Here is a 59,082-nt window from a genome sequence, read left to right as displayed (position 1 = left end):
TTAGCCATATCCTTGTTATAAAAAAATTTCTCTACTTTAATTAATTATAGTCTTTTAATAAAATCATTTTCTCATAGAAGCTTCATAGGATTTTTTATTTTAATTTTGGTATTTTATTTTTGCATGTTTACATCACAAATTTTAGAATTCATATATTCAATGTACTCCATGCATTTCAGTTCTTTGTATTCTCTCTTCCCATTTTTAATTTTTTTTGTTAAAATATTATATTTTTCTTATTTATTGTAGTATCATCCAAATTTAAACGAATCCCCCATTTAATATTCATGATTTCGATCATTGTTAAATAATCAAACTTCAAACCTTAGAATTAATCTATTTATTTTATTTTTGGAACTGCCTCCCAAATTTGAATTTGAAATAGCATAATTACACATTTACACCTTTACACCAAGTTAATTATTATACAATCGTCGTACATTAATAGTAACTAAAACATTTCAGTTCTTTTCAATTTCTTCTTTAATTTTTTTTCATATTATATATATATATTATTGTACGTACGATAACTTCTTTATCAAACCTTGATCGCACCTTATTCTCAAACCTTTTTCATCTTCAGTTATGTACTGCCCCAGAGAGAAAGATGGCAGGAAGACGCCAATTGCTTTTTTTTTAATTTTTTTTTATTTTGAGTGCCGCATGCTATTCTTAGATCGTAATTAATTAACCTAATTTTTTTTGGGAGAGAGACAATATTAGCAGCACTTAGCACTTTTTTTTTTTGTATATATAAATCTATTGCATTAATATACATGTCAGAGAACTATAAGTCTATAAGTACATGAAAAGTAAAACAGAAAAATTAACAAGCTCAGGTTTTAATTTTCAGTCGTGGCGCAATAAGGTCATCGTCATGTCTCTAGCTTTCAAAGGAATACCAGCACTGTGCTCCGCACAAATGTCTTGATAAGTATTTCTTTTATTTTCCATCTGTAACGCTAAACAAACCATGCACCATTAATTCTTATCTTAAGAGTTAAGAGTTAAGACGATAAATATTAGTAATAAGTACATATTATTTTTTTTGTTTTGTAGTCATTTTTTTCATACCTAAACATTCTGACATTACTGAACACCACCATGTTATGTCCCCAATTTTATGTGTGTCCTCTCCTCTCTACATTCTCTGCATGCGTATCTTGATCGATATATCTTTTATACTTTTTTAAAGAAAAATTTGAAAACATGGTGCTTGGACTTGTGTACAAACTGTTCTATACATCAATAGAAGAACCAACCAACTTTTGTCGACCTTTGCATGGGCAAAAGCGAGCAAGATTTTTTATTTTAGTCGAAAAAAGCGAGCAAGATTAAGTAGTCTAAAAAGTGCATCAATATCACCCAATTAAGTACCCCAAAAAAAAAAAAAAACTCACAATTTCTCTCAACCAGCGAATTTTCTCCACTAGTCGCTGTATTTTTGCAATCGCTGGAAGAAAAAACTGCCTTCATTTCACTTGCAGTACTAAGCTTCTTTTTACCTGATTTGATAGCAACAACAGATACACAAAACCAAAATGATGGAGAGCTGGTCTGGTAGAGTACCGATAGTAGAGTTGCTGACAGCGTATCGAGGAAAAGGTATATATATATATATATTATATACATTTTTAATAAGAGAGCTTGCTTTATGACTAGACAAGGAAACATATCACGTAGGCACGTACGGCAAACATTTTTATAATTTGTGCTTCACATATTAAAGTTGTCAGTTAGTTCTTCCACTTATATATAAAGAACTTATTAAGAGGGATTCGTTTTGATATTTTCCATAAATTTCTAAAAAGTGAGCTATCTTCACGATTAGTCCAGCTTGACCTTTACGGTTAGTCCAGCTTGAACTATGCTTTCTTTGATTACCTTTTCATTATATTATTTTTTAGCACGATAGTCCTCTATGACTATTCGATCTACTAATAGTAGTCTCCTATCCACTACAGTCCTTGATTTGTCCTTCTAACTTGCTTGGCATTTGTTCTCAAGTAAATTTTAAAACAAAGATAACAACCAGATATTTCATTTTTTGGCTACGTGGCGCAATCAGAGTGGTTGTACAAGCTCAGCAGTCCATCCCTAAAAATGTCTTAATGATTAATTAATTATTTTGTTTTCCATCCTTCTCAGTTCTCATGACGACTTTAGTCAGACAAAATCCTGCTGACACTGAACACAATAAACCATCCACCACATGAATAAGTAATAATCATATATATATATATATATTATGTTCTTCTAGTCAATCTTATTTTATATTAAGGTTAAGACTAACTTAGTAGATAAACTATTATTTCATCCTAAACACTCTGACATATCTGAGCAAACCAACTATACTTAGGTTGATATACAGTGGGCTATGTTTGCTAGGTAATAGGTAGTGTAGTTTCTTAATTTCACTTCAAGGTTCAAACGTATGGTATATGCGAATATTATTGTGCCATTAATTCTTAGCTCCTAACTAATTTTGAGTTCTCTAATCATCCTAATCTTCTTTTTTTAAATTTTTTTTCTTCATCTCTTGCTTTTTATGTTTTTCCTTTTTTGTCATCTTTTGTTATTTTGTTCACCTGTAGTTGTTTTATAATTACATACACAAATTGTGACACAATTGCACCTCAAGTAATACAAACAAGAAGTTTGCAAACACAATAATTTCTTGCCATTTGGATAACACAGTTAATATGGAGTAATATTTATCACATTTTTTAAAAAAATAGTAGTTTTATGAAAGTTACGTTTATAGGAGAGAAACATGGTGGCATATGGGATCGCTGATCCGGGTTTTAACTTGGATTTGGGGGTCTCTACTTGGGCCTTTTCTTGTGGAAGATCTAGTTGGGTTTGGCAGAGTGCGTAATATATTGTTGTTTGTTTAAGGTGGGCCTCTTGACCCCGATTCTCACTAAAAAAACAGAAATTTCAAGAATAGTTAAAAATAGGGCATGTGCACCAAACTGAAGGGCTATGCGGCTATGCAGCTATATATGCACCAAACTAAAGGCTTTATATGCACCCAGTTTTTGTTATTTTTTGTTTTTGAAAATCTTTACTAGGTCGAATAAAAGTTTAGGGATCGGAGACACAATAATAAGTGTTGATGCAAATTTCCGTAAAAGAGATGCAACAACTTAAGGAGGATGATCTGGCTGATTGGAAGCCCTGCTGGATGATGAAGTAGACGTTGACTCGAGATCTTCCTGCACGAACACAAGATCAAAGAAGAAGGACCGATGTGGTACCAGCCAAATACGCTCCGATGATGAAGTCAGTGATGTGTATTTGGAGGTGTTTGTGTAAGAACAAGGAAGAACATGTGATGAACTTGAAAGAATGAGGAAAAACAAGGTAAGATCTTCTAGGTTTATTCTCAGCAAGTGGTGTATATTTTGATAGGTTTTTTTGTGAATGAAGTTATATATCTGTTTTTGTGCACATAAGCCAGTTTATATAGGCAAAGGAAGTTGTGAAGGGTAAGTTACCTGCATGAGAGTGAATAGTTGAGAAGAGGCCACGTGTTCGGCCATGAATAGTAGCATGCACAGCTACCCACCTCATTTACATTCAATGCTGCATTCAATGCAAGGATGAAAGATCAAGTGGGATGCCCTAATAATCATGGCTGTGAGTTGAGATGTCTCATCTGTCAGAAAGCCATGTCAGAGATATTCGAGTGAGGCGGTTTGTCCTGACTCCAATCTTCTAGAATGGCGGTGGGATCCGAGCCGAACTGAACATAGATATTGTATACGCAGGTATGGAACGCATCCACATTCGGATCGGGCATGGATGAACTGGCCGAGATGGGCTCGACGTATGATGTGACAGTCATCACTCAACGGTAGTCTGTTGTCTGAGAAGATGATCACTAAGAGCCGAGTCGAACCGAACTGGGATAACCAAGAAAAGATGAACACTCAATTCTTAGAAGATCCTCAGATTGGGTCGGATCGGATGTGGAGGATCCGTCGAGATGAGCCGATCCGAACTGGCAATGAAAATGTGCCGAGCTGATATGGTGATGTGGAGGTCCAAGTTGACCGTTGAAAAGTCAAAGCCTGAAGTTGGATCTGACCAGCCACGTGTCGATCCATGATTGGTTGTTAAATCCATGTGGATTTATACACAAACAATAAGCAATAATGGTTGTAAATTACAGTGGTAAACGGGTGAAGTGATGCATATTCCTAATTTGAGCGAGGCAATATAAAATCATAAAAGTGAGCTAACAAAGTTTACCCATGAAAAATTGAACCCCTAACCAGAACGGCAAAGCCCATCCCATTCTTACGATTATAGAGGAAGCCCAGCCCAAGTAACAGGCCAACAGTAACATTAACGACCAAGCTATATACTTCCATTTTTAATAAGATCAGAATTCAATTACACAATAACACAATAAGAGGTGTCAACCTCAGGCATCAAATTTGGACTTGAAATCTCTTCTATTAAAAAAAAAAAAAACCGGCTAACCTAATAGTTTGGGCAACTATCTAGAACCAATTTTGGGTTTAATTCCAGTATGAACGATCGATCACCTTGGCCGTTAGGCAGTTTATTTAGCAGTTTTGTAGTGGTTGAGTTGTAGGTAATTAATTAAACATAGAAGTAATTACAAAATAGGATAGCAAGCCAGGAGAGGGCATAGATGAAGCAGGCAGTAGATTTGAACCAGGCAGTAAATGGAATTGTAACGGCTATGATGAAGGCGGTGACTCCGAAAAAGATGCCGAATGGCTCGAGCACCTGCTCAGCCACTTGTGGACGCTTCAAGTGAATAAAGTTGGCTACAAAGAAGCAAGTGAAGGCAAATATGACCGAAAATGATAGAAAGTAAAAGGCTATAGGGAGCTGATGAGTTTGGAGTGACAGGAAAGCTATATCAATGGCGGATGCCAAGCAAAACACAACAAATATCTTTGCCCAATCTAAGTTTTGGTACTTAGTAGCTGCTTCTGGTTGACCCACTTCTTCATCAGGACCATTGAAGCAGTTGATTTTCTTGAGTAGTTGCTGTGTTTTTGTAAAACCTGCAAGGAAAAATGCCTTCAAATCATTTGCCACAGACTTCATTTTTGGTAAAGGCAAATTAATTACACTGCTCTGATAGTCTGTCTAAGTCTAATCTTAATTACTTGAATATATATATAATGTCCGCGGTCCGCGTTGAACGTACGGTCGGACAATCCCAAGTCTTGGGTTTTACAGGTTTGGCCGTTTGGAGACTCAAATTAGTCTGCTTCTGTAGGCCTGTCTTTTCTTCCTTGGAAGTTTCATACTACCTGTCTTACTTCAATATATACAACTCAATGTCATTTGGGTTGTCTTACACCTCCTCGCCAAAAAATAAAATGTTGTCTTACACCTCCTGGCCAAAAAAAAAATGTTGTCTTACACCTCCTGGCCAAAAAAAAAAAAATGTTGTCTTACACCTAATAGCATATTGGAAAACGAGTATAGATTTAAGTCATTTGTATTATCCTAAGAGCATCTGTAGTGGTGATGTTTATTTCAATTTTATTGTAATAAATTGAACTAAATTAAGGTAAAAGAATAACTTGCAGTGGTAAAGTTTATTTCAAATTGAGGATCAATAGTTTATTTTAAATATCAAAAATATGATCTCTGAAGTGAAATTCATTTCAATAAATTGGCCCATCATGTAAAAAAGTATATATTTATAACCTCTCTCATGTCGACACATGGACTGTATTATTTTTATCTCTCATCTTAAATTTTTGAATTGAACTATTGAATAACTACTGCAATTAAAACTGCAGTTCAGTTCAATAAATACCAAACAATTCACAAAATTGAACTATGAAACTGAATTATTGAACAACTACTGCAGATGCTCTAAGAGATGGAAAACTATGGGAGATGAGTTAAGTTTGGAATAGGTTAATGATTTCATTTATTTCAATATAATAAAAATAAATAAATAATTTTTATATTCAAATTTAAGGAATAAATATTAACATCGCATAAAAATAAGAAAATAAATTAACCCATATCGATCTTGCCATGTTTTACTAGATAAACATAGTTTGCAAATTATTACATGTATTTTAAAAATTCGTGCTAAGAAAAAAAGGTTAAATCACACTTACAGTGTTTTAGTTTTTTGTGATTTTTTTAGTTTATGTAATTTCAATTTTGATAATAAAAAGTTTGTAGTTTACTTTAATTTTTAACTTACTACATCTTGTCAATTTTATCAAATGATCCATTAAATAGAAATATGACATGGCTTGCACGTGACGATCACTGTGAAGGAGTAAAATTGATCTTTCAAAAGTAATTATCACATACAAGACACATCAACTTTCCGTTAATTTTGTTCAATTGATAAAATTGATGGAACGTGGTTAATTACACGCTAAAGTACTAGCTATAAACTTTTTATTATCAAAATTAAAACTATAGGGATTAAAGTGAAAAATCACGATAACTATATGGAATGTAGGTGTAAATATGGCAAAAAGAAAAAAAAATCCTCATTATAAAAAATATATATATATTAATAAAAAAATTCTTTAAACGTTTCATAGGGTGAACTGAACTGAACAGGTTTATGAGTTATTTACAGAACCTTGAATACAGCCCATATGATCTCAAGCCCATAAGCCCAGTTCGCATATATCAAGCCCATAAGCCCATAGGCAGCTAATAGATTCATCCAAAGCTTCCACTTTTCACAACTCCAAATCCACAGAAGCCACCACCGGTCCACCACCACCTCTACAGCTCTACTGCAACTCGTTCATCATCTCTTCTCTTCGATACTCAACACACAGACGAAAGGGAATCAAAGCCTCTTTCACTTCACAACTCTTCTCATTCTCTCAAGGTAAACTTTATCACAATTCCGTCGATTTGCTTATGTTGTGGTCTCGAATTTATATTGGTTCAACTTCAAATTGATTTCATAAATTAGGTATTAGTAACAAACATTGTGCAGAAAATATTTAATAGGTACAAGAAGAGAGTATAATGTTTACCAATGATCGGAGGCAAGAAGAGCGAACTGGAAGATATGGAACTCCAAGGCTGCAACACCTTCAGGTTACTTCCTATTATTTTTCTAATTTACACAGTTTCTTTATTTTTATTTTTATAGATTTACTTATTAAAAGAAGTTATCCAGCTAATTATGTATGCTTTACTTCCTCTTGATTTAGCTCTTTACTTAACTTTTGTCCCAGGAATTGGTGAGTCAATTTCAGAGTGCTACCAGTGAAGGTCTGCTGTGTTTGGTGACTCCATTTCATGTCTTGCTTGTTATTTCATTGACATTTGAAGCTTTATGGTACATTTTTGTAGTTCTATAGTTGGGATACATTGACTTTATGTTCCACCGTATCTCTGCAGTTTCAGTTGCATTACTTCTGTTGAAACACAGTGTTTATGTACTGATATGTCACTATGTGTCTTGTATTTTTGTCATATATTTGTTTACTATTATGAATTATCATGATTATGAACTATGAAGTCGTCTAAAAGTAAGAATTCCAACCTTGCATTGGCAAAATTTGTTTGGGTTTTGTTAATAGAGGTTTGAAGTGTCTTTTGTTGTGCATCTTTTGCTCTTAGGAAAGTAGGGAAAGTATGGATGAGATATGACCTGTTCATTTTAATTTCAGAATTCAAATTATATGCTTATAATGTGGGATGATTTTGAATATTTATTCTCTTTTTTTTTTTTCGGTGTCCATAGATTGTTAGTAACTCTTAATTTCTTATGACAACTGATTCATCTCTTGGTCATTTTATTAACTCTTAAATTTTTTATATATTATCTGTTATTTTCTTTACAGAAAGAAAAGAGAAAATTGTTGCTAATTTGGCAAACTTTGCTTATGATCCTTACAATTATACCTTCTTGCGCCAGGTATGAAATATTTATTTTGATATTGAATTGAATTTGATTTATTAAGGTGATTTGAAATGTCTTCCAAAACCATTTTGGCCTGACAAGCATTTTTAAGATTTCAAACAGCTCAATGTGTTGGAACTTTTTGTGGACTGCATAACAGAACCAAATGAGAAGCTTGTGGAATTTGGGGTAGGAGGTATCTGCAATTGTTGCGCTGGTATGTCTTCGATGTTCCTATAACATTGGTCTGCAGCTCATAGTTTTTTAAAATAACCATATAATAAGTGGCTAGCCCTAGTGTATGTGAGTTGTGTATTTAATTTAACTTTCACGTTGTAAGATGCAGATCCAGAAAATGCTGCAATTATCAGTCAGTGTGGTGGGATCCCTCTTGTTATTCAATGTCTATCAAGCCCAGTTAGAAACACTGTAAGTAGCAACTTATAGTTCATGTTTGTGTGTGTTTTAATAATAGTTTATGTGTGTTTGATTGCCTCATAATTCTCATTGTTTCTTGGGGAATAAAAAATTATACCTTATTTATTCTTATAGAAGGAGAACAATGAATTAAGGCAATATGACTCAAAATTTCATATATCTTCTCTTGTCTTCAAAACCAAAAACTAAAAACAAAAAAACAAAGAAAAAGACCATCATTTTCTCATATTGCACTGGTTTAAACTAATGTGTGCTCTATTCAAACTATTGGTACACTTCAACATTTTGAAAGTGAAACGTGAACATCCATGCTTTGTAAGGAAACTCAAATTGTTGTTATGTTTCATAATATTTGAAAGTTTAATTGATTGTTAGGTGAACTATGCAATCGGGTCACTTTATTATCTCTGCAACACATCTAATATGAAAGAGATTATAAAGCCAGAAGTGGTCGACATCATGAAGAGATATGCTGGAGCTGAAGCAGTAAGTGTTAGCTTCAGTAATCTGGCCAAGGCATTTTTAGACAAACATGTTTCCAAAAACAGCTTAGAGACAAAGTAGCTCCCTTTATGAGATGAATTATCGAGTCACATTCATGTGGATTATTGTTTTTTCTGAACATTTATGTTTCTTTGTTCAGAAAATTTAGTTGCTAATGAAGCATAGAGGTAATTACAAAATAGGATTGCAAGCCAGGAGACCGCATAGATGAAGCAGGTAATGCACTTAAACCAAAGAAGACGCCAAACTGATGAAGCACCTCATGAAGGTTATAGGGAGTTGGTTGTGAACTTGGACAGATAAGAGAGCTATCTCGATTGCAGATGCCAAACAAAACGCCACAATGATCTTTGCCCAATCCAACTTCTGGTGCTTAGCTGGTTGAGCCACTGCTTCATGGTCAGGACCATCAAAGGGACCTATTTTCTTGACTAGTAGGACCATTTTTGTAAGAAATGCAGTGAACTTCATTTTTCCTTTCTTATGGCAAAAAGAGTAAACTGTAGAAGAGTGCTCTAATTTCACTGGATATATAAACACTTGGTGGGTATAAACTAAGAAGACTCGTCTAAGGAAAAGCCGGTTTGTATTCGACGAGTGTCTTTGTGTCCCCAACGACCTTGAAAAATTCAGATCACAAACAAAAAACGAATGTTGCAATACAAAGACATCTGGGGTCCCTTTCATCGGGTTATAAAAGTTCCCTAACTGGGGCCCATTCCAATGGACAAAGAAACCCCGTCAACTGTTCCAATGGGATTGAAAATTCCAAAAAAGTTTCTATTGTGTAATGCAAGACAGCAAGAGGCACCACAATAATTAACCATATGACATTTGATAGGTTAATTAACAGTAAACTATAATAAGGTAACAAATACACATATAGTTGTTGCTCTGGCAGTGTAATCCATTTAACAATTTTTAATTCTAAAACATAACTTCATGTATTATTTAACAATCATATAAGAACAAGTGAGCAACCAGGCTTCATCTGGGTTGGCTTTGCCCGGTCTTTGCAAATTGCAACATGTGTATACCAGGGGACTTGCATGTTTAACAATTTATGGTTCCTTAATTACGTTGTTTCATGCAACTGTAAAGAGTTCACAGAATGCCCAAAATTCTCAAATGGGAGACAACGACAAAAAAATAATCTTGAATATCTCTATATATGGCCAGTTTCTTATCCTTTTAAGTTGTAACTTGTAACTGCCAAAAACAGACCAACTGGGGAACTCCTATCTCTAGTCCGAGTCTGTACAACATCTGAATTCAAATATGGCTTCTGTGGCACCTCCACTCTCATGCCATCCCCTGCTAACACCCAACACCAAAAACTCCCTTCACTCCAAAAGCATCACTTTCTTTCTCTGCCACACAAACCCACCAAACAGACTCTCTCCAAGACATCAACAAGCTCTGCGACTCCGGAAACCTCTCTGAGGCTCTCAGTCTTCTTCAAGCAGACTCTCACGATGCCATTTCCGGCTCACAGCAAAGGAAAGACGCAATGGGTGCCCTATTGCAGGCCTGTGGGCGCCACAAAGACATTGAAACTGGACGCAAAATCCATGACATGGTCTTGGCATGGACCCAGTTCAGCAATGACTTTGTTCTCAATACCCGTATCATTACTATGTATTCCATGTGCGGTTCTCCTTCAGATTCTCGCTTTGTTTTCGATGGATTACAGAGGAAGAACTTGTTTCAGTGGAATGCGCTTGTTAGTGGCTATGCAAGAAACGAGCTTTATGGTGATGCAATGGATGTGTTTATTGAGTTGATTTGCGTCACAGAGTTTAAACCCGATAATTTTACGTCACCTTGTGTTATTAAGGCCTGTGGAGGCTTTTGGAAGTGGGTTTGGGGCAGGCCGTTCATGGGATGGCTGTGAAGATGGGATTGGTTTTAGATGTTTTTGTGGGTAATGCATTGATTGCAATGTATGGGAACGGAATCGTTTAGGGTGTTTGATTTAATGCCTGAGAGGAACTTGGTTTCTTGTGTTATTAAGTGTTGAGTTGTGTTAGTGGCCACCAAAAAAAAAAAAAGTGTTGAGTTGTGTTTTTGGCCGTTTTGATTTTCAACCAATGATTGTGGCCAGAGAATTTTCGAAACTAATGATTTTATTTTCCGACGGGAATGTTGGAAATAATAATTAAAAGAATAAAAAATTAGGATTAAATACTAAATTTTAATAATTTTTTAGAATAGCATGAAGAACATTTAATATTTCAATTAGACTATCAAATTTAAATATACTTTTTTAAATTAGGTTACAAACATGTTGGTCTTTTTGTTTTGGGCTTTTTCATTTCACATTTTTGTCCTTGAGACTTTTATATTATTTTAGAAGTTGATTAATTTAGTCTAATTGTACTTGTGATGTAGGGAATAGAAATATATTGTAGGGTATATAAATGAGATGCAAAGTATATAAATGAGGTTAAGGGTTTATAAGTAGGATTTCGGAGCTTATGGCTTTGGCTTTGGGTTTTTGCTCAAAATCTGGGAGTTAAACCATAAGTCATTTTGTTGCGTAGCAGTTAAATACAAACTTTATATTTTTTTATTGATTTATTTGTAATTGATTATATTTTTTTATTGTAGTGGCATTTGATGTAATATTTGTAAATTATAGTATCATTTACTATATTATTATATTTGATTTTTCAATTAATACCTAATTTAAAATATTATTAAATTTTGATATCTAAATTAAAAAATTATTAAAATTTGGTTTACTTTACACAACGGATCTTTAAAAGAATTGAGTGGTATTGATGGGTTTGAGAATTGATGTGGACCCTGGAACTTGTGTGAGGCTTGTGAACTGCGTGCTCCATATTAGGGGTAGGCACGGTGCGGTTCGGCCCGGTTCACCCCCGAAACCGTGCGCCGCACCGGACGTTCCTATACGGTACGGTTTGGTGCTAAAAACCGGAAAGGAAGAAGAAAAACCAAACTAAACCAAACCATTCAAAGTGCGGTGCGGTTCGGTTCGGTTTGGTTCTCCACTACGGTTTTGGGTTTAATGAGTTATTATTCATATTGGCATTTTTGGGGAGATTGAGATTTCGTTTGGGGTTTGGACAAATTTGGGTTATAAGTTATAACTATATATAAGATTATATATAGCTATTATAGAGTAATGAGTATAGTATATATATAACTATATACTACTATAGTATATACTAGTATACTACTATAATTATATATTACTTATATAGTTATATATAATTATTGTAGTATGTATACAACTATATACTAAGTTATTAACTATATAGTTATATATAACTAACTATACTAAGTTTATATATAACTCTATATGTATAAAACATTATTATATAGAATATAGACTATAGAGTATATAGAAATAGAATATACTAATTTTATTATATAAGATATAACTAAAATTATATACTAAAACATTATTATATATATAATATTAAACTCATAGGGTTATACAAAATATATTTTAGGGTCAAAAATAAAAATGTATAAAATGTGTTTAAAAATGTATAAAATGTGTACAAAAATGTATAAAATGTGCATAAAAATATATAATTATATTTTTAAAAAATTACATGGTTTGGTTTGGTTTGGTTCGGGTAAAATGAGCATGAAACCGGAACCGGAACCATCCATATACGGTTTGGTTCGGTTTTCTCTTACGGTGTTGACTTTTTGGTCAATTCGGTGTTTTTTCGGTTTTTTTACGGTTGGTTTGGTTCGGTGTTTCGGTGCGCCGGTTATTATGCCCACCCCTACTCCATATATGCACAAGGTTTTATGAGATAGCGGAAAGATGATTAGGATTAGGGTTTAGGGTTTTGGATATCCAGAAGACTGCTGTGAATTACAGGTGGTGGTCCAATTACGGTTGGACACTTAAAATTTTAAGGCCCGATGGCGTTCATGTTTTGGTAAAAGTTTTACTCTGTTTAACTAGTTCTCTCTGTGCATCTATGTAACAACATTCAAAATGCTATATATATATATTACAGAAACATCAACAAATTTTAATGTAAACTTATGTAGAAACTAGAAACATCAAACACATGCAGTTGTAATTTATGGCAAGGAGAGAAAAAGAAGGATGTAGGAGAGAGAAAAAGGAGTTGTGTAATTACTAAAATAATCTTAAGTTTGGAATGAATTTTTATAATTACCTATACTTGTTGACAAAGAGTCTTTCTCTTTAGTCTTCAGTATAGTAAAGGTCCTTAAATAATTGATATGGGATTTAGTCCCTTGGTTATTAGGGAGTATCCAGCCCATCATTGAATAAAAAGGCTTTTACTTGATCAGAATCGTTTAATAAACAGGACAGTTCACCTGATCACTTGATAGAATAGCAATTAAAAAAATGAAATATTCAAAAGTTTGATTCATTCCCACAATATGATGAGGGTGAAAAAAATAAAAACAAAAAGGATACGAAATTCTAAGGAGATTCCAGAGGCAAATACAACAATGACGTCAAAGAAGAGGTTGTAGTAGTACAAGTAGGAGCTTATGTTACATTTGACCAGTTTCCCATTAACCTTGGGAAGTAACTAATTAGCATACAAGTAATTGCAAAATAGGATTGCAAACCAAGAGAGTGCATAAATGAAGCAGGTAATGCATTTGAACCACACAGGAAATGGTATTGTGATGGATATGTAGAAGGCGGTGACCCCAAAGAAGATCCCAAGTCGATGAAGCATATCATGAATTATTTCCGGACACTTGTTGTGAATAAAGTTTCTTGCAAAGAAACAAGTAAAAGAAATTGTGATGGTGAATGCGAGCAAGTATAAGGTTATAGGGAGGTGGTGAGAGTGGATTTGGAGGGACAACAGAGCTATATCAATGGCGGATGCCAAGCAAAACACAACGAGTATCTTTGCCCAATCTAAGTTTTGGTACTTGGTAGCTGCTTGAGCTACTTGTTCATCTTGGTCATGGCCAGGACCATCAAACCAGCTAAGTTTCTGGAGTTGTTGCTGTATTTTAAGGAAAAGCGCCTTTAAATCATTACTGGTTGACTTCATTTTTCCTATTTGATGGCAGAGCAGAAGGGCTATAAACTTTGAATGCTTGCGGAAAAGAGTGGTCGAATGATTAATCTTATAGCTGCTTGAATTGTTGCGTTTGCTCTCAGAGGCAGAGGTGAATATATAGTAAATATATAGAGATGTTTCCTGGATGCTACCCCGCGACGCTAACTGCTTGGTGAGTTAAAGAAAGGCTATATAATTCCCTTTTACATAAAATGCATGAGTACGTGGACTTGCCTATCCCCGTTATTGGGATGTGGCATCACCTCCCTCTTTCTCTCTCTCTCTCTCACTTTTTCTCTACGTGATGCCACATCCCATAATCTTTGTCTCTCTCTCACTCTCATATCTCACTTTGTCTCAATGTGATACGACATCCCAATAGCAGAAATAGACCAGTTACTTTCAAAATGGATACTCTTTTTTGCTTAAACATCAAAGTAAACAAAAATAAATGACAGTGTATAAAAGTTAACTATAGTTAAGTATTTTAAATAAATGAGATAATCAAGAATAAAAGAAATAAAAACAATTAAACAAACTAAAAACCCCAACCCCAGCAGCCCCACCGCATCAACCTTCTCACGATGGCCTTGTCCAAACTGTCCTGTGCAGCCAAGAATTAAGATCAACCATTATTCTGTAATGCAACATCATATGAATTGAATATCTCCAAGTTCAAAGCCAAATGGGGAGTCTGTCTCCTTTTCCCCATCTGCTTTAGCTCATTCTCCGCCGAAGAGAAATCCGGCCACTTGGTGTGAGAAGGAAAGTGAAAAGACTTCTAAAACTTTATGGCTTAGAGTGATTAAATTTTAAAAATAATAAAATACACTAAATGTAAAAATTTAACCTTAGTTAACTAATATGACAGGTGGCATCCTATAAAGTCGTACACTTTGTTCCTGGTGTATGAACTATGAAGTCGTCACTAACGCAGAGGGTGGTGATGCTCACCATTAAGGAAAATTTGTTAAGCAAATGTGTTGTGATTTGTGAAAGTAATTAAAAGGGATATTGAGTGAATGAGCCCTCTACTCTTCGTTTCTGGTGTTGTCGTGTATAAAGTCGCCACTAACGCGACAGTTTGGGACCCTCCAGCAATGTCACTTTAATTATCCATTAACAATGCCACTTGGACACTGATACAGCCTTGTTTCCAAACCAAAAACTGAATCTCAAAACATAATCAAACATTGATAATCCTAGCCTCCTAGGTGCTTTGTCATCCAGTTGAGGAATTAATTTTTTTTTTTTGAAAAAAGACATTTTATTAATCACAGCTACAAGAGCAGGATTACATCAATAATAGTCGATTATAAATGAAAAGAACTTTTTAGATCTTTAGATTATTGTTGTTTGTGCTTATTTGAAGTTGTTCCATTATTACTTTCATTGGAAATTTCAAGAACGAAATTCTTTGAAGCGGGATAGATTGTGAGACCCCTTTGAAGGGGGTAGATTGTGAGACCCCGTATTTTTCCAAGCTTTATTTTGAAAAATATTTGAAATATTTTAAAAATTTATTTGAGAAATAAAATATTTTAAATTAGTTTAACCCATTTTTTGACTTTTTGAATTATTGGCTTTTGATTTTAATTTGTGGCTTGTTGGAAAGGTCTCGAACACACAAATATGTGAGCGCAAATTGTGCATCAATCGGAGCTACAGTTTGAGAGATATGAGCATTTGAAATGATGGACATTTTTGTAAATTTATAAACATAAATTTTAAAAACCCAAAATCAAATTTTTTATGTTAATTTCTCTCTCCACATTATTATTCACGCAACCCACTACCCACTAACCACGTGATCTCATTCTCTCTTCTCTCTCCTCCCTTTCTCTTTCTTTTTTTTTCTTCTCCTTTTTTTTTTTTTTTCTTCTTCCTTTCTCTCATTTCCTCCTTCAGTAACTCCATCCCCCTCTGCGCTGACCACCAGCCCACCCTTTCTCTCTCTCTCTCTCTCTCAATATCGCCATCCCCTCACCTGCGCCGACCACCAACCCACCCTCATCTCTTTCTCCCTGCTCTCGCCTTTTGCCGTCGCCCCCTACCGCCGAAACCCACCAAAACCCAGCCCCTCCTCTCTTCCTCCACATCTTCATCTCCTCTCAAATCGCAGCCTCCCCAAAACCCAAAAATCCCACCCAACCGAAAACTTCGCTGAAATTTCAAGAATTTCGGCGAAATCATTGAAATCCAGACGAAATTTTGTTGGTTTAGTATTAAAATTTTCATATCTCAAAAAATCGAAAATTTTCGAAACTTAAATCCTTGACTAAAACTAAAACTAAAATTTAAAGACAAAACTACACTAAAACTAAAACTAAGCAACACCAATAAAAAATTAACTAATAGCTGCTTTCCAATTTAATAAGATAGACGAGAGGAATAGGTCAAAGAATTTTGATGAGACTGGGCCCCAAAGAGAGGACAAGAACCCCACCTTCTCCTAGAGCTCCTCCACTCCTACTCCTATTTGATTATAAAAAATTCTTCTATTCCTTTTGTCCAAACTATCCAAAGAACAGCCAATCTACAGCAACCCCACAAAACTTTGGCTCTCTTTCCTCTACCAAAACCAAATTGTCTTTCATTAAGAAGAGCAAAATAGCCATTCGAAATCACCCAACTCACTCCAGCTTATTTATACAGTTTGTGCCACAAGTGTAAAGTTACTGAGCAATGGATAAACAGATGATCCGCTGACTCACCTTCCATCTTGTACATAATGCACAAGTTTGAGGAAAAACAACAGTTGGGTCTCTTTCTTTGAAGACTATCACACATGTACCCTCTTATGAGCCACTAACCAGCCCAAAATCTTCACTTTGGTTGGGATCTTTGCACCCCAAATTGCTTCAGTGAAGAAATCTAGGCATTCATCCCAAAATCAATTGGAAATGGAAGGAGTAGCCTAAATCCTTATAAGCCACTAGCAAAGCCCTCACATCTTCAATGTGAGATTTCTCTCAACACGCCCCCGCACGTGTGGCGTCATTTAAGCCTAACACGTGAACAATTTATATTGGGTGACGTGGAAGCACATGTGGCCGTTAGACGCATCACCTGATAACCTGCTTTGATACCATGAAGAAATCTAGGCATCCATCCTAAAACCAATTGGCAATGAGAGAAGTAGCCTAAATCCTTATAAGTCACTAGCAAGGGCCCTCACATCTTCAATGTGAGATTTCTCTCAACACTCAGTAGGAGCAAATGAAGTCCCCTCCGACTTTGTAAGAAATCTGAAAAAAGAATTACAAGAAAATTCTCCCGTCTTTTCTATTGATCACTAATTTAAAGATCGTGAATTGGATGCATGTGGGTTCAACATACTACCTACCTCTATCAAAACTTGATTCAGGCTTTTCTCGTATGCTTGGGACAAATTTGGATCTCGATCCCACCATCCAAACTCATTAGTTCGTTCCATGACTACGAAGTTTTTGGTGAAATTTTAAAATAGCTATTATATTTCTTGAACTGGGAGATCTAGGAGATGCGATATTATATTTCTTGGACTCGCCCTCAGGACAAGTTTATTAAATTAAACTAAGATTTGTTATGCCAAGTAACATGAATCCTATTGTGGCATATTAAACAACTCTAAAATTCCAGAATATGCCAACAATGTATAAGTTTACATCCTCTCTCACCTGTAACTCTTTCCTAGCTACAAAGAGGCAAAGAAATGCTGATAGAGAGCAACTTATACAGGTGCATACTCACTGTACAAGAATACAACTTGCAAACAATTAAACAAGTGGGGAATGTAGGTTGGGTTTTATCCTCAGGACTTTTCACGTGGATTATTGGTTCTTGTTCACATTTCTGTTTCCTTCCTTGTCCAGAATATTTTGTTAGTTCTTGGTTTGCCTTGGCCAGTGCCAGCAATTAGAACACTTGGATATTTATGTATGCCAATTTCTTATCCTCTCGTAACTGCCAAAATAGACCAACAGGGAAACACCAACCCACACAAGTTTCAATTTCCAAATACGCATCTCTACAGACTCTACTCTCTACAACAACTCAAAGATGGCTTCTTTGGCACCACCACTCTCATACCATCCCCTGCTAACACCAAATACCAAGCATTCCCTTCACTCAATCTTCACTACAAAAGCATCACTTTCTTTTTCTGCCACACAAAATCACCAAACAGACTCTCTCACTCCAACCAACAACTCACTTTCAAAACCCACTTTGCTCCAAGACATCAACAAGCTCTGCGACTCCGGAAACCTCTCCGAGGCTCTCAGTCTTCTTCAACCAGACTCTCACGATGCCATTTCCAGCTCACAGCAAAGGAAAGACGCAATGGGTGCCCTATTGCAGGCCTGTGGGCGCCACAAAGACATCCAAACCGGACGCAAAGTCCACGACTTGGTCCTGGCATGGACCCAGTTCAGCAATGACTTTGTTCTCAATACCCGTATCATTACTATGTATTCCATGTGCGGTTCTCCTTCAGATTCTCGCTCGGTTTTCGATGGATTACAGAGGAAGAACTTGTTTCAGTGGAATGCGCTTGTTAGTGGGTATGTAAGAAACGAGCTTTATCGTGATGCGATGGATGTGTTTATTGAGTTGATTAGCGTCACGGAGTTTAAACCTGATAACTTTACACTACCTTGTGTTATTAAGGCCTGTGGAGGGCTTTTGGATGTGGGTTTGGGGCAGGTCGTCCATGGGATGGCTGTGAAGATGGGTTTGGTTTCAGATGTCTTTGTGGGTAATGCATTGATTGCAATGTATGGGAAATGTGGGTTAGTTGAGGAATCAGTTAGGGTGTTTGATTTAATGCCTGAGAAAAACTTGATTTCTTGGAATTCAATGATACGCGGATTCTCGGAGAATGGGTTGTCTCAAGAGAGTTACGATTTGTTGAGGAAGGTTTTAGAGGGTGAGGAAACATTAGTACCGGATGTTGCTACGTTGGTGACTATATTGCCTGTGTGTGCTGGGAATGGAGAAGTAAATATGGGGAGGGTGATTCATGGTTTGGCAGTAAAATTGGAGCTGAACCAGGAATTAATGGTGAATAATGCCCTGATGGACATGTATTCAAAAAGTGGGTACTTATCTGAAGCGCAAGTTTTGTTTGATAAGAATGATAAGAAGAATGTGGTTTCTTGGAATTCCATCATAGGTGGTTATGCTAGAGAAGGGGATGTTTGTGGAACATTTGATCTTTTGCGGAAAATGCAGATGGAAGAGGAGGAAGTGAAGGTGAATGAGGTCACCATATTGAATGTGTTACCAGCTTGTTTAGAGGAGTCAGAACTTTTGAACTTGAAGAAACTTCATGGTTATTCATTCAGACATGGGTTTCAATATGATGAACTGGTAGCCAATGCTTTTGTTGCTGCCTACGCAAAATGTGGGTCACTGAGTTCTGCTGAGCTGGTCTTCTATGGTATAGAAGAGAAGACAGTGAGCTCCTGGAATGCAGTTATTGGTGGCTATGCCCAAAATGGAGATCCAAAAAAGGCTTTGGATTTGTACCTTCGGATGAAAAATTCAGGCTTGGATCCTGACTGGTTTAGCATTGGTAGCCTCCTTTTAGCTTGTGCCCACCTGAAATTTATTCAGTATGGTAGACAGATTCATGGATTTGTGCTACGTAATGGGTTAGAAACGGACTCATTTATTGGTATTTCATTACTATCCTCTTACATCCACTGTGGTAAATTATCATCTGGAAGAGTATTATTTGATAGGACGGAAGATAAAAGTATAGTGTCTTGGAATGCAATGATTGCTGGTTACTCTCAGATTGGACTTCCTGAGGAAGCCCTTGATCTCTTTCGCCAAATGCTCTCTGATGAAATCCTACCTAGTGAAATTGCTACAACGAGTGTGTTTGGGGCTTGCTCACAACTGTCAGCTTTGCGTCTGGGAAGAGAACTACATTGTTATGCTTTGAAAGCTCGGCTCACAGAAGACCTGTTTGTTGGTTGTTCTCTCATAGATATGTATGCAAAAAGTGGCTGCATAGAACAGTCTCATAGGGTTTTTGACTGGTTATCAAACAAAGATGTAGCATCATGGAATGTTATAATTGCAGGATATGGAATTCATGGACATGGAAACAAGGCTTTGGAGCTATTCGGAGAAATGCTAAGTTTGGGGCTGAAGCCTGATGCGTTTACATTTATTGGAATTCTAACAGCATGTAGCCATGCTGGGTTGGTTAAGGAGGGGCTAAAATATTTCAACCAGATGCAAAGCTTGTACGGAATAGAGCCAAAATTAGAGCATTATGCATGTGTGGTGGACATGTTGGGTCGGGCTGGCCAATTGGAGGAAGCTCTAAACCTCATATATGAGATGCCTGAGGAACCAGATACTAGAACCTGGGGATCATTGCTTAGTTCCTGTAGGAGTTATAATGATTTGGGTATGGGGAGGAAAATTGCTGAAAAGCTACTAGAATTGGAGCCTGAAAAGGCAGAGAATTATGTGCTACTGTCAAACTTATATGCTGCATCAGGGAAATGGGATGATGTGAGATGGGTGCGGCAAAGGATGAAGGAGATTGGCCTTCAGAAAGATGCTGGCCGCAGTTGGATTGAAGTTGGAGGACAAGTTTATAGCTTTGTTGTTGGTGACAATTCTCTGCCGGAGTCAGGAGAGATTAGGAAGATGTGGACAAGAGTAGAGGAAAAAATAAGTGAATTCGGATATAAACCCAACACAGATTCTGTGCTTCATGAACTGGAAGAAGAGGAAAAGATTGAAATACTGAGGGGGCATAGTGAGAAGCTTGCAATTTCTTTTGGGTTGTTGAAGATGAGTAAAGGAGCAACACTGAGAGTCTGCAAAAATCTGCGCATTTGTGTAGATTGTCACAATGCAGCTAAGTTGATATCCAAGGCTGTTGAAAGAGAGATCATTGTGAGAGACAACAAGCGCTTCCATCATTTCAAAGATGGCCTCTGTTCTTGTGGAGATTATTGGTAAACATATTGTCACATATTGTAAATCATAACCAAAGATTTATTTCTGATCGAAATTTGTAATCACAGAAATTGAAGCCAAATATTTCTGGTCTTTCTCTTTCACTTGGATTGTTTAAGTGGGAGCAAGAGACAATATGCAAAACTTGGCTACATCCAATCAAATCACACCATTAGTTTCCTTTCGTCTATAAGCAAAACTTGGCTTTTGAACTTTGAAGGGAATATTTAGTAGACTTATCAGTAGCTGCCAGATGCAAGAGACAAACTCCTCAGCCAAAATGAATGAACTTTGGAGTCTTTGAATCTCATCCTTCAATCTAGGATCAACATTCAACAACGTAATGATTGGTTGTGATACCAACTGTTAAAAATTAGTTAAATATTATCCAATGGATTATAATTCCATTTCAATCTCTAACTCCCGTTGTTAACAAAATTCTAGTTCATCAAATTTGACTTCCCCCCACTTCAAACCACATTTTTACCGAGAGGACAAAAATCTAATGAAACCAATCTTTTCTGTTTTTTTTTTTTTAATTTTTTTTTTCACATTTTTATCTCTATTTTTTTGTTACATTTAACCAAAATTCCAAATTTCTAACGTAGAGAATATTATTATTATTTGTTGTGGGTGGACCCTACTTGGGCATGGACCGATTGGACCCACAATCACTCGCCGAAATAAAAACTAAAAAAGAAGTTGCAAATCGAAGAAGCAGCAAACTTTGGTTTGGTCCATGTGAAAGGCTTAAAAAGCCTCAAAATTGTGTTTGTTGGTTGATTTGTTGGGAGGAGTTGTTAGTTGTTAGTTGTTGTTAGCAGAAAAGCAGCAGCAGCAAAATTGTGTAATGGCGAGTGTGCCGTCTTCGTCTTCTCCGGCACCATCACCACCGTCTTCTGCTTCCAACTCCGACAACTCCGCCACTCAACCCACCTCTCACTCTCCTCCAAATCCACAGGTTCTCTTTCCCTCTCTCCCTCTCTTCCTCTCTCTATCTCTATATCTATATATATATTTATGTTATATATGTATTGCATGGTCTGTGCAATGATTTTTGATGGGTTTTTTTCATTTCATTTTTTTAATATGTCTAAGGTTGATGCTGGAGTCAACAATGGGGTTCTGGCTCTCAATGTCGACGAGAAAAAGCCTGACGTCCCTGCATATTTTGAGTGAGTCTTCTTTTCTTTTCTTTCCTTTAATTTTTCTTTTTTCGTTTTTTTTTTTTTGGTGTGAATATTTACCGACATGCTTATGTTCATTTTTGACAAATGTAATGTTTTTTTTTTTTTTAACTTTTTTGTATGTATTTTTCCAAATTGTTTTTTTTGTCTGATATTTTTCTAAATAGATACAATTTTAATGTGCAAGATGAAAGTTTGCTTACCAATGTGTAATTTGTTCTATTGCTGCATTCGCCTATTCATAAATCTTGTTTTTGATATCTGGGTACATATAGCAATACAATGTAAAGGAAAGCATTTCTAAATCTGTGCTTAATTAAGTATTTGTTTATTGGTTTCCAGGGAAAAAATTAAAAATAAAAAGAGGGAAGTAATTAAATCTGTTGGGTTTATTAAATTTTACTCCTTTTCCAAATTTTCGCATAGTCCTGAATCGCAAAAATGAGTTGAGAATTTGAGAAACTTCCCAAATATTGAATTGATTGTACAGGAACAGCATTAATCGCTGTATAGAGAGAATATAAACCATGTTTTGGTTATATATAATTATACTCATAGGATTAATCATAGAATGCAACTATCTTAGATGGACAGTTCTTCAGAGAACCATGTTTTCTGTCATGCGGTGATTGATTTTAATTAGTAGGTGTACTATAGACATGGTCATTCAAGTTTTTTCATACACTTTAAAAATCCAGTTTTGAAACTCTAGCAAAATCTCTCATCTTCTGCCCTTCAATATATGCTCACATGTTTTTCAGTTTTTCTGAATGAGAACAAAATAGTGCTAAATTCAATATACTTACTTGATTTTCATGAGTTATTGCTTCCCATTTTTAGCATTTGAATTTCGAGGTCTTGCACCAACATAAGCCTGTATCTGGATGTACACAATCCAAAATGGTAATCTTTGTCTACCATATATGCCAGAACATAGTTCTCTAAATGGGAAGTAAGCCTTCCAAATTACAAGCTGAATAATTTATCAGTCTATAGTGGTAGACATTTAGCCATTTGAAGTGTCAATTTAAACTGAGGAGGTTCTTTGGTTTACATAATGATACCCCAATATCCTCTGACCTCCAATGTAGACACAATCAGCAGCCTTGGACTCTCAGTTTATTCATTCTTGTTTACCTGCGATTGGAGTGGTCAAACACCATGGCTTACTCACCAAATGGTATACAGGTAGAGAACTGGATGTAATTTCATAACATCTACAGAATGGTCATGTGAGTTTTAACTTTTAACTATTTTGAAGGGCAAGGTATGAATGTTATTTTGTAACCAGGGGCTTGAGTGCTAGGTCTGTTGTAATCTTATTATGAGTCTTTGTAATTAGATTTTGACAGAATATATATATGATAAGATTACAGAATTGTTTTTGGGCCACTCTTGTCCTAGACATTCAATCATCAGAGCTCCAACTTTGGTCCTTTTGTTGCCCTCTTCTGTTTCTCTTATTCTCTTGCTGAGAATTCAGCAGAAAGTTATTCTGCTGCACCAGGATGTTAGCTACGCTATGATCTTTCATGCTTAAAATGAATCCTAACCTCTCTTGAATGTTACATTATTAATTTAAGCGAGAGGCTGGATGATATACAAAGCTCTTTGTTTGTGTTAGGGATCTTCATAGTGCAGACCACATTGAGAAGTTCAAGAAGTATGAAGTTGATTACACTCGCTGGTTGACTGCAAAATACTTCTCGAAGAAAAATCTTTATGGAGGTGTGCAACGATTTTTTGTTGCGGAATTCATTTTAAAACACAGCTTCATATAATTGAATGAAAATTCTAAAAGATGTATTATGTAAGTCAGTAGTATTCAAAATTTAATTTACTTCGTTCTTGCAGGCAACATATTTGATGAAAATATGACAATAAGTGATGAGGTTATAAAGTCAAGCAGGTACAATAAGAAGCATGCTTATTTTAATTGGAATTTCTAGTGCTGTTGCAGTAGCTAATCATGTTTGGTTCGTTTTTGTCTAGGTGGCCTTGTACCAGATCATATGCAGACCCAGTGCAGGGTTTTGAAGACCAGAGCAGCAGCTGTTCAACTTCTGCTACTACAGCTGAAACCTCATCTAACATCTCAAATGGGAAGCATCAAGTAAAGAAGAGTGGTTGATTATAGTTTCCTTCAATTTTCCCAGGATATTTGATATTGTATAAAAATAAACATGCTGATGCATGCTGCTAACAAATTACTGAAGGGCATGGACCCAAAATTTTGAAAATCTGTAATCCAGTTATTAGGAATTTTTTTATTTTATATCTTTGTTAAGATGCCTTTACATCCAAAAGTGTCATATACCTGCTATTTGATTGAGCAACTTAGAGTTTAGGATGCAAATTGTTGAAAAATTACAGAATGATATCCAACATCGTTAAAGCATAAAAATGACTTCACAGCACATTTATAATGGCACAGAATCCATACATTACTTGGTATTTAATGGCTAGCCGTAAATGTGAAATCAGTTTTGCTTCTGGCAATAGTTCCTTTTCTTTAAACTTCAAGCACAACCATTACCTGTCTACATAACTCAACTGATAAATTGTTGCACCAGAATATAATCTAGTCCCATTGAAACCCAAGTTGGGTTGTACATAAACAACGCTTGTTAAATTCATGTATCTATAACTGTGTTTAGCGAATGAAAGACAAAAGAAGAAAGAGAAAAAAACAAACCCTTGTGTATCTGCACTACACAATTCCTGTACTAAATGAAGCAGAGCCATATTCCACAGTAATGATGGACTTATGGAGTACCTGAAGCTTCGGCTCGAAGTCGATTGGTGTTGGTGGTGACATCTCCAGCATTTCTCAGAGGTGTTATCAGATCAGCAAGGATGACTTGAAGGGAAGAAACTCTTTCTTTGAGTTGAGCATTCTCCTGGAGGATCTGTTGATTGCCCTCTAACAGTTGGATAAGCTTCTCGGAGAGCTGACGATTTGTGGCATGGAGCTGGTCCACCTGATGCTGGAGCTGTTCAATCTGCTGCTTCTTACGCATTCGCGACCTTCGTGCAGATTCTCTGTTGGATATCATTCTCTTGAGCCTCCTTTCATAGTCAATGCTTTGCTCCCCTGCGGCCTCATCATAAGCAGTAGTGTCATTGCTAATGCTAAGTGAAGAGGTGTTTGGTGAGAAATCATGGATTGGAACGTGGATATGAGAGATGGGCAGAAGCCTAGTGGGGCAAAGTGGGATTGAATCTGGAATTTGAGCTGCGTTTGGGTTTAGATGGGATATTAGGGAGTGCTTCCCCACAACTTCAACTGCCTGCATATTTTGGGGACTTGAGAGGGGATGGGATTGTTTAGTACTGGTACTGTGAGAAAACATGGGGAAATGTTGAGTTGGGATAGCCTGATTAGGTAAGTAATGGGGTCCCTTTGGTTCAATATTTGGCTCCATGGAAGAACTTTTAGGTGACTATGAGATTAGGGAGAGAGAAATTTTAGAAGGGGTTTTAGAGGAAGAAACCACAGTGATTTTTATATTGAGCTTCTAGCAACTATATATAGATTTCTTGACATTCACGCATTAAGAAATTTTACTACAAATGAAGTTTATGAGATGGGGTAGGGTGGGAGATTAATTGATGCAAAGACGCAAGCATATGAGCTTCTTGCTTAACTTTTTGTCTTCACATGAAGATCAATGACAACATTTGAAAGCAATACCTCCAGATATGTTATTTTTAGGAAATATATGCGTGTAAATTATGAATCAATTTAGAGTTGGTGATAGCATTGATTTTCTTATATGGGTGTTTTGCATTACTTACTTGGAACGTCTCTCACCAGTAATGTGCTTAACAGAGAAATTAGAATTTGCTATAAACGTAGGGAAGAGCTACTTCTTCATGAAGATAAGTGACCTCATGGAATGGACAGGTCCAGGTTAATCTTTCAACCGAAAGATTTCAAGCTTTGTGTTAATGGGTCATACACATAAGTAGAGGTGGCCTATTTGTGGACAGACTTAATTCTTAAGCTCTCTTTTGGTTGTTTCTAGAAAAAATAATAATAATCAAGTGAGAAATTCCAATAATTTTGATTGAGAAAATCATACATAAGTTTGACTTAATGAACCAATTGATCTAAATATCTCTTCCTTGACATTCAAGGATTCAAAATCTATGTCATTAAAGAGCTCTATGTACAAAATCAGTCTAGTTTTTGGGACAAAGGAAATTGAAAAATGAATCCTTCATGAGCCCATATACTAGTGCATGATGTTATATATTAATAAGAAACAAAACAAACTTACAAATCATGGGCTTTTGGGCATCACTTGGCTTCTTTTGCTATAATTGTTGCATAAACACCAACTTCAATTTTATTTTGTAGTTGAAAACTTTAATATATACTTTGAGACTTTCTTGCGTACTTATTCCAATCTGTTGACTGTCATTAACATCTGCTCAAGCCTCAATGTACATAATAAGCACCAACTGGTGTGCTTTAATGCTTTTACCAAAAAGTTTCCACAGAAAGAAGATATAGAAGGAACTATTTAACTCTATCGATCTTCTTGGGATAACCATGTTGATCAGTAAGTGGTTTTAGGATTGAATTTCTAAACATGGCATTGACAGTGACACAAATGAAGAAGACGGTGGTGTGGGGTTTGCAAATATTGAATTGAACCCAATACTCTTATAAAGAGAGTAGCTGTGAGCCCGTGACTATACGCGTTAATTAACAGAGACTTCCCCTAACATATCGGCGTGGACTAAATAATAATATTCTTTATATTCTTTGCCAAATGAGGCATTGAATTAAAGGAGTGTCAAACAACTTTTTTGCTCTTTCAAGTCATTTTGATATACATATATATATATATATATCCTGTATTTGATCTTAAATGATAATATAATGCTGCCAATATGCCTTTTTTATGTATTGTTGATAAGTAGTAACAAATTTTCAACCCACAGTAATGCAGCTTGGTTCATGAGGAACACTAAACCACCCAGAAAACCAGAAGAGTAAGGAAATAAAAAATTACTAATAAACTTTTCATGAGAGAGAGAGAGAGAGTATGCATGAAAAATTATTAGATATAACCGATATACTGTCACGTAGTGTAATCTATCCAACGTGTAAGGGTATTTTTGGATATTCAACATTTTAGTGAATAACTTCATGGTTATTCATTCAGACATGGGTTTCAATATGATGAACTGGTAGCCAATGCTTTTGTTGCTGCCTACGCAAAATGTGGGTCACTGAGTTCTGCTGAGCTGGTCTTCTATGGTATAGAAGAGAAGACAGTGAGCTCCTGGAATGCAGTTATTGGTGGCTATGCCCAAAATGGAGATCCAAAAAAGGCTTTGGATTTGTACCTTCGGATGAAAAATTCAGGCTTGGATCCTGACTGGTTTAGCATTGGTAGCCTCCTTTTAGCTTGTGCCCACCTGAAATTTATTCAGTATGGTAGACAGATTCATGGATTTGTGATACGTAATGGGTTAGAAACGGACTCATTTATTGGTATTTCATTATTATCCTCTTACATCCATAAGTATAAAATATTACTACTAGGTATCCTGAGATTGAGAAACTCGCTACGAATTATCTTTTCATTGATTTTCACTAACAATTTTTCCAAAACTACCAAAAGAAAACGCTCACTAGATGTGGAGGCTCAGCCATTATGTGTCCAAGTTTACAAGGATGGTTGGGAATAAAAATAATCATAAACCTTTTTATGGCTCTGTATTACTGTATATTGTCATACAAGAAATTTTTTGTAGAGCTTAGAGTCAGTTAAAAGTTACCCATTACAAAGCTAATTTCAATGTTAGGTATGGATGATCACTAACTTTGCTTCAATTCCTAAAAAGCGCATGCTTTACTCTTTTTCTCTTATTTCTCCCATATTAAAATTCTCTTGCATTGTGATGTCAATCTTTTGGGTTTTTTTTTATAAAGAGGAATAAGGGAATCTTTGAAGATAAATGTTTCATTGGGTTGATAGTTTTTTTTTTAATTATTGGTTGATTTTATTCGGTAGTTTTGTTTTTGGTGGTTCACCTTCAAACAAGGAATAAACCAATCCATACGGTGGCTTATGCCTTCAAAATTCTCAAGGTAAAATGTTTATAACATGAATAAAGTATGAGCCTTTGGATGAATCAAAATGAACCAACCCAAGAGAATACGAATAAAGACTAGGATTGAGTAAACGCCATATTATTACATTATATGCTTGATCATTATAAGGAATCGTCTTCCAACAAAAAACAAGCAAAACAAATGTATAAATGATAAACCACGAAAAACAATTTTGCCACAACTTTTTTATACTCCCATCAAAACAAACAAAGCACCACCAATCATATTATCCTCACAATGAAAGGTAAACTCTTTAAACCAAAAAGAGATGTAAACTCTTCACCACAACAGTATCTACATTTTCAAAAACCTAATGCTCAAGAAAGCTTTCAAAATCATATCTGACCGTAATTTAGGCCAGAGCAGGTCTCTGGGTCCTCCTACGCTCATAAGTAGCATCATCGGTAGGCAATTCATAACGACAAACGGGACATGTATTCCTAATGCGCAGCCACGGTACAATACAATCACCATGGTACCTATGAGCACAAGGCAACTGCTTTGCTTGTTCCCCAAAATTCATATCATCCTTACAAACAGCACAAAGTGCATTACTGTTCTCCACATCCTCCTGAGTCAAAACCACTGAGGGAAGATTTTCAACAACAGAGTTGGCAGCCGGAGGCCGGCCTGTTAATGCATTTTCATTCTCAGAAAATTGCCCAAACAACATATCATATTCCGCAGTATAGATATAATCATCATGATCACCGGTATAAGGTTCAGCATCCGGGTTCGTCTCCCAATTATTTGCATTCAACAAGACTTCCCATTCCAAATTCCCCAAAGCTTCAACTCTCTCCACACTCACTTCCTCTTCAGGCGCAATCACTGGTAAAACCGAAACTGAGACCGATCCTGATTCCTCATTATCAGGAACAATAAACATGCTGAAGACCTCTCGCTCATCAACGCGGCCGTCAACTTCTTCCCACTCGAAATCCTCATTATTTTCCCTGTGGTCTTCCAAATGAAGTGAATCCCAACAGAGGGGGATGCTTGTATCATCTTCATTATCATCATGGACATGACCCCCACCATACTCATCCACAGAATGCAAATCAATCCCAACAACCCCATTGTCATCCTCGTCGGAATCGGAGGCAAACCCAACAAGCCGAACGCAATTCTCAAATGGATCAACATGAACCCTACTTATGTTGGACGCTGCTTCCTCACCAGATTCAGACCCACAAACCCTCCTCCCCACAAAGAAATCATCCTCGTCAGGATCGTCAACACCATCACCATCGAAACAATGCCTAAAGTCTAACCCTGAGCCTAGCCCTAAACCTAAATCGAGGTCCAAACCGTCCATACCCACATCGCAATTCCCCTCAATAACCCCAAAACTGGAATCGTTAAGAGCTTCAGAAACCAAAACGGAACGAGCCATTACCTGAGACTGCTCGACGCGTTGTTGGAAGAGGTCCATGACGAAATTGACCTGGTTCTCGCGGTCCAACAAGTCGGAGGCGTTGGAGATGGAATTGGGGTCAGAGGCGGAGGCGGAGATGCCGTCGTCGTTCTGCATGACGTGGATGGTGGATTGGTATTGGGAGAAGAGGTCATCGCAGTCTTCGTCGCCTTCGTCGTCTTCGTGGACGGTGACGATGTGGGCGCGGAGAGATCGATCGGAGGGTGGGAATTCGGGATCGGAGGAGTAGAGGTCGAAGTCGTGGTGGGCCCAGTAGGGGAGGGATTCGAAGGTTAGGGTTTGGTGAGGATCGTCGTCTGCGTCGTGGAGGTGAAGGAAGGTGACCTCCGCCATTGATGTAAAGAAACTTCTTCGGTTTTGGTTTTCAGGCGGTGTGGTGTGAATGTGAATTTGAGGATTTCATTTCTCAAGTTTTTAACGTGTCAAGGACGAAATGACGGAATTAGCCCTCGTCTTTTGTCGTATAGACTCGTGTTGTTTGGTTGGTGGATTTTAGTGCGTGCCTTTCTCACATTTTTCGTGTTCCCGAACGAGAGGGAGAGGTGTGTTTGGCTGTTTGTCACTCGCTCATTTCACATCGAATATTAACAATAATAAAATTGTATTAAGCTCATCAAATTTGTTTGTGCTCATTAAATTGTTTATCAAATGAGATACATCAGATGATGTAACAATGTTAGCTAAACTTTGTTTATCAAATGATGTAATAATTTCAGTTTCAATTCTATTTTTTCATTTTATGAAAGATAATTACCAAAAACAGCCAAAAGAGTCATATGGAGCACCTTCTCAAAGGGAAAAAGAGAATACAACTATACAAGCAATTAATAATATGATTTGCTTATTACAATGAAATAAATAGCCACATATTGGCAAGCTTGATGTTTACAAAACTAGTATAGCACACCTATTCCATTTTCTTTCGGTGCCTCATTAGCGTACATCTTACCTTTTGTTGCATACATGATAGATGTGACTCCTAGAAAGAAAAAAAGGAAAAAAGAATTGAAAACAAATCCTTATCTGAGCCGCATTACTTGAATGTTAATCCACGATGGTATAATCCCATATTATCTCTAAGCATGCTGAGATCTCCTTATTGTTAGTGAAATGAGAGGGACCTTACTTGATTACTGTCTTTAAGAATGGATTAGATGGGCGTTGAGGAGGCTTCACTTTTTCTTGATTGTTTGATGACTGTACCTGAGACACTTCTCCTACCTTCATGTTTCCTGCTGCATTACTCACCTTTGCAACATTTTTTGCCTCCGTTGTCTTTACCTTCCCAATATCATCCACCATTGCAGTTTTCTTTTCTTCTGTTATCTCTGTTCCAGCTTTAGCTTCTTGTGGCTTGGCTTTCTTCGTAAATAGAGGAGCTGACAATTTTGGTGATGATAATGGAATATCATTCCCTGAAAAGAACTTACTTTTCTCGGTTAAGTTAATTGTCTTGTTCACTGCAATATCATCTGTGATGGATGATGCATTGCAGTTTGAGTTAGGGAAAATGGCTTTCAAGGTTTCTTTACTTTCATTGAGCAACCTTTCCTGTTAGAAGGCATAAGAGCATAAGAAACTGCAGGACGAATACAGAAACAGACTTGTTTCCAATGTGGCTAACTCTGGTGGAGAGGATGCAGGCTAGTAGTTGGATATTGAAAGCTTACCTCCAATATGCTATTGAACCTTTCGGCCAAGTTAGGGAGCTTCAGAGCAGTAACAAGCTTGATTGCACCCCTAACTGATTTTTCCAGGGACAGAAGCTTCACAAGTTCAGTAGCCCTCACAAGCTTATCTCCTGAAATAGCCACCAGAAGCAAGTGTCGCAACTTATAATATTTTTCATTTTGTTGGAATCAAGATTATAACACTGGAAGAGGCTAGATGTCATATAAATTGTAAAAGACTCACCATTGCAGCAGGATCCAATAAGCCTCAAGATACATCTATCTTGAGCTGCTTCCGTATTGAAAGCTTCATCATCAAGTGAAGTGGTGTCCAAACCAGCACTAGCCATTTCTTCTATTTGCTTTTGAATCTGCAAGTTACATACATGTGATCACCTCAGCCATTGAACAGCAGTATGAATAACAGGCAAAATCAGGTAGTTCTTTTCTCAAACATACAACGAGGTAACAAAATTTGAAAAAAGTTCTGTCAGGCAAGCCTGGTAGAATATAAAGACTATGAGGTCAGGAGGGAGGAAAGGACAGACCTGTACGAGACGCATGTTGTTTAGTATAAACTCATTTTCAAGGGCTTCTGCTCCTAGATCAGAGGATGCCAGTGGAAATGAAAGATTTAGCAGAGTGAGGACTGGTTTGGGCATCACCTGCAAAAGAGAATAGTCAAGATATGGTTTACAAAGGAAAAATTAGAGAGGAAGGAGGTGGTGAGCTATCCGTACCTGCGGGTATAAGTCAGGACTTTTGCAAACTATACAAAATAATTTGCTTGCATTCAACCCAACCACCCAATAGCTTTCATCTGACTTCTTCTCTTTACTAGCACTGCATAACAGATATTTATTATGGATCAAATGACAGAATCCAATGCTGTATTAGGAGATCTTAATTTAGAGAGACATTCCATATATATTCTTTAGTAGAAGAATCTTGAACCTGAATAGTGGGAGCCAATTGCCACCATATTGGCTAGTAAAAACTCTCAGCACACCCTACCAAAGAAATAAGTAGATTCATATCCAATCTCAAAAGCAGTATTTTAGTCATAGTGATGGCATGACTTCAAAATAAAGTGAAAATACCTTTGAATCATAGGAGCTCAGTTGCCCTTCTTCTCCAAACCCAAACCATGTAAGATATGAACCAGGAGTCAAAGGCAGACGTCCTCTAAGAGACTGGGTCCCATTAGTTATATTAAGTACTCTAAATTCAAGCATCTGCATGTTTCATAAGAAAAACAATTTCATTTCACCATAGAAAATAGTATGAGATAACAGGTGCAAACCATTAACCAGTGCAAAACTTCCTACTGGAATGAATGGGTACCAGCTCTTTAACAAGAGGATAGTAGATCAAAGTTTTTTATGACAAGAGTATCAAACATGCACTTCTGGACTTACAGTGTTCGAATTTTATAAATCAACATTTCTTACATTAAAAAAGGTGAATCGGGTAAAACCCTGGACATATCAGCACTCTAATATAATATGGCTAATCAATTGAAAATCAGACCTGCTCATTTGAGGGAAGACAATCAGAAGCATGAGTGACAATCGCAAGCTCATCCTTGAAGCCTGATGCAGTCACCACAGGTCCATCAAGGGAGAGAACATGTCTCTGCAATGAAATGCATTCAGAAAAACAGAAATGTCAAGAAACTAAACTCACTATCATCAAATGTTAATTTAATTGTAAAAATGCAATAACAAAATGTAATACATAAAAGTTTCAAATGTGTCACCAGAGAGCAAGTCTAGCTCATAATATCAAATATGTCAATGTTCTTCTGTCCATTAGTCTTTCAAGTGAGAAGAATAACAGTGAAATTTCCACTTCTCCCTTACTACTTGTCTTCTTCCATCAAATATCCCTTCTCATCACTCATCTAACCTCCAGATCCAAACTTACAACTTCTTCTCATGGGTACCATTCTTGCCCTCAATCATTCCAACAATTCCTTTTACATTAAGTATATGAAAAATCTTTGTTTTAAGCAACTCACGGTGTACATTTTATTAATTTTGTAGAAAGACCCAATTAGAAGTCAGCATGAGACAAGCACATGAATGAGTTAGGTATGAGGAACTTAACAATTTTATTCCCCCAAAGAAGTCAATTAGCCATGGACGAAATATGATTAAAGTACATCAACAAACCTGCAAACCACCATCAGTGAAGATACGGAGGAAGTTAAGACTCGTAATTGCTGCCACCCAAGCTGTACCAAGTGCCACAACCTTCACTTCTTCCCCTTCCAATCGCATAGACCACTGCGTTCGCATAACACATCAAAAGTTAGCTTATACTAAAATTCCTATATTCGTCATGCATAGGCAGTTAACATTTTCAGAGGCCACATGCACATCTAAATTACCACAGCGGACTATAGCATAAATACATAAATTTTTCAAAAACAATGATCTAACCTCGCTATTATTTGCCCAGCTACTAAATGGGCGATACATGAGAGTACTCATGTTTTTGTCACCCTTGCAGGGATTTGCAAAAACACTTCCATTCTCATTTAATGAAGCCATTGTAAAACCAAAATGATCGTTCATTGATGGAACTCTTGGACCTCGGCTTGTATCATGAAAATCTATCTGCATCCAAGACACACTGAAATATCAGTATCATAAAGCACTCCTAGCTAATGGAAAATATTCTAAATTAAAGCCGCTATGTGGAGGGACGGAGTAGTAAACTTAAGGTATAGGTTACCTCAATATGGGAGTACCCATCGTGTTCAATTGTAGTAATAGCTCCAAGCATGTTGTAGCACAAAAAGCACCTTTTTCCAGGCTGCACAGGAGTAGCACCTGGCTGGAAGGCATCCTGCATTTTTGTTCTAGCAGATGCCATTTTTCTGCTTAGTCCCTCATTCCCATTATCAATCCTTTCACTGTGTTTACGACGTGCTTTTTTAATGGATTCAACTTTGGGGAGCAAGCTGAAGTCATCAATACTATCCTCATCTAAATCTTCCTCGTATGCAGACTTCTTTCGTAGTCTTTTCCTGCTAGGTGGTTCAGACTCCCCATCACTATCTTCACCAAGATCACTTAAACTACCAGAAGGGCTAAGCTCCTGATCCTCCTCTTCGTCAAAATAAAGCAGACCATTGCTGGTCTTAGATTGTAGATTTGGAACATCTTCAGTAGGAGATTTCATTGATGAAGGAGCCACAGACTCCCACACACCGTACTTTCCCATACAATCAATAACAGCCAATGCATTGCCAATTGGCTTCCACGCCAAGCAACATATTCTCTCGTCAAATTTATGCCTGTCAATGTCCTGCTTCCGATCAACATCCCAGATGAGAACCTGCCTATCCAAACCAGAAGTAGCCATGTATTTTCCGTTAGGTGACCAAGCCAAGAAACAAATGGGCTGTGTATGGTCACCTCTCAATGAAAACAGCTTTTCAGCTGTGTCTCGATCATACACCACCACGTCATTTCTCAACCCGGGAACAGCTAGCTTCTCTCCATCGGGACTCCAGCTAAGTACATTCATGATGGAAAGGTCTAAACCAGAATTGGGAGCTATGCCTTTAAGGGTATGCACAGTTGTTCCAGATTGGAGTTCCCAATATATCACAGTCCCAGTTGAATCAATAGACGCCAAGTATTCGCCAACGGGGTCAAAGCCTAAGCCCGTTACAGGTCCTTTGTGTCCTTTGAGAACCCTTGAAATTGAGCCATCAACTGTGTTAATAAGTTTAATGCCCTCATCATCACCAGCAGCAGCCAACAGTGTCCCTGATTTATTAAATGCAAGGGTGCGTATTGGCAGCGTGAATCTGGTAATATTAGTCTGGAACTCTCCACCTAACAAAGTTGAATTACAAAAATTCAAACAAGCACAATTCAAACTGATTAGAATGGCAAAAATAGGGAAACCCAAACAATTAGTGAGTTTTTTTACCCAATAACTCCATGTAATTCCAACATTTCACACATCGCATGGAATCTACCAAATCTAATCTTAAAAAGATGAATTTAACCCCAATTATAAAAATCAAACACAACAAAAACCCTAAAAGAAAAACGAAAATGAAAAGAAATGGAAGAAAGATAAGATAATGACCGGGAAACTTGTAGAGCTTGACGGAGTGATCGAGGGAGCCGGAGGCGAGGCAGGTGGAGTTGGGGCTGAGAGCGAGGGCGGTGACGCCGTCGCGGTGGTGGCGGAGGAGCTTGGGAGCGCAGGAAGGGAGGAGAGAATCGTGGACGCAGATGTTGGGGTCGGAGGAGGAGGCTGTCGCCAGGTGGAAGGCTTGCTGGTCCCACAGTACGGAGCAGAACGACGGACGCCCGCTGCTGCTGCCGCTCGTGGGCTTGTGGGCCTCTCGGAGCTTCACCGATCGGACCTTCATGGCTCTGCTGCGGCGACTCTCGGAAACTTTTGGGGTTCTGTTGGCTTTGATTTGATGTCCTTATTCCCAATTTCTTTTAGATTTTTATTATGGCCATGGGAGAAACTAATTACGAGAGAAAGTCACCGAGTGAGGTTTTGGCGGGAAAATTGGGGTTTGGATTTGGCGCGTTGAATGTTTTTGCTGGTGTTGTGGGCTTTTGGGCTTAGTATAGATTGATATGGGCTTGCGTTTTGTAAAGTTTAGCCTATTCTCAATACAAGTGACTGGATCTTACTAAGGATGACAGGCCAGGCCCACCATCTAAAAGCAGTAGTTTTTTCTTCTTTTTTCATTTTTTTTTTTTTACTGGGCAATCAAATATGCAATTTCCTTTTAATTAGAGGACTGAAGCTATTTTTGTCGGTGGGGACAAAATATTGTTCAGTTTGGGTTTCATCTGGGCCTTTCCTATTCCTATGAGTAAAAGTCCAACTATGCATCAAAATATCATTCTTTGTTGATAAGACCAAGACTAATTGGTTGCATGTGAGCATGTCTTGTAAAGGCAAACCAACTTTCCTTTTATTTGAATCCCCATGTAATGTTTGAACGCCAAACTCGCAAACCAAAAGCTATTTTATTTGAAATTTGTTGTGCAAACTTTCATATCCCCACACAAATTTAGAATCCCTAAATTCTTGAAGCACTTTTCCCGTACGTTAATGGGGTACAAGTTAATTCTTAGAACAAAGCCAAGGAAAAAGAAACATGGCATTGGTATGTATATACTTACTAGCAGCAAATTATAGAAATATTTCACTAAGTAGGATTAATTTTGTTATACCCTTATGAGCAATGCACTTTTAATGCGACCATTGACAAATGAAGTTCACCTGTTTATACCATGCATGATGCTTTTGAAGAATAAAAAAAAGAAAAAAATGCTTTTGTAGTAAATATAAGATGAATTTTCGATTATGCATGTGGCCATTGCTCAAATTCCAAATCGATGATGCATGTAAAACTCAAACCAACTTTTCATTGTTGGCACACCGGCCTCTATTGGGGGCAGGAATTAATTTCCACTTTTTTCTTGTAATTGTGTCTTGATTTGTGCTGAGGATGTCCACGCATGTTCTTCAATGAGCTCCAACTTTCAAAATGCTGCTGTTGGAATGAATTCATGGTTTGATCAACCTCCTCATCACCAAGTGCATGTATGTCCGAAGGCAAATTAATATTTCAATGTCTATATATTAGTTCTTGCTTTCAATTAATGCTAATGGTATACTTTGTTTTCAACAAATAATACAAAACATGAAAACAATTAATGGTGCCTTCTCGTGGAGTCGGGGGTTTATCATGTAAGACGGTGAAGATTTATATATTTTCATATGCTTTCTATATTATATCATCTTTATGAAACACTAGCTTGGCACCTGGCACGAGGCCCCTCTTAAATTCAGTCAAACGTTGACCATATATATGAACAAGCAGCCTTCTAAAAGATTAAACAAATATGCTACAAAAATTACCAAGCCTTGGGGGGCCCAGCTGCAACTTGTTCAAGCCGGTTTGGTGCATGTGCTTCTCGATCTTCTCAAACTCAGTTTTACCATGCCACATGTTCTATTTACGCTTTATTAATATATATATTTTTAATATTGTTATTAATTACCCCAGGAATTTAAATAAATTAAGGATTAAAGTAGTCCAAAACCCTAATTAAGGTTTGTATGCGGCCAACCTGCTTGGCTAGGCCACCAAAACAAAGTGAGAAAGTAAGAAACCCACCTCGTTGCATGCATGGCGGCAGACAGGCGCTGAACACCGTATATTCCATTTCACGCGATCACAACACTTTTCCTAACACTAATAAATTAATTCATAATTACAATGTAGAAGCCAGAAATTTAAGCCATTTTAATTCAACTTTTCCAATATTCAAGGTAGCTACAAGCGCTAGCTTTGAACACTGCTTTGTAAGTTTTTGTTTTTTTTTTTATCCCTTTCCCCAGATAAGTTTTCCTACCATTGACTTGGGTTTGGACTCTATAAAGACCCCCGGCCTATTCCCTTTCATACGATTCCTCTCTTTTGCTGTTCATCAACTACGTACTTCAACATACACAATAACACAAACATGGCACTGTCTTTAACCTTCAACAATACCTTTCTGCTACTACTTCAAATTGTGCTCATTCTGCTACATGGAGCACACACAAGAGGTACGTACATGCTTTACTTTTCCTTTTCCTTTTGTACTAATGAAATTGTTAGTAATATAATTTTCTTAAAACTTGATCTTTTATAGCTATGGACAAACTACTGAAGGCTGCTGATGAAACTAGTACTCATGTAGTACCAAGAAAAAGCATTATAAATGTTGAAAAGGTACGTACCATATATGCATATATATATGATCGATCCATGATTTCTCTCTCAACATGGTGTGTGCAATTGTGTGTGTCTAATTAATTAGAAATCAAAAATCTTGTACTTTAATCTTCAGGATTTGTATGGTGGTGTTCCTGCTGTGGCTGCACAAGTTGAAAATACAGGAATTGGGGGGAGGAAAGCCATGATGTTTAAAAGGATTTTGGGAGAGGCAAAAGAGGAAGGCTTGAATAATATGAATGGAGGACAATATCCAAAGATCATTAGTACTTCAGCTGCTTCTGCTCATAATTCTGTTGGCAACAGAAATCTGAAAGTAAGATTGAGATCATCAAATGCAGGGCCTCCTCGTGATCACCGTCGCGCGAAGAAGGTCAAAAGAGCTGGTTTTATACCTTTCAATGCTGATTATCATGTCCCAAAACCTCACCCACCTAAGAACAACTGACGGCTAGTAGTGCAATGGAGGCCGCGTGATTTAACTTTACTTAATTTTGGACAGAAATTAAGAAAATTAATTTTGTTAGATTCTTCATTTCTTCTCTTTTAGGTACTGTTTCTTATAGCTTGCTAGCATTTTCTGTCTGTGGTTTTGTAAGCATTTTGACAGAGACAAGTTTGGAGAGTATCATACTGTGTATGTACGGAACTAATAGAGATTCAATATATATGTTGTGAGAACTTTTATTCTGAGGTGCGACTGCTAGATTAAGATTTCATTAATTATTAATTTATTATTTTGTATGGTATGGTAATTAAGAGAATTGCTCTTTAATTACGACTATATATGGGATATTAATTCATTAATCCCCTCTGATGATTACATCTAATTAAAGATGTATAGCAGTGGAACCAAGAAGAGTTTGGGAAAGGGGGTTAAAATGGTTATATTTGAATGTCTGCTGCAGGGAAAGAAAATTTATGCTTCAGGCAACAGTGCGAGACAGCAGTATCCAGCTGCAAATTAATTAAGGACACAAATTAAATATCAGGTTCTCTCCCAATTAATGTGTTTGTTAATTAACTAATTTTCTCTTCAGTCAGATAAATTGAATAATAAATGAGTGCTGCATAGGCTCAAACAATACCTTAATCACAAACAGGAAGAGACAAAAATACTCTTTGGGTTTTTTAATTTGGGGAGGGAAAGCTAGAGTTGGATCCTTGATGGACTTATAGCATGTCTACGTACAGCTGCTTGTTGCAATTGGTAGCAACTAGCAAATTAAATACGAATATATACTGAAGGCCCCAGCAAAAGGCCCCAAGCTAGGCCTTACGAAAATCAGTGACCTCCAGATAGAGGTTCTCATCATTAAACAATCGCAAAGGAGCTTTTGACAAATAGTCTGTGAAAATTATGGTTGAAAGTGATTTCCATAATGTCAAATACAAAGACAGAGTACATCCTTATATACAATAGCAACCCTATTCTTGTTCAACACATCTACTTAGAATAGGAAACGTATTCTCTATATTTTCTATCCCATATACATAAAATCCCTACATTCAAGGGATGCCAATCACTTAGAGTCTTCTTCCTCAATACTCCCCCTCAAGTTGGAGTGGATATTGATGACACCCAACTTGCGTAATAGCATTTTGAACTGTTTCAAAACCAGTGGTTTGGTGAAGAGATCTGCTGGTTGCTCACTGCTTCGAATGTATTGCGTTTTGATTACTCCACGTTGCACCTTCTCTCTTACAACATGACAATCAATTTCGATGTGTTTAGTCCTCTCATGGAAAACCGGATTTGATGAGATATGAATTGCTGCTTTTTTGTCACAAAATAACCTGGTGGGTTTGCTCTGTGGAACATATAGGTCTCGAAGTAAGCTGCGAAGCCAAGTTACTTCACAGCTTGTGGTGGCCATCGATCTGTATTCTGCTTCAGCGCTGGACCTAGACACCGTGCTCTGCTTCTTTGACTTCCACGAAACAAGAGAATTGCCAAAGAAAATGCAATAACCCGTGGTGGATCTTCGAGTATCTTTGCAACGTGCCCAATCAGCGTCACAAAAGGCTTCTAGTTCCAACTGTCCATAGGAAGGCAAGAGAATTCCTTGCCCTGGAGTATGCTTGACATACCGTAACACCTTGTGTGCAGCTTCAAGGTGCGGCTTCCGAGGTTTGTGCATGTACTGACTCAAGACATGCACCGAATATGCAAGGTCGGGCCTGGTTATGGTTAGGTATATAAGCCTACCCACGAGTCTACGGTATTGAGACGCATCAGCAAGCTCAGTTCCTTCTTCATGTGTCAGTTGCAAATTTTGGTCAAAAGGAGCTTTCGAAGTCTTAGCTCCCAAGAAACCAGAGTCTTCTAGGATTTCCAATGCATATTTGCGTTGGCTGAGTACCATCCCTCTGTCCGACCGTGCCACTTCTATGCCAAGGAAGTATCGGAGTTTGCCCAAGTCCTTTAACTTGAAGCACTTTGCAAGAAAATGCTTTATCTTCAACAAGTCCTCTAAATTGTTTCCTGCCACAATCACATCGTCCACATATACTAATAAAACTGTACACCTTCCCTGCTGGTTGCGGACGAATAAAGAGTAGTCTGCCCAAGATTGACGAAAGCTGCCGGTGTGAAGAGCAGCGGAAAGCTTCAAGAACCACTGGCGGGAAGCCTGCTTGAGTCCATACAGCGACTTGTGCAGACGGCAGACATGGTTCTCCCCCTTTCGTCCAAAACCAGGAGGAACTTCCATGTAGACTTCTTCAGAAAGATCACCTTGCAGGAAAGCATTGTTAACGTCTAGTCGATGAACATGCCAATTTTGCATGGCAGCCAAGCTGAGAAGGACCCGGACTGTAGTCAATTTTGCGACGGGTGCAAATGTCTCGTGATAATCAATCCCTTCCACTTGACTATAGCCCTTCGCGACGAGTCTTGCTTTATACCGTTCAACAGTTCCATCAGGGTTGTACTTCACCTTGTATACCCACTTACATCCAATAGCTTTCTTCCTGGGTGGAAGAGGAACTATACTCCAAGTCTTGTTGAGTTGGAGAGCAGCAATCTCATTGTTCATGGCCTCACGCCATTTGGGGTCAGTGGCAGCCTGAGAATAAGTGTGAGGCTCTTTGACAAGGGAAATGTTAGCCACAAAATTTCTATGATCCTGTGAAAGCTGTGCATATGAAAGAACCTGAGCAAGAGAATGATGCGTACCAGAGGAACCTTCGGTGCTCGGAGACGGTGACGATGGGGAGCGGGAAGGAAGCTTGGCCTCAATATGGAAGTTCTGCAACGTAGTGGGTACTGTGGTGGCGCGGCTGGACCGTCGGGGAGGCGGATCAGGAGCGGAAGTAGTTGGTGGTGGCGCAGGAGGATGTGGAGAGATGACTGTTGATGGAGAGATGTCTGGTGATGGGGTGTTGGCAGTGATGGGTGCGTGTGGAGTAGATGAAGAAGGTGTAGAGAGATCGGCTTGCATGTCAGCAGAAAGGAGATGAGTTGGATCAGGAGTGGGCTCAGGAGCATCGTCCGCACAAATAGGAAGATTGTGGGAACTGATGGGCAATGGAAGAGGAGTAAACCGAAGGGGATTCTTATGTGGAACTGATTCGGAAGATAGACTTGGAGTTGGACTAGGAAACTCATGCTCAAAAAATATGACATCCCGAGAAACTAGTGTTTTCTGTTCTTCAATGCAGTAGACTTTGTACCCCTTTTGATTACTAGGATATCCTAGAAAAATACATTCCCTTGACCGAGGGTCAAATTTACTCGATTTGAGTGGATGAAAGGAAACAAAACAGCGACATCCAAAAACTCGCAAATGGGTATAAGTGGGTGCTTAATTTGTGGAAAAGTTTTTCGAATGGAGTTTGTCCTTGTAAAACGGACGATGGGGTACGGTTAATCAAATAGGCAGCAGTGAGTATGGCATCACCCCAAAATTCTTTAGGAAGATTGGATTGGAAGAGGAGTGCTCGAGCTACATTGAGAAGATGACGATGTTTGCGTTCAGCAATACCATTTTGTTGTGGTGTGTTAACACAACTTGTTTGATGCAAAATTCCCTTTGAAGAATAAAAATCAACACATTGAAATTCCGAACCATTATCACTCCTAACAATTTTAACTTTGGTATCAAATTGTGTTTCGACCATGCAAATGAAAGAAATGAGTAACTGCCTAGCTTCTGATTTGTTATGCATAAGGTAAACCCAAGTGCACCTTGTGTGATCATCAATTATAGTGAGAAAATACTTAGCACCAGAAATAGTGGAAACATGGTACCGACCCCAAATATCAACATGAATTAGTTCAAAACAACTATTACTAATAGAAGTACTTAAAGGAAATGGATTGCGAGTTTGTTTGGCTAGAGGACAAATTGAACAACGACTTGAATCACAAGCTTTATTATGCAAGAAGGGAAATTACGAGGAAACTTTGCGAGAGGGATGGCCCAATCTTTCATGCCAAGGTTCTTGTTGTTTGGTGTGGACGACGTTGCATGTTCCTTCCTTAGGCATTGTGAGACAGTAAAGCTCTTCCCGTTCAGCTCCCGTCCCAATCACCGCGCCCGAGCGAAGGTCCTGTACAAAACAAACTCGTCGAATGAATATAGTCACGTAAAAAGAATCCAATACTAGCTTGCTCACAGATATGAGATTCAAGTAAAATAGGGGAACACATAGGACGTTGTGGAGTATGAAGTTGGGTGAAAAACGAACTGTCCCAATATGTGACACGTGCAACCTGGTGTTATTAGGTAGACGCACGCTGCGGTTATGCACCGCTTTAGCATGGGTGAGTAAATCAAAATTGCATACCACATGATCACTGGCACCACTATCCAATATCCATACTACTTGCTTATTATTTTGTGAAACTGCACAAATTGTACCTGACATCTCCTCATAATTTGGAATGTTACCGACAAGATTTGTGGAAGAAGAAGTTGATGAATTCAGCATCTCCAATAGGTGTCTGCCGTCATTGGAATTACCAGCCCCATTCTTGATCTTGTTTAATAGCCCAATCATTTGTTGACACTCCCCTTGTGAAAGAGGAAAATCGGTCATGTCTCCTTCTTTTCCTTCACCAACGAAATTGGCCCTGGACTTGGAGTTCTGTCCTTCTCGCTTCCCATTATTTGGGGTTTCCCCCATCAGCTTCTTTCTCCGCCTTCAAAAATTGTAGGAATGACCAGTTCCTTCACAGAAAGTACACGTTATATGCGCTCTACAGTATTGAGTATCATGGTTGTCCACTTTGCACTTTTCACACCATCTTATTGCCCTTGTGCCTTCTCGAGTGAACCGATTCCCTTCTCCTCCAGAGTCCAGACTTCTTGACTGCAAACGCAGCACTCTCAGTTGCAGCAGTTGACTTGGTACTTGATACCTCCAGTTGCTTCTCATGTCGCAGTGCTAAAGAATATGCCTTGTTTAAATTGGGAAAAGGCTCCATTCCTATGATGTTGCTTCTGGTTTTAGCAAAATTATCATTTAAACCCATTAGAAACTTCAATGTCATCTGGGTGTCTACATAACTCTTCACAGCTTCATTCGCATCACAAGTGCAAGTTGGGAGTTTACAAAGCGCCTCCTTTTTATCCCAGAGGCCTTTAAGCTTCGTAAAGAATGTGGTTACGGAACTCGTTCCCTGTTCACAAGTATATATGGAAGATTCCAGTTCATAAAGAGAGACTGTATTGACTTGAGCAAATCTCTCCTTTAGTTCATCCCAAACAGCTTTGGCAGTCTTGCAGTGAATCACACTTTTTGAAATTTCCTTTGACATCGCAGCTATAAGCCAAGATTTTACCAGTGTGTTGCATCTCTCCCATTGCAGCTGCTTGGGAGGGTTGTGAGTTGGTTTCTCTTGGGATCCATCAATGAACCCCATCTTGTTCTTAATCACGAGAGCCATTTGCATCGAACTCTCCCATGTCACATAGTTATCTCCCTCCAAAATTTCAGCAAGGACAGTCCCTGGCTGATCCGAAGGAAGAATACAGAGTAGGTGATTCGAATTCTCCCAAGGCGTTTTGGACTTTGATCCCTGTGACTCGGATTGAATCACGGCTTTGGATGCATCCTCTTCAGCCATTGGGGTAAGATTTGTGTTTCTCTAGGGTTTTTTTAGAATTCCAGGTCTCAAGAGCGTATTTGCTCTGATACCATGTGAAAATTATGGTTGAAAGTGATTTCCATAATGTCAAATACAAAGACAGAGTACATCCTTATATACAATAGCAACCCTATTCTTGTTCAACACATCTACTTAGAATAGGAAACGTATTCTCTATATTTTCTATCCCATATACATAAAATCCCTACATTCAAGGGATGCCAATCACTTAGAGTCTTCTTCCTCAATACAAACGGAAGTTTGACTGACATGCATGGTTATGTTTTCCATGAAGAAGCAGCTGTTTAATTCACTACCTCTCGTTTCTTTTCTTAATTTGACTAGCTTGTTGCAAGTCAGTAATGAGTCCTTTAATAATGATGGCCCTTTAATCAAATTCTTAAACAATTTTTGATTTATTTAATTTTTTATAAAGATGATTTTTGTATATAAACTTTAAAAATAGACGATTTCAATCATCGAATTACAGTACAAAGTGGATCTCACAAGTCATACCTTATTATGTTTAAGTAATTAAGAAGCAGCTTAATCAGAGATTAAGTGAGGGGAATTGGGCCAATTTGCTATGCTAAATGGTACATTAATTGGGCCTTCAATTCATTGCATAAAGAAAGCCCAGCCGATAATTGGCATTGTGCCATTGTCGCTAGGCAATTTCATTAGGCATAGCCGCATAGGTTACTTCAAATAACCAATAATACAGGTAGATACTTAACATTTGTTTGATAAAAAAAAACACACACGCACATTTGTTTCATTGAACGACCTCTCTCACTTTGCTTGCCCAGCTGTAAATATCTCCATTCACATGGACCACATTGATACCCATTGGGCCTATGTATGTACCTCGAACATGAAAGTGATTGTGACAAATATACGTGACCACACTCATCTCTCTCACGTATCAAACTTGCAAGTTGAAGCTGCACAAATTCACATTCCCTGAAATACTAGTCTAATAACTGATTGAAAAGGTTTTTAATTGCTGATGAAAGAAGGAAAAGCCACCAACATTACTAGTATAATACATTAATACTTGTCCAAAATAATATAAAGAAAAACACCTGTAATATAAAATTACAATAATTCTTATGATTATTGTAATCAATATATTTGTCCTTCAATTTCCATTTTGCATGGATTGGAAATTACTTGTCGGTAGTGCAGCCAGACAATCCACCAAACGATCCAAGTCCTGCACCGAGGTCCCACCATCTCCAATGGCCTCAAGTGCCGCTTTACGCAACTCCACGGCTCGCTCCCTCTCCACCCGGTTCCCACTCACTGAGTCCGCCAGTACTTGCGCCAACTCATCCGAGTCAGGCACGGTTCCCGCACCCTCGCACAACTTCACCGCCACTTTGAGCTGCTCCACCAACAACGTCGCATTACTATACTGGTCAGCCCCCATCGGCCAAGCCACCATCGGCACCCCCGCCACCACCGATTCTAGAACCGAGTTCCACCCGCAGTGAGTCACGAACGCGCCCACGGCTCGGTGTCTCAAAATAAACACCTGCGGGGCCCACCCTTTAATCACCAGACCCCTCCCCGCCACTCGTTCCTCGAACTCGGGTGGGAGCGCCCCATAATCTTCCTCCACGTATCCCTTCGTGGGACCCTTCACCGACCAAACAAAGCGGACCCCACTCTTCTCCAACCCCAACGCCAGCGCCTCCATTTGCTGGTTGGTCAACACCGCTTGACTGCCGAAGCACACGTACACCACTTTGTGATCGTCTGAGTCGTCGAGCCACGACTTTACGTGATCTACGGCGATTGAGCTGGACCCACCTCTTTGAGTTGGCCCGGAAAGGTCATCATCAGGAGGGAGCAATGGTCCAACGGCCCACACACGATCGTGACCCAAGTCCTTTCTCAGATGCTCCAAAGAAACCCGTTCCAACTCAGTGAACGAGTTAACGACGAGTCCCCAACTTGCCCGATTCGCATGGTACCCATCTTTGATGAATTCCGAATCGGGGTCTCCCTCGACATAGGAACGATAGACGGGGGAGAGCTGCCACCAGGGGTATTTTGGAGAATTCGGAACTTCCGGAAACGAAACGACGTGGTTTTGGTCGTTGGGGTCGTCTCGCTTGGGCAGGCGGTGCCAGAGCGAGTGAATGACGGAGAGGCCGAAAGCGCCGGAGGGGGAGAATTGGATTCGGCGAATACCGAGTTGGGAAGCGAGGCGGTGGGTCCAACCCAGGAACATGTCGGAGACGATGGCGACAGGGGGGTTGGGGTGGGAGTGAAACCAGCGGAGCAGAGGGTCGTGGAGTTGACCCAAGGCGCACATAAAGGGTCGGAAGGCGTTGACAGGGAGGTCCTTGACGTTTTCAAAGCCGGCGGGGATGGAGGGGTGGGTGGGGAAAGGGAGGACTAGGGTTTGGATGGTGGGGTGAGAGAGAAGAGGGGTGAGGAAAGGAAGGTTTTTGGGGGTGAGGAGGATGGTGATGGAGAGACCGCGTTTGGCGAGTTGGTGGGTAAGGTCGAGGAGGGGAATCATGTGGCCTTGTGCAGGGTATGGGAACACCAAGATGTGGACTCCTGTGCTGCATGTTGAAGAGGCAGTCATGGTGAACTGATGGATCAACCACTGGGTCGGGTTGGGTTTGCTTTGCTTTGCTTTGATTTTGTGTGTCACAAGGGAAATAAAGGTTCAGGTTAATTAATGGTGGAAGGGAAGCAGACGCTCGTGTAGTCGTGTTATTCGTGATCGTCCACGTCCTTGTCAATTTCGTCATGGTCAATTGGTCATGCTCCTTTCGTATTATTTATTCAATGTTTGTCGGACCTAATTCACTTTTTGACTTTTTATTCATTTTTGCACACCACTTCTATGTTCTATGTGTTGTATATCTAGTAAAAGCTCAGCCCATTTGGAACGTCATGGGCTTAGATTTTAGAATATTTGGGAACAAGCTCAGCCCATTTGATATAATCTCTCTCCCCAAACGGAGTTGATGCAATCTCCTTTTGCAAATTACTCACGTTTGGATTTCGCGCAGAGAGACCACCTCCAGCTACCAATGGCGAGTGACACAGACAACTCGTCCTTTTCCCCAAACAAACGCCTCAAAACCCTAAAATCCAAAATTGAATTCAAAGACCACCCAAATCAACACGAACCTGGAGAAACCGATAATTCAGCTTCTCAGAGCTGTGCAATTTGCTTCTTGGACGATGGCAAAGCAATCAGAGGCAAAATCGATTGCTGCGACCACTACTACTGCTTCTTGTGCATCATGGAGTGGGCTAAGACGGAGTCGCGCTGCCCAATTTGCCGGCGTAGATTTACCACCATTCGTAGACCGCCGAAAGACGGTGTCTTTGCCCGTGAGCGAGTGGTTAAGGTCCCCATTTGCGATCAGGTACTGAGGCTGTGGATATTTTTGTATTAGACTGTCTTTTTTGTTTGGGTTTTCTGTTTGCTGAATTTTGGGCCAAATGTACATTCCTGTCGAATTGGTTGTGTTACAATTTGCAGGTGTACCTTCCTTTTGGTAACACAGCTGGGTTTGTTCATTCTTATGAACAAGTTTTGTGTGATGTGTGCCACTGTACAACAGATGAAAGTCTTTTGTTGCTCTGTGATCTGTGTGACTCAGCAGCTCATACATACTGTGTTGGACTTGGTTTTACTGTACCTGAAGGTGATTGGTTTTGCCTTCACTGCACTGTTTCTAGGGCTGAACATGCCAATGTTCATGCTGCTGACAATGAAAATACAATACCAACAGCTGTGCCATGCGTCTTGGCCTGTAATATTAAACGAGAATCAAATAGCCAAGTGGTTGAGAGACCTAGAACCACTCCAAATCCAAACCACTCTTCAGACTCTCTACCCCCTGTTGTCCCTGACAGGTGTACCAGTGTTGCGGTTGAAGTAGCTAGGCCAGCAAGAACACTACCAAAGGTTGTCAATCAATCAACTGAATCAGTTGCAAGAACATTGGATCGTTGTCGCAATGTGCATAGTCGCATACGAGCACTTCGTGAAAATTGGAATGCCTTACGAAGTGGTTCATTGAGCTTCCCTTCAAGTTCATTAAAGTCTGGCTGCAGTACTGAAAAAAATAACAATGGTGTGGTATGCCATGAAAGATCAGGTCAAACACAATCCTCATCTTCCACAAGTTGTCAGCAACCGGAAAATCGAGATAGTAGTGGCTCGCATGTTATTGACAAGGCGTGGAAAATGTTGGATATTGCAAAGTCAAAACAGCGTTCTCATGGAAAGACCAGCAGTGCGGCTCAGTTCTTGAAACTTCCTTCTAGCAGAACAAGTGCTTCCAAAAAGGCAACCAATGTGAGTTCGAGTTTTGTTATATCAGGTCGAGCACAATCTTCATCTTCCACAGGTTGTCAGAAACCGACAAATCAAGTCAGCTGTGGCTCACATGATATTGACGAGGCATGGAAGATGATGGAGATTGCAAAGTCTAAACAGTATGTTCATAAAAAGACCAGCAGTGCTGTTCAGCACCCGAAACTTCCTTCTAGGAAAGCAAGGTCTTCAGAAGAACCATCTCATGCAAATTCAAGTTTTGATATATTGAAAAGCCAACAACTTGGAGCTTGGGATTTGGGGAGAGCTGGAACAGGGAAGGCCTACAAATGTAATTCTAATGAAAAACATCAATCTGTGGAGTTGGAAAAGGAAAGGCAGTTTCGGGTTACAAGCAAGGATGCTGTAGAGTGTAGTGAAGACCTTTCAACTAGTAATTCAGCTGGATTATTTGAATCTCAATTTTCTAGGAACTTAAATGGGTCAACTTTGTTACAGAAAAATATAAAGCGAGCATCGTCAAATGCTGTTTATGAGAAAAATGGGTCTGCTCCTTCAGTAAAAGAAGGAGCTTCTTCTTCTTTTTATGTCAAACAAGAGCTCAGTTCATCTTCCAGTAAATTAGATGTGCACGAGAGAAATATTGGATGTGATGAGGGCTATGTGGAAAGCAAAGCAAGAAAAGATGATGATGCCAAAAGTGAGATCCAATCTCTTGTCAAGATCAACTTGAAGCTTCTAAGCAAAGACAAACGGTTGGGTATGATACTTGCGTAACTTGTATAATTTTGTTCAAATGGATTTAGACGAAAAATATTTTATAAACTGAAAAGACGTTAATTGCTTTACTTCAAATTTGTTGTTTCTGCAGGAGTTGATGCATTCAAGGAAATTGCAAGGCTTGCCACACATAGCATCTTGGCTGCATGTGGTTTAGAGCATCAGAAGAGTTGCATGTACTCCTTCCCAAGTTTAGTATGCTGCCACGCTGAGCAGATGCAGCTGCCACATAAATCTAATTTGATGCCCAAGTCCTGCCGAGCTTGCTTTTATGGTTTTGTGAAAGATGTAGTCACTTCCATTATGTTTGATTTTGAAGGGTCTGCAAAATCAAGTTGAGGTTTATCAGGGTTTCGACTTCCCCATTCATATTTTGTAGCCAACCTCCAAAAAAGTATTTTTATTTAGTTCTCTGTAGGAGCAGGAATATGGCGTTAATTGACTGACTGAGCAGTGTGTAACTTTTCTTAACCAAAACAAAAAAAAAAACAGTATGTAACAATTTTTTTTTTGGTCAGAAAGTAGTATTTAACTGAGTTGTCCATTATTGTGTTGATAAGCATGAATAAGATGGGTTTTCCTATTTATGGTTGAGGGCTGCTATTTGCACACTTCTAAATTTTTTTTTGCACATCCTTTTTGAAAAAAAAAAATTCAAAAAAGAAGACCATTTGGCCCTCCCCTCACCCACACACCCCCATCCCCATCTCCACTTCATCTCCATCTTTTTTTTTCTTTTTCTTCTTCACCGTCAAAGCCCACCTCCCACCCTTTCTCTTCTTCTTCTTCACCCCACCCCAACCACCTCCCCCCCGAACCCTCCCCTCCTCTCCTCTCCTCTCCGACTCCTCTCTCCTTGCCACCTCCCAATCCCTCCTCCCCCTCCTCCCCCTCCTCCCTGCATGCACCACCTACAAACAACCACCACTTGCAGACAGCCAAAACAGCCACCACCACATTCCTCTTCTCTCTCTCTCTCCCTCTCTCTCTCTCTCCTTCCATCTCTTCTCTCACCCAACCATACAGCCAAAAATATAAAAAATAAAAATAAAAAATTGCAGCGGGTTCGGCACTGGTCCACCGAATCCGCTCCAATTTTTTTTTTTTTTTTAAGTTTTCTTTTCTCCAGCGCCCGATGGTGAGCTAGCTGGAGGAGCAGTTGTGGAGTGGGCAGGAGAGAGGGGGTGGGGGTGGGGGTGGGGGAGGGAGGGAGGTGGTCGGGGTAGGGGGAAGAAAAAGAAGAGAGAGTGGGGGTGGGGAAAGAGAGAGCAAGAGAGAGAAAGGGAGAGAGGAGAGGGGCAGGGAGGGGGTGGGGTGGTCGCTAGTGGTGGTAGACTGCTCGGCGTGGTCGGGGATGGGTGTGTGCTGGAGAGAGGAGAGGTGGGGAGGGAGGTGATCGGGGATGGGTGTGTGTGTGTGTGTGTTTTTTTTTTCTTGTTTAGGAAGAGTGTACAAAAAGAAAAATAGATGGGGTATAAGGTCTTTTTCCCTTGAGTTCTTTTTTTTTTTTTTTCTAAGAAAGGGTGTGCAAATAACAACCCTCATATGATATAGAATGATTCGTTTTTCATTGATTCTCATTTAAATATAACATATTATGGGTTTCACCCCCTTTGAAAGCGATATTTTATTTCTGGATGAAGCAATCTGAAAGTGTAAGCTCAATGGCTAGCACATCTAGATTGATGAGCAGCACAGCAGATAAATAATGGTGACCCGATTGAAATTTCTATCACTAATGGAAAAATCAACTCAAAGAAATGACTCGAAACAATTCCAGCATTTAGATCATGCACTTAATATAGATATAAACGTACATACTCCATTTCTATCTATAATTCCTTTTTTTTGTCCCGATATGTTATTTCTTGCAAGAATTCAAACGTCTAGAATAGTCCACAAAGATAAGATAAAAAGAAAACTAAACATAAAACAGAAAAAAAAAAAATTGATAGTGTAAATCTTTCTTCCTGCACTAAGCTGATCCCGCAGCCTCTAGATTCCAAAAATATCTACATATTCTGCATCATATAATGCTTCTACCAACCATGACATAGTTAGTTCTTCAACACTGCAGAACTTGAAGAATCCCCAAAGGCTCTGCATCAACAAGAAGTCAAATTGTCAGAATCTGCAAGATGTTCCAAGCCTCTGTCTCTGCCCAATGGTTGCAGACCTTCGGTTTCCAAAGGCAGGGTAGAGAAGTTCCCTGAACTTTTCAAGGAACAGAATCCACTCATGCTCATTCATATCAGCAACCTTCACAAAGTTTGGTGAGGTGGGTAAGTGATCATTTGCACTTCTTCTAATTCCAGATATGGTACCCATATGTGGTTGCTGGCTTCTCTCATCCACATCAAATTTATTCAGAGACATGGACAACTTTGAAGCAGTTTTATACCAATTTGGTAGGATAGTGATTCCCTCTGCCCTGACTGGCCTTGTATCCACATCAACTTTATCCTCTTCCAAACTCCCATCAAGCTTAGAGAGTAAGTACTGGCCATTAGCACCTTTGGATCCAAAAGGATTTGAAACCTGGTCGAAGAAGTCACTTGAAATCAACGAGGGAGTGCCAAACTCTACATTCTCACAATCCAAATCAAACAAAAACTCTATGTTTCCTTCTTCTGCCTCAGAGTTTGATATGTTCAAATCTTCTATGATCCTTCTGGCCTCAAGGCATACAACCTCAAGTTCACTTGGCTTCTCCTCCTCTTGGCCTCGGAACTCCCTACTCATCATCTCACCAATCTCAGCAAGGCAGAGTCCAAAAGCAGTTGCTTCCTTGAGGAAAATTGTGCAGAGGACCAGAACTCTAAGGCATGCCTCCCGAATCATGGGCAGCTCCATCTTTAGCATCTCAGAATCACAAATTGGATCAAGATTCTTTATATACTCAAGCTCGTCTTCAGAGAAAGGAATTGATGCCTGAGGCCAATGAATCCACTCTAAATATGGATCTTCCAAGTGCTCCGGCAAGCAAAGGCCATGATCAATTGGAATGAGCTCCACCTGACCAAACCCCCCATCAAGCTTTCTAACCAGAAGGTTCCCTGCGTGCCTGTCAGTGTTAAAGATCCTAATGTCTAAAATGCCTATTCTATGAACCGCTGCTACAGAAAAACTTGAGGTTCCATAGTCACCCGCATCAAAGTCATGAGGGATGAACTGCTGAAGAGATGCAATTTTGCTAACCTTTTTCTTCTTCTGAATCTTGTTTCCATTGACACCATAATTTACATTGAAAATGGAATGTGTAACCTTCACAAGAACAGTTGGTGGCACATTAGCAAAGTGATCAACATCCAAAAGGTACGCAGCAACTTCGCGATATCCTGTTTCCCCAACTCGGACCGAGTGCTTCAGACCTGGCTGCCCAAGAGCTTTGCCTACAAATCCTTTAGGGTTGTTTGGTGCAAATGGCTCCTCATCTGTTGGCTTCACGATGGCAGCACTCTCACCCTTGATGTTCCTAAAGTAATAAGCACCACCTAGCCCGCCATGAACAGGGATTGGATCTACACCCTTCTTGATAGCCACCACAATCTCCTTAACTACTTTGTCAATTCTAGCAAAGTTATTTGAACACCCTAAAATCTCAATAGGACCACTCTGATCCCTCTGCAGAAGATTCTTTCCAGTAGGTGAGAGACAAGGATTTGATGAGCTTCTGTTCATGACATTCTTTGCTAGTAGTAGTGGGGAATGATTGCGGATGGCACTTAGATCATTGTTTAATATACGATCCCCAAATGTCAATGAGCTCTGATCAGTAGGTACGTTGAGGGCAAGCTGCATCCTCCTTTTAACAGTGTGAGCATTGTCACCCCTTTCCAAATCTATTCCCAAGACGCAACCAGTCTCAGTCTGCACAAAGACACGCCTCCTCCGAGCAAGATTTCCTTGTATGCTCTTATGGCAGTCGCCATTGAGCAGCCCACTGAGAAGTGTGACAGCCATCTGGGTCTGAACAGGACTCTCCAACTTTGTAGACATGACATAAAGAGGAAAATGTTACTTTCAACCTGGCGAAAGAGGTAACAACAGGGCGCAAATCGTTCCACTCTCTCAGCAGGTGTCAAAATGGCTGACACCAATTGAATGAGAGAGACAAAAGGCTGCCAAACGGTCATAAACTAAGCTAACAATACTCTAATTGCCCGGAAAATCATTTACAGCGTGAACACAGGCAAGATGAGTAGTGAGGTCACTACATCAGGAAAGCCTTCTGATCCCAAAACCTGCCAAGAAAAGGTGTAAATATGCGTCATTTCATACATAAGAAGAACATCAAATGATCTTACAACTATCTCTAAGGAAACAATATTAACCATAACCCCATCTACTATCAATGACTTGAATGCTCACCAAAGATCACATAGCTGCCGGTAATCAAACCCTTTTAAAAATACATGGTTTTTGGTCTCTCCAAAATGGCCCCAAAATCTTAATTCTTTAAAAGACTGCCATCTTAATCGTAGTTTTAAAAGAACAGGATTCTTCCTCAGAAAAAACTTCGATTACACTACTATTAACTAAAGGTGGCACAATTGAGGCTCCACTTTTAAGCTTGATGCTCCATGTACTAAATTGATTAATAAAAAGATTGTGCAAGAAAAGTAAGACAACAACAGAAAGGACCAATCAATCAAATTTATATCTTGCACTAGATGAATAACCACCATTTCCGCAATCCTCGATCATTTCTTTATTAATACTTGAACCATCTCCAAGACGAGTAAAAACTTTTCGAAACAAATGTCTAAAAGAGAAAACGAAAACGAAGGAAAAAAAACAAAAACAGTTTAAACATCCATTTCAATTTGGTATGACATGCGACAAGAGATTGAAATTGGAAAATGAGAAACCAAAAGAAAGAATTAGCACAAAACGACATGTTGAAACTTTCTAGTGTTGAATTGAAAACTCACCGGGTGTCGTCGAGGCCAAGATCGGCGAGAAAGAGCGAGAAGAGGGGATCGGAGGCGTTGGTTACGAAAGCGGAGCCGGCGGAGAAGATTCGACGGCCATGATCAGGTTCTTCCACTTCCAGTTCCAAAATCCCGTAACACCTCTCTCTCTGTGTTTCCCTCTTCAGTTTGTTACATGTATGTGTGATTCCGACTTATGAATCATCAGGACGAAACGCCATTAATGTGTCTGTTTTTGTTTTCTTTCGAGTTTCGAATCACATCACATGACCTCAGTAATCATGGTTAGAGTATGGCGGTTCCCTTTTTCTAACTTCTTATGTGATATTACAACAAACACCTGCTCTGCACTTTACCGCTTTTGACTCAGATTAAATGACGACCGTAAAACAAGGATATGCTCGTGACCGTTAGATGCTATAATGCGAAATCTGTACGGATATGTCATGACGTGGACAAAGTTTTGCTGGGGTCAAATGGGTGACAGTGTCTTTGTCCACAAATAACACTTGTTGCTTGTTTACCGGACAGCACCAGACAGCAGGACTGCATAGTGTGGGCAGATGGGAATTTCCATTATTAGCCGGCTAAAGGACTAATAAACCACAATTTAATTTTTTAAATTTTAATGGATAATTCCTTAAAATGCCATTGCCCTTGTTTTTTTTTTTTTTTTTTGAATTAGGGGAGGAGAGATGGAACTCGAGTGCAAAGTGGGCAATTCTACAGCCCTTCTAATTGGACTACCCAACAACAACTGCTACTCTTGCTCTTTCAAAGTTAATATTCCAAAAGCAATCCGATAATTTTGTTTCATATATTAGTATTGTTACACACCCACCATGCCAATGCCCTTGCTCTTTCAACTTTTTTTTTCAATATTTATTTTTTATTTTATGTGTCATTATTTTATTAGACATAATAATTTTATTTTTTAAATTTTAATGTCTAATATGTGAATGTTATGTAAGTTGAAAAAAAAAAAAGTTTGGATCTCTAACACTGGTACCCACCATGCCTAAAAAGTATCATTATTAACATTTAGAATCAAAATTTTTGAAAAATAAAAGATCAAAAGAAAATGAGAAGGGTATCCTTTGCCGAATAAAACTTTAATATACTAAGCATGTATATTTATGTTTATGTCTATCTCCATACGTGATATTATAAAATAGCATCTGATTTGATTGATAGCCACGTTAAAAATATATACAATGAGTAATAACTAATAAGTAAGTTTTTATCATGTCCTGTAATTAGGAAAGGTTTTATTGGGCTTTGAGAAACAGTAGGCTCTCATGTATGCCTCGGATATGGACTCAAAACGTTGGCTTTGCAAAACAAAAAAATTAAAGTGGGCTCCCTCATCCCCGTTCCCAACAACAAACCACCAAGTTAGTGACTTGGGGCCACCATTATGAATCTATGATGATATGATTCCAACAAAGTAGATTAGTACAATTGGCATTCTTTGCGCTTAGTCTGGAGTTGGGCTTCTTGCTGCTAGAGGGTCCCAACACAGTGGGCTACTCAATCACAGAAAATTTATCCAGGATCGTTAGGCCCGAGGTTGTTATGCTTGGTTTTTGTTTGTTGGGCTTCGGCCCCCAATAGACTACAAAAACAGAGTACACTAGCATCAATAACAACACAAGCAAGAGAAAAACCAACATTACAAGAATGTATTTCTATTACGCATTAGAGAAATGCTTTTTTCTTTAGTTATAATTATAGTAGTAGCATTTACTCTTACACTCAAAGTCCCGAGTATTAAATATGTGTGCCCATATCATATTGTAGCAACCCCATACAAACTCCAAAGTAGGCATTGAATCAAATTTATATTATGGCATGTGACATCAAATGGAGGAGGTGGTCCTGACCAATAACCCCATAATGTGCTAAAGGGTGCCAAGTGCTGCCCCAAAACCAAAACAAGCGAAAGCCTTGAAAGCTGATCCAATCCAATCCAAATGGAATGGGAACTTATGTTTAGAATCTAGGCTGCTGCCACAATCGATGGAGACACTTGTCCTAACCCAGGCGAGGCCACGTTTCACTTATAAGGACCAGGCAACAAAAAAGTGCACCCGAGAGAAGCACGTGAGTGCGCCACGTCAGTCACCCCTGCTGGACCCCACCTCTCACTTTCACACTTTCAATGACCCATAAACGACAGGTCACTTGGGAAAGGCAAGCACATGCCCCCACTCATTGTTTTGGTTTGCCCCTTTCTCTTTTTCTTCCGGACGGGTAATGTAATATCGCGGGTCCCCCTCCACACGCCCACGTGACCCCGTCACGAGAAAGAGAGAGAGAGAGAGAGAGAGAGAGAGAAATCCCCGCACCGCCTAGCACGTGCTCTCCACGTACTATTACTATAATACCCCTATATAGAGTTATCTCATTAGCCATGCGTGAATTGAGACGCGGCCATGCCATGCCCATACGCATTTTCTCATCTCAAACGGCGACGGCGACATTAACAAACACCAACGGCTTTGAACGGCGTTAAGTCTGAAAGCAACGGAGATAAAGCAGCGAAGGCGTGGAAATGGGGAGGTCCCCACCGCACGCGAGGCGGCAGAGATGAACGGCAAGGGATGGGCGCACGTAAGTGACTGCTTGCTCACGTGCGGTGTTCAACCTATCTATCGTTCTCTCTCTCTCTCTCTCTCTCTCTGAGTGGAAAAGTAGGGTCCCGTCACGTCATTATAGAGCATACGTATGCTTATCACATGGCGCTAAGCTAAGGCTAGTACAGCAGCAGCAGTAGTATATATTTACCACCAACCAAAAACCACTTTTTTAGTGCCCAAAATCCCCAAACCCTACCATGCCTACTTTGCAATTTGCATGACGAACTGTACTCACACCGTCCTCAAATCGGAGAGTGGCGAAACCACTTTAAACGATCCCAAAACCGCCTTCCCAATTTTCTTTATTTTTTTAATAGAAAGAAATAGAGGGAAAACGGGATCGCGTAATGTATTGGTGTTGGAGGGGGAGGAGTGGGACCCGCAAACATCGCACAGTGAGTTGGCCACGTGATTTGGGAGGCTGACGATGTGGTAGGCAGACATTTTCAATCACGTGATGGGGTGCGGATTCCTAGGGCAAACTGACACGCGTCTGTTCCGTAAAAGGCGTCGAGAAAAATAATTAGTGCCCTCCTAAGATTTCTTAATTTAATTAATTTTTAGTTTAACATATTAAACTAATGATATGTCAGTGAGTGAGAAATAGAGAAGGAATGGGAAATCCATTCCTTCTCAAAGACACGCAAAAATGATTTGTTAACTAATCCCAAAACGGGTTCCTTAAGAAGGGAATGTCCATGTGTTACGCCGAAACACTCTGTTACTAAAAACAAAACCCCACGGTCCCCACTCCCCACCCCATTTTTTAAGCCTTTCTCAAATTTAAACATTCATTTACGTGTTTTTTTTTTCATTTTATTTAAAATAAATCCATATTTGGTAAAATGAGGTTTTAATTAGGTATATTACTAATATAACAAATATTGTGAGAACAGAAAAAAATCAATTTGGTTGTACTTATTTCTGATATCTTGGGATAGATTTTAAGATTCAATTCATAGTGATATTGTTTGAAAATGCATGAACTACTCTTTTGGCCCATTTTTCTCTTGTTATTGCTGAATAAAAAAAGTAGAAAAAACAATTATAATATGGGTGCTACATGGTGCATGAACCCAGTGTGCTGTCATGAAGGTATTGGAATCTTTAATCACCTTACTATAAGTTGTTTTTAATCACTTTATTATAAGATGTTTAGTGTAGGTAGGGTTAGAGAGAAGTGGCCACAATAAGCTATTCATATTCTCTCAAGTTACAGCCACTCTAGATTAATATATCAAAGTTTTATATGATTAACATTATTTTATATTTTATATTTTTTTGAGGTTTAGAGGTTTGCTTAACAAGTTTATTTATAGCATAGACGTACATTCTATGACATACAAATAATTTTTTCTTTTGCCGCAAGGCCCGCAACATACAAAGAAATATAACTTGAATTTGTATGGTAAAATTGTTAAATTTAATAGTGATCTGAAGGTTCTATAATGCAGCCACTACATGGTATGCATACGTGTTTTCTCTCTTAAATGTTAACATATTCATTTTCTCACTATCAAAACATATCATCCCACTCATTTAAGAGGTTTAACATGATTATCAAATAAGATCAATATATTAATACAATTATAAAATTATAAGTGTATAATCAATAATTAATTAAGATAATTTAAATTCTTAAAAGTGTTATCTCTAATATTAAATCATGGATCTAAGCCAAATTGCTAGAATATCAATAAATTCTACACCATTAGACATATTTGTATGTAAAAGTCGGAGGCTCGGAGTAACTTAAAAAAAAAAGTAATGGAATTGTGGGACTGGAAAGCAAGGGGTGGCAGAATTTGTTTGGTTGGCTCATCGAAAGCACTAAAGTTGTGTTGATGTCGTTGTATTTTTTGCACGTGAGGTGGGGGGTCAACTCAGGTGGCCCAGGGCATTGGGCTTGCCTCTGTGACGAGTGACGACAAGCATGAAAATGACCGCACATCACTTTTCAGGTCACATCTTCGATCCTCAGCAGTTCAGCCACTGCCCACTTAATTACCATTTTCCTACCGTTCTCTCTTGTTTTTCTTACCTGTACCAAACTTTAGCTACCCACTTGACCTGGCGTCACCGAGCTTTTGGTATGGTCGCCGAGTGTTTAGCATTATTAATTTATTTTTCTCTCGAGCATTTAATCCTGATTTATCAATTTTATGTTAAGTTTTAATTTTGTAATTTTGAACAAAATTTTAAATTTTAAAGTTAAAATTTAACATATTCAACTTTCGCAAATCTCATTTTATGATCTAGAATTA

General features: G+C 38.7%; 8 protein-coding genes and 3 pseudogenes across 11 annotated transcripts; 6 read left to right on the top strand and 5 right to left on the bottom strand.

Annotated features, from left to right (window-relative positions):
* The first annotated feature begins 6,734 nt into the window (after positions 1-6,734).
* Positions 6,735-9,375, top strand: LOC147275113 (ARM repeat superfamily protein). Of its 3 annotated transcripts, XM_086227329.1 has the most exons (8): positions 6,735-6,868; positions 6,994-7,083; positions 7,224-7,260; positions 7,836-7,909; positions 8,018-8,111; positions 8,241-8,323; positions 8,708-8,818; positions 8,976-9,375. In XM_086227329.1, the coding sequence occupies exons 2-8, from the start codon at positions 7,012-7,014 to the stop codon at positions 8,982-8,984; spliced, it is 480 nt and encodes a 159-aa protein (XP_086083455.1). In that variant the 5' UTR covers positions 6,735-6,868; positions 6,994-7,011; the 3' UTR covers positions 8,985-9,375. The 3 variants fall into 3 exon arrangements, with proteins under 3 accessions (XP_086083455.1, XP_086113823.1, XP_086113824.1); XM_086257697.1 differs by having other exon boundaries at positions 8,708-9,375; XM_086257698.1 differs by having other exon boundaries at positions 6,980-7,083; positions 8,708-9,375.
* A 971-nt stretch (positions 9,376-10,346) lies between these two features.
* LOC147275112 (pentatricopeptide repeat-containing protein At1g18485 pseudogene) lies at positions 10,347-10,730 on the top strand (annotated as a pseudogene).
* Positions 10,731-17,782: 7,052 nt separating this feature from the next.
* On the top strand, positions 17,783-20,992 carry LOC147275111 (Pentatricopeptide repeat (PPR) superfamily protein). Its single transcript, XM_086227658.1, has one exon. It carries the CDS (start codon positions 17,926-17,928, stop codon positions 20,851-20,853), a length of 2,928 nt encoding a protein of 975 aa, XP_086083784.1. The 5' UTR covers positions 17,783-17,925; the 3' UTR covers positions 20,854-20,992.
* Positions 20,993-21,584: 592 nt separating this feature from the next.
* LOC147275110 (uncharacterized) lies at positions 21,585-24,334 on the top strand. The gene is made up of 5 exons (XM_086227813.1): positions 21,585-21,811; positions 21,949-22,025; positions 23,662-23,765; positions 23,892-23,946; positions 24,030-24,334. Exons 1-5 carry the CDS (start codon positions 21,701-21,703, stop codon positions 24,166-24,168), a joined length of 486 nt encoding a protein of 161 aa, XP_086083939.1. The 5' UTR covers positions 21,585-21,700; the 3' UTR covers positions 24,169-24,334.
* A 468-nt stretch (positions 24,335-24,802) lies between these two features.
* BZIP75 (basic leucine-zipper 75) lies at positions 24,803-25,462 on the bottom strand. Of its 2 annotated transcripts, none has more exons than XM_086228143.1 (2): positions 25,372-25,462; positions 24,803-25,260 (listed from the first exon to the last, which is right to left on the bottom strand). In XM_086228143.1, exons 1-2 carry the CDS (start codon positions 25,460-25,462, stop codon positions 24,803-24,805), a joined length of 549 nt encoding a protein of 182 aa, XP_086084269.1. The 2 variants fall into 2 exon arrangements, with proteins under 2 accessions (XP_086084269.1, XP_086084270.1); XM_086228144.1 differs by having other exon boundaries at positions 24,803-25,271; positions 25,401-25,462.
* A 2,752-nt stretch (positions 25,463-28,214) lies between these two features.
* LOC147275108 (uncharacterized) lies at positions 28,215-30,000 on the bottom strand (annotated as a pseudogene).
* A 626-nt stretch (positions 30,001-30,626) lies between these two features.
* LOC147275107 (transducin family protein / WD-40 repeat family protein) lies at positions 30,627-35,677 on the bottom strand. The gene is made up of 12 exons (XM_086227950.1): positions 35,389-35,677; positions 34,018-35,129; positions 33,723-33,899; positions 33,453-33,566; positions 32,809-32,913; positions 32,379-32,513; positions 32,233-32,288; positions 32,019-32,121; positions 31,827-31,943; positions 31,523-31,649; positions 31,279-31,409; positions 30,627-31,159 (listed from the first exon to the last, which is right to left on the bottom strand). Exons 1-12 carry the CDS (start codon positions 35,675-35,677, stop codon positions 30,731-30,733), a joined length of 2,895 nt encoding a protein of 964 aa, XP_086084076.1. The 3' UTR covers positions 30,627-30,730.
* Positions 35,678-37,802: 2,125 nt separating this feature from the next.
* LOC147275106 (uncharacterized) lies at positions 37,803-38,504 on the top strand. The gene is made up of 4 exons (XM_086228386.1): positions 37,803-37,887; positions 37,974-38,053; positions 38,172-38,339; positions 38,427-38,504. The coding sequence occupies exons 1-4, from the start codon at positions 37,803-37,805 to the stop codon at positions 38,502-38,504; spliced, it is 411 nt and encodes a 136-aa protein (XP_086084512.1).
* A 6,630-nt stretch (positions 38,505-45,134) lies between these two features.
* Positions 45,135-46,894, bottom strand: UGT89B1 (UDP-glucosyl transferase 89B1). The gene has a single exon (XM_086257049.1). The coding sequence runs from the start codon at positions 46,750-46,752 to the stop codon at positions 45,292-45,294; it is 1,461 nt and encodes a 486-aa protein (XP_086113175.1). The 5' UTR covers positions 46,753-46,894; the 3' UTR covers positions 45,135-45,291.
* Positions 46,895-47,077: 183 nt separating this feature from the next.
* Positions 47,078-49,839, top strand: LOC147275104 (uncharacterized). Its single transcript, XM_086257047.1, has 3 exons — positions 47,078-47,548; positions 47,665-49,225; positions 49,337-49,839. The coding sequence occupies exons 1-3, from the start codon at positions 47,141-47,143 to the stop codon at positions 49,582-49,584; spliced, it is 2,217 nt and encodes a 738-aa protein (XP_086113173.1). The 5' UTR covers positions 47,078-47,140; the 3' UTR covers positions 49,585-49,839.
* A 1,237-nt stretch (positions 49,840-51,076) lies between these two features.
* Positions 51,077-53,454, bottom strand: LOC147275103 (phosphatidylinositol 4-kinase gamma 7 pseudogene; annotated as a pseudogene).
* Positions 53,455-59,082: the final 5,628 nt, after the last annotated feature.

Source organism: Dryas octopetala, chromosome 9 (genome assembly GCF_963921425.1).
Source record: "Dryas octopetala chromosome 9, drDryOcto1.1, whole genome shotgun sequence".
NCBI lineage: Eukaryota > Viridiplantae > Streptophyta > Magnoliopsida > Rosales > Rosaceae > Dryas > Dryas octopetala.
The sequence above is the reverse complement of the archived record's forward strand: the minus strand, read 5'-3'. Positions and strand labels throughout refer to the sequence as shown.

What these genes read in the sequence shown, in the direction of transcription:
- LOC147275104 (XM_086257047.1), top strand. Translation starts at nt 47,141, where the DNA reads ATGCAATCTCCTTTTGCAAATTACTCACGTTTGGATTTCGCGCAGAGA. An exon ending in AGGTCCCCATTTGCGATCAG is followed by an intron (nt 47,549 to 47,664) that starts GTACTGAGGCTG and finishes TACAATTTGCAG; the next exon opens with GTGTACCTTCCTTTTGGTAA. An exon ending in AAGCAAAGACAAACGGTTGG is followed by an intron (nt 49,226 to 49,336) that starts GTATGATACTTG and finishes TTGTTTCTGCAG; the next exon opens with GAGTTGATGCATTCAAGGAA.
- LOC147275111 (XM_086227658.1), top strand. Translation starts at nt 17,926, where the DNA reads ATGGCTTCTTTGGCACCACCACTCTCATACCATCCCCTGCTAACACCA.
- LOC147275107 (XM_086227950.1), bottom strand. Translation starts at nt 35,677, where the DNA reads ATGAAGGTCCGATCGGTGAAGCTCCGAGAGGCCCACAAGCCCACGAGC. An exon ending in TCACTGATGGTGGTTTGCAG is followed by an intron (nt 32,914 to 33,452) that starts GTTTGTTGATGT and finishes ATTTCATTGCAG; the next exon opens with AGACATGTTCTCTCCCTTGA. An exon ending in GTCTTCCCTCAAATGAGCAG is followed by an intron (nt 32,514 to 32,808) that starts GTCTGATTTTCA and finishes TGAAACATGCAG; the next exon opens with ATGCTTGAATTTAGAGTACT.
- LOC147275113 (XM_086257697.1), top strand. Translation starts at nt 7,012, where the DNA reads ATGTTTACCAATGATCGGAGGCAAGAAGAGCGAACTGGAAGATATGGA. An exon ending in TCAGAGTGCTACCAGTGAAG is followed by an intron (nt 7,261 to 7,835) that starts GTCTGCTGTGTT and finishes TTTTCTTTACAG; the next exon opens with AAAGAAAAGAGAAAATTGTT. An exon ending in TATCTGCAATTGTTGCGCTG is followed by an intron (nt 8,112 to 8,240) that starts GTATGTCTTCGA and finishes TGTAAGATGCAG; the next exon opens with ATCCAGAAAATGCTGCAATT.
- LOC147275110 (XM_086227813.1), top strand. Translation starts at nt 21,701, where the DNA reads ATGGCGAGTGTGCCGTCTTCGTCTTCTCCGGCACCATCACCACCGTCT. An exon ending in GACGTCCCTGCATATTTTGA is followed by an intron (nt 22,026 to 23,661) that starts GTGAGTCTTCTT and finishes TGTTTGTGTTAG; the next exon opens with GGATCTTCATAGTGCAGACC. An exon ending in GAAGAAAAATCTTTATGGAG is followed by an intron (nt 23,766 to 23,891) that starts GTGTGCAACGAT and finishes TCGTTCTTGCAG; the next exon opens with GCAACATATTTGATGAAAAT.
- BZIP75 (XM_086228143.1), bottom strand. Translation starts at nt 25,462, where the DNA reads ATGGAGCCAAATATTGAACCAAAGGGACCCCATTACTTACCTAATCAG. An exon ending in CATGTTTTCTCACAGTACCA is followed by an intron (nt 25,261 to 25,371) that starts GTACTAAACAAT and finishes CTCAAATTCCAG; the next exon opens with ATTCAATCCCACTTTGCCCC.
- UGT89B1 (XM_086257049.1), bottom strand. Translation starts at nt 46,752, where the DNA reads ATGACTGCCTCTTCAACATGCAGCACAGGAGTCCACATCTTGGTGTTC.
- LOC147275106 (XM_086228386.1), top strand. Translation starts at nt 37,803, where the DNA reads ATGGCACTGTCTTTAACCTTCAACAATACCTTTCTGCTACTACTTCAA. An exon ending in ACATGGAGCACACACAAGAG is followed by an intron (nt 37,888 to 37,973) that starts GTACGTACATGC and finishes GATCTTTTATAG; the next exon opens with CTATGGACAAACTACTGAAG. An exon ending in GCATTATAAATGTTGAAAAG is followed by an intron (nt 38,054 to 38,171) that starts GTACGTACCATA and finishes TTTAATCTTCAG; the next exon opens with GATTTGTATGGTGGTGTTCC.